Raw genomic sequence first — 72,089 nt, 5'->3', positions numbered from 1 at the left:
AGAATCGACTGTTAGGCGGTACGATGTTCGCCAGGCCAGCTAGTATTAAATATTATTTGTTATCAAAAATGTAAAATTTCAGTTTTCTTTAGGTTTTTCATAAATATTTATCCTTATTTTCTGTTTCATATATATTGTTTATCTATGTAATCTGTTTCTGTGTTGTCTAAGGATTTAGTTTTATAATATGTTTAGCTGTAAGATTACTAATTAATATATAAATTAAAATTTACGATAATTAAATTATAAATGAAGTATTTGCTAACGTTGGTCAGCACCAAGTTCCCTTGTAGAAATTTTAAAAAGTCACGCTTATTAAACTCGATAAGAGAGAAACCGCAATAATCAGCCTTAGGGGATGAAAACAAAGGCTCAAATCGTGCGGTTAACAGACCTAAAAGACAATCCAAGTTTGGAGAGGGTAAAGTTTTTTAATATTCTCACCGTAATCCTTAAAATTTTTATCTCGATTCTGAATATTTGGTTTAAATATTATATCTATATTTTTATTTATAGCGTTCTGAGATTCGTAAGATTTTAATGTTTAAAGTTTAATTTTATGTATAATACAGCGTAATAAGGATTAAAGATTAAAAAATCCATAATTTAATATATTTAAGTAAAAAATATCTTGAAATTCTCTGTTCGTTGAATTAAATGTCATGGCAAAGTAATAATCTATTTTATATTGACAATTTATTTCAGACAATAAACATAATTTTAAAGCGTCATAATATCGGGGAGGTGGTTCTTTTTTACGCACACGACATTTCTATATTTTAAAACACTTTCAAAGGCTTTTCGAATAGCTCTTTTCCGAGAGTCCTCAGGAAGCGTGACTCGCGCCTCTTTGAGCGAAAAACTCATAATTCCTCTCATTATGGGGTTGTGAGAATAATCCTTTTGATGGGGCTTACCTGTTACTATTCACGGTTGTCTGAATATGACGAGGCGGGTAAATTATATTCCAGCGCTCCAATATTTTTTACATCTCTGCTTGTTTTTACAAATTTGTTTCATTGATATTTTTTTTATTTGATGCATGATAACGTGTGTTGAATGAGAAACGCTATGGACGCACGGAACGCTCTGCTCTTGACAGATGTCAAGCATTAAAATTCCACACGTATCACCTCGACGCGACGTCCGTCGTTCCACCACTGAGCGTTATTTGCCGCGCACCGTCACTATGTGGAACCTCCTACCCACAGAAGTATTGCAGAACTCGACGTAGGGTTAGGGTATTCAAGAAAAGTGCGTACCACTTACTAAAATGTCAGTACTCTGGCATTTAGAGTCTCCATGGGCGGCGGTATCACAGCATCACATGAGCGTGCTGCCGTTTGCCCCAGCAAACAACTGGCATACGAACCTACGACATTAACACTCTTGAGAATCGCATACTACACGACTAGGCTACATCTAGAACTAAAACCAATCGACGACGTCCTGGTGATGCTATCGTGTAAGGTACGTAAATATCTAGTCTCGACGACCAACATAAGGGCGTAAGAGCCACCCAGTCAGTGGTTAGACTCGAGGATCCTCCCTTTAGGTTGGACGAAGTGTATAACCTCCTTCCGTAACAAATGTAAAACAGCTCTTAACCATCTTAATGCTACAATCTAGGCCCCTGAATAGTGACATTTATTTCGTCACTTGGATGTTTTATAAAACATAACAAATAAATATGTTTGAGTCGTTTACCTAGAGAGATTTAACAGAGATGTCGCTTTGTTACCTTGTACTAAGTAGTAGTTTCATATTTTGAAAGTTATTTATATATTCCGACAAAGCTCTTAAATCACTATTTTGTATATTCGTAATGATGATCAAAGCTACGTTTCAACAAAGGGATGTCTAAATGTTATGGTTTCCTGGATAATTAATTTCATATCATATATGGCATAAAATGTTCATTGTAAATATTCCGTATCAATAAATACTCGTATTAAAAACACATAACGTGTGAGAAAATAAAAGGCCAAAGCCATTTATTTACTGTCTAAATTACAGATATAAATAAAGTGAAATGTTAAATAATTTTCGCCATTATAGAATTACACATTTAAATATACTAAAGAATATATTGCGTGGGGAACAAATCCGTAAAAAACAGCTTTGAAATTCACATTATTCTTGACTTCAAATGTAAAGCCATCTTCAAAGAGCAGTCGAGCTGCCACTAACTACGATTAAAATGAAAAGGTACCCGCGGCAGTGCTTGTCAGATTTTCCGATGAAAAATGACTGCGCGCTGATTGTGAACCGGGGAAAAACATTTGTTCATTAACCGCTTCACTTAGCACGAACATCTAAGGCTTTATTTACAGAAAGTTCAATTGAATCACTTGTTCGCTGATTTTCATTTTGTCCGACCTACAAGGAAAATCTTACACGAATTGACTTATCAAAAGCCCTTTTTTATAAGAAATTTCTATCGTTTTTTCTATATAAAACTACTTATTCAAGAGTCTAAATGCATTTAAATACAAACTTCTGAAAAGCAGTGTTTAAAGGATAAAGCACCATTATTAAAACCCTGATATTAACACAGTTGACACATTTTATGGAAAAATCATGTTACATTGAATTTCGGTGTTTGTGAAAATAATTTACCAATTCATAATAAGAGCAGTGTTATCCTAGCAGTTAAGTTAACGATTTTAAACCCTAAAAGTGTGACTTTGGTGGAGCAGCAATGCACTATTATTTCTATGTACACAGTAAACATTTGCTTGTACGGAAAATTTACATGATAAAATTGGTATGCCTTAGACCCAACGTTGATCTAATCAGACACAGAAAGCTGATCTGACTTGCCTATAAAGAAATATGATCATAAAAACAGAAGCAACCGAAGCCCATTTTGGCTTGCAACAACAATGGATTATTTTTATCCCTTACAAATACTCGCGACCGATGCCGCATTCAACTGTAAAAATCTATTAAAGTAATCTAAATTCCCCACTAATTTAATCAGAGACGAGAAATTACTAAGTCACTGAATTTTGTTGAATTTGCTTTCAAACAAAATCTCCCCTAGAAAATTGCATACGTCAGCAACAAAGGGAAGGAATCACTCACGTCAACCGACTCAATCAACTAACTCATCGAGGGGCGACTCTTGACTAAAAGTAATTACATTTGCTTACGCATTTGAGCGCACTTCACAAATGCAAACGGATCATCTAATTTTCTTCCCTCTTCAAGCTCAAGTCAAAATAGTCGCCTTGTTTAACCGTTCATGTCAATGTTTGTTTTAATTACTGAATAACATAAATACGTACCATGAGCAATGTTTAACTAATCAACAAATAAATGCTTTCCCCTTTAATATTTGAACAGAAAAACCGCATTGCGTGGTCCGATTCGATTGATGGGATGGCCCGCGTCTTGTATTTTGTCAATTTTTTTTGCGACGTCATCAAGATTAATCTTTATCAGTAAATTTAAACGATAATAAATTAAACACTTAAACCTTACGCAGGAATAATTCAGTCCCGAAAACTTCTATATAATATATAAAAAACTGCGTAAAAATGCGTGCAAATTTTGAGTTCATCGGGTACTTCATAATATGAAAGAATGTGGACTGGGAAAAGACTTACAAAAAGTTGAAGGTGAACAAAAAACATCGCAAAGAATGCAGTTGTTATAAATACGCAATTTAATAAAATCTAAAAACAAGAATTTATTGAAATTCATATTAAAATTTCTAATTTAATAACATTAAAGCGACATCTCATAACTTATTCTGGCTGGGTGGAACTTATCAGACATCTTATTCATATGCAGAGCGAATAAAGGCGACGCAATAAACAAATTAAATTTCGCATTTCGACGCTCGTTTATTATCATTTCGCGTCCCATGTGTCATCTTTTTAATCTGAATCTATTATATGAACTCTCGCTTATTATTAAAATATAAGTAATAATAAACGCTTTATAGATACCAATTAAAATATTCGCGGGATTCAGAATTTAGAGATATTTAATCTTAAACTATATCAGTTATAAAACTTTTTACAGCAATTTTACAGCACTGAATCATTTAATACAACCGGTTATGATACGGAGGGGTTATACCAGAGTAAACACTATACATCGTACTCCTAAAACCCCACAGCACCACCAGTAATCGCCCGAGGCAGGACACGGTAACAGCGTACCTTTGTTCGCATCCCTCCACGGATACAACCACGGCCCTCAACACTATACAAAAAATTCACCGACTCTCTTGTAAACGTAAACATTAAAAGAAATCATTTACGTTATGTACGATTGCTGGGTGCGCTAGTTAGGTGTAGCCTTTGTCTACGATAAATCACTATAAACGTAGTGTTGGTGGGATTAAAATCTATTTACCGATAAACTGTGAATGTATGAGAGTAACATAATATTAGATAGAAATGGCTAACATTACTTATAAGTCGTTATTTATTAACTAAGTACGATATTCGAAACCAATTGTATTCACGTATCAAAGGTATAATCGTAGATTTTTTTATAAAAGTGTATTTAATTTCGTATTCCAAAAACTCGAAGAACTTAACAAATCGATGTGTGAGTGATTAACTTAAGTGCTATAAAGTATGTTATATTTTTATTAAGGAATTCATTGTATCTTTATCTACGATTAGTTGGTATTACAAGTTGTTTTAGCTCAAGAACACGGAGGTTAAAACGTCATTTTTGTACATTAAGTTTTAATACATGTAATGTACACTATGCTAGTTCATTAGCACAAGAACGGGAAAAGAGAGAATTATTTTAGGCGAGAGATAATATTTAGTTTACGAAGATAGTTAATTGGGTTTGGTTACTGTGAAAATAATATAACTCGTGACTACGTAACACGTGCGGGTTAATGAAAATGAAAGCTTATAACAGTGTGTGTTATTCTGTGATTAAAACGCGCAATCATTTACGGTTTATGCCTTGCTCTTAGCTATACTTAATATAATAATGAAACACGTGGCGCTTTTTAAGATCTGGATCTCAAATTTCTGTATATGTTTCGTGATTATTTTTCTTTAATAGGCAAATAGCTCAGCTTTCTGTCTCTTTCTGTCGCCGTTTCCTCACCATGTTTTCTTTCACCGTACGAGCGAGCCCTACATCTGCAGACAGAAGGTAAATTGGTGCATAGCCGGATCGGAATCTATGACCACGGGGATAAATCAAACGGTGAAGCCATTGCTAATATATTTTGAATAAAGCTGATGTGAAAATACTACAATATTCAAAACATATTCTTCGTATTTTTCTCATAAATAAGTCTTCTATAATACCGTTGGATTATTTTGCAAAGTTTTGCATGTTTCATGTAATTTATATGCTTGGAATATTGCGTGACCTATTCCCAAGCTAACAATTTATTTTCAAATAATTAAACTAGTGTTAGTTTTTATATAAAACTAAGATTTATAAAAAAACCTTTAAATTTTTATAGATGGCTTTTCTGCTTCTGCTATAGATAGCAGAAGCAGCATAGATGCTGAATCGACTTTCATAAAGTATACCTAGTGATTACTATCCTGGCTAATATATAGAAAACTATGGAAATTTATTATATTATCCAATACTCCAATACAAATCCCGAGTACTTCATTATTTTGAATTGTTTATTCTCTGTTAAGAAGTTGGGTTTCTTCAAAATATCTTATTACCGGAAACTTTCATATTGTTTACAAATATTTTGAACAGATATTTGAGACTTTATAAGCGAGTTATAGGAATTCTCTCTCACTTAACGATAACCAATTAACTAATTATATTTTATTTATGTTATTATTCTTAAGTCTTGTACATAATAGAAATAGCAGCATCATGTATCATAATAAGCAAATCCAACTAATATAAAATCCTCTAAAACAAATAATTATAATTGTTAAAAGTTATCGCGGCTTAGTAAGTTTCTTTTACATTTACTTATTACTTATGTTACTCAAAAAAATAAAACATGGAATGTCAAATAGGTACGTATTTTGTCATTAATTTCATAAGTACATTTGGATTCAAATACATATTATCATTTTATACATTATACAAAAACCCTATGAAAGCGCCTAATTATAGAAATCAACATTCGTAACGAGCTTAAAATAATATTACATTAATAAATTTGATTTAAGGTGGCACCTGGTAGATTGTACCGGTGAGCCCAGTGAGGTATTGCTGTCAGCAGTAAAGGTATACTGCCACAGGGAATACACTTTTTCATTTTGTTTTAGTTTTCTATTTATCCCTTTTTAATTATTACATGGTGTAATGGTTGGAGTTCCTGGCGATTAAAAAGAGTAGCGGAGAGTTTATTGCCAGTTCTTCTCTTACGTTCTACGCCCTTGATTTGAGAACTGGCAGTAAATGTAAGTGAACACTGTGTTACCTATATGAAGAAATGATTTTGATTTATTGATTGACTATAAAGCTTAAGAATATTAGGATAATAAATGTGTGTTATTAAATAAATTAAAAATGACTTTTAATATACCTTTGTCAAAATAGAAAACTCATGAAGCAATCAAGTATTGCTCGTTATTTTTCGTAGTCTTCCTTCATAACTTTTGAACTTGTTATAACTATAAGAATGTGTGCACTTGTATGTGTGAAGTCCCGGCGAAAATATAGTTTGTTGTACAGCGTTTATTTCCGGAACTAGCTTTACAGTTCCTTTTAATTGGAATCCCAATATCATACTTCCTGGCACGCCCGAATTCTTTATTAAAAATATGTTATCTGTCCTGTTTAATATTTTTAGGGTCTGTTTCACAATGTACGGATAAGTTCTACATAAGTTCCAAATAAGCTATTTATTACTTATTGGTAGGATAAACACTATTGTTGCGTTTCACGACTGTCAGATAGCGCTAATCGTCACATAAAGTCCATCATAAGTTATAAGTCCGATGAATGTCAAATAGCACAATTTATCTTCCAAATAATTTATGTGTTGCATAGCTATTTGGTACTTTATCCATACATTGTGAAACAGACCCTTAATGATTCATATCAAGTGTAATTTAAATAGTTAAGAACCGAGCGAAAGTCCTTAAAAATTATGAAATAACTGTTACATACTTGGAAGTATTATTTCAATATAATGATAGGGGCATGAGTCGGAAAATTGTAAAAGAAAAATGAGACACGCGCGACTACTATCGAAATTAAATAAGGGCGGACCAGCTGATGCAGTTTCCTTAGTTGTAATTACTACTAGTCGTAGATTCACAGCTGTTGATGACTTTGATGACTACAAAAAAATCTACGCAAAAAATTTACATCGCAATGGAACTGCATATTTGTAAGTATGTAGTCAAGCCTAATCAAGCTTTGTTTTTATTTGCCTAGTTTACCCTATTCAGTGTTCTATTTCAATAATGTTTCTCGTTTCGAATTTGCTAGGGGCAACTAACTCAATTAATTCAACGATTCACTCTTGCGAAAATAAGTTGATGAACGGAATAAAAGATTAAAGGTAACAGATATGATAAACGTTATCTTAATAAATTTGTAAAGCATGCAATAAAAGATTATTTTAATGGCTAGATTAGGAAATTTAATCAACCCATTTTCAACAATTACGTATACATAATATTAAAATGTTTGCAATTTCATCTCTACCCTAAAAGTTAAAGTTAGTCGCGGTTTACATGGTAAGAAAAATATGTTATTACTAGCTAGTGCCCGCGACGCGTCTGCGCAGGATTAAAATAATATTTGTCCAAATGATGTAGCGTGAAGACATATTTTATGTACTTTAAATACCAGTTTTATTGTTTATCAGAATGCCAAATCGTAAAATGACTGCTTCAATTGACTGTTTATTAATTACTCATAAATGACTTGTCTACCGAATGATCCAACACGATTGTAGGTTCCTGCAAGTTGTATTGTATTGTAAAATCAAGGGGAGGGTGAATACATTTTTAAAGACAAGGTGCCAATTGTATAGTGGGAGAGGTTTTTATCATAAGTTTTGACAACAATTATACTTAACTGTTCTTATAATTATGACATCATGATAATTGATATTACATTTGCACGCCTGTTTTATATGGCTGATTGTGCGGTCTTTTTTATAATTAATCAAACTAAATGTACCACTTTCTTTGCAAATAAAACTTATAATTATTATTATTATTATTCACGACTGATTTGAGCGCGACCGCCGCTGTGAAAACCGCTGTGTGAGTTCGAAAAGTGAGTTACAGAATCGCAAGGCAGAAGTGATAAAAGTATCTTTTTTCATTTAGGAATCAATTTAATACTACCAAACGTGCATTTGAAATAAATTATCAAATTTCATTGTAATTATGGTTCACTATTTTAGCTATAATGGCTTACACATAAGACAGATATATAATGTGGCGGGCTTTTTGTAGAACTAATTAAGATAAACATTTCCATCATACATTACATAATATAATTCTAGCGGCTTTGGCAGCGCATGCCAGAATAGCTCGCAGATAGTAGATTTTTTTCTACTTACTTGATATTTTGGTCTGTTCACACAATATCTTTATAAATTGCAGTCTATGTGTTATTCTGATGTATCAGCTATATTATTGTAAAGTTTCAAAAAAATCCATTCAGTAGTTTTTACGTGAAAGAGTAACAAACATCCATCCATACTTACAAACTTTCGCGTTTATAATATTAGTACATTGTGTCGAGAATTTTGAAGAATCACCAATTTAAATCATTAATTTTTAATAATATTTCACTCTAATTTGACGCAATAGTAATTCGTTGAACACAATCAGGAAATCGTTAGGAGTGAAAAATTACACCTCGGGTGGTAAATCGGTAATGATGTGTTGACTAATGATAGAAAAGACCCCCTCGTAAGGGTGACTAAACACACACACTTGATTCTGTAGATGTAGTGGACTTCGTGTGATGGGTTCAATCTTAGCGAGTACAATTAGTCTGATTTATATTTACTAAGAAAGTAATGAAACTAAGGGACAGTGATATTTTATATACCATGCGTCCTGCTGATAGAGGACAAGGCTTTGATTTTTTTTTAATTTATGTTATTATTATTAATTTGTTCATTTTCTGTTGTTCATTTGTTCATTTATGTTATAATTATTAATATTACTTGCTTCTATTGAGCAAGCATTAGATTATAAGACCTTGGAAGAAATTCCAAATAATATTTATTTAAATTAGATAATAGGACAACAGAGCACCACTCTTGCAATAATAAGGTAAACTGTATATTATGTGATAAAATTCATTCCCAAAAAATTATTGTGGTTCATCAAAATATACAGGGGATGAAAAATAAAGAATTAGAAATTGAACTATTCTTGAATAGTCAAAAAATAGACTTTTTGTGCATAACAGAGCACTGGCTAAAAAAATATGAAGTTTTGTTTAATTTTTGTAACCACAGGGTTGGTAGTGTGTTTTGCAGAGAAAATGCAATTCATGGTGGCTCATTAATCCTAATAAGTAAAAAACTTAAATGCAAAGAAAGAAAGGATATTATCAGCCTCTCTGTAGAACTAACTATTGAAATCTCCTGTGTGGAACTGGAGCAATTCATTGTTGTATGTCTATATTGTACTCCATCAGCTGTCTATAATAATGTTGAAAATGTATTAGAGGAGATATTGTGTAAATTAGTAAAGTGTAATAAAGGGCTAATTGTGTGTGGGGACTTTAATGTCAATTTACTTTGTCATTCTAATTCAAGTGTACGCATACTTAGTCTTTTTCGTTCATACAATTTAATAAATCAATTTCATTCACCCACAAGAATAACAGCTAGCACCGCAACTTGTATAGATAACATATATAGTGACATAGCCCCTTTGAATGTTTGTATTTTCAATAGATTTAAATCTGATCACACTGGTCAATGGTTTGAATTCCAATTAAGGAAACAAAAAACATGTAAAAAGAAGAAAATTGTGATAACTCCTATTACAAATGACCGTTTGGACAGATTTAGAGAAGCATTGGTCTATAGAATGCCATTTCTGTGTGGCAACTCATCCCCTAATAATTTATACAATACTTTTTTTGGATCATTTATTGATGAATTCAAGAAAGTATTTACTCAAAAGACTTTATTGGTCTCTGAGAAAACAAGTTTCTGTGACTGGGCAAATGAGGAGTTACACAGGAAAAGGTTAAAATTATATGAAATCTATGACGAAATGCAATATAACACTAGTGTGGAATTTAGGGAATATGTTAGGTTGTATTCAAATAATTTCAAAAAAGATTGCAAAACTGCAAAGTCTCAATATTTAAGTTCAAAAATAAAAAATAGCATGGATAAAGTAAAAGCTACCTGGAAAATAATAAATGAAGAATCAGGTAAAACGTCTGACAAACGAACTGATTATATGTTAAAAGTTAAAGGGAAGTTAATAAAATCTGACCCAGAGGTAGCTTCTTCTTTTGAAGAGTTCTTTACAAATGTACCACTAAATACGACCAAGTCCCTAGATTCTTCACCTGCTGCTGCGATCTCATTGCTAGAAAAATGTGTACCTGAATGTAATATTAAATTTCAGTTTAAACATATAACTTGTAATGATATCGTTAAAACTTTTAAGCTTATTAATTTAAAAAAAAGTAAAGATATATGGGGTATGTCAACAGTCATTTTAAATTCCGTTATTAATGTAATAAGCTCTGAATTGTCTATAATTTTTAACAGCTGTATCGATTGTGGAGTCTTTCCGGACGAAATGAAATTAAGTAAGATTACACCGTTGTTCAAGGCAGGTAGTGAGTCTGATCCGTCAAACTTCAGACCTGTTTCCGTGCTCCCTGCGTTGAGCAAAGTTTTTGAAAAGATAATGCTAGACCAGCTTTCTTTACATTTTAATAAAAATAAACTCTTACATAATAAACAGTATGGTTTCACTAAGGGTCGCTCCACAATCGATGCCGGTGTGAAGTTGATTTCGGACATATTTAACGCCTGGGAAGAATCATATGATGGAGTCGGCGTCTTTTGTGACCTGTCAAAGGCCTTTGACTGTGTTCATCCTGATATACTCGTTGGAAAGCTTCAACACTATGGCGTTGATGGCAAAGCTTCCAGCCTGATGAATTCATATTTAAAGGGAAGGATCCAAAGAGTTCATGTCAATGGAGTCACCTCTCCGGGTTCGCAGGTATCAATGGGCGTCCCCCAAGGATCGATTCTCGGGCCTTTCTTATTTCTGATTTACATAAATGACCTCCCATTCTTTGTCAACGAAGTTCATGAGATGGTATTGTTTGCTGATGACACTTCACTTCTATTTAAAGTGAATAGGAATAACGTATTATTGGACGATGTAAACAATTCTATCTCTCGTATAGTTAACTGGTTTAATGTAAATAACTTATTGCTTAATGAGAATAAAACAAAATGTATTAGATTTACAACTACTAGCGTAAAGCGAGATATTGGTAACCTGAAAATTAAGGACAGTGAACTAAACTTTGTTGACAAAACTGTTTTTTTAGGCATAACAATAGATAGTAAACTCCAATGGGGCCCACACATAGAGACTCTTTCGAATAGGCTGAGCTCTGCAGCATATGCAGTAAAGAAAATCCGACAGTTTACTGATGAGGACACGGCTAAAATTGTGTATCATAGCTACTTTCATAGCGTTATGTCGTACGGCATTTTATTGTGGGGTGCTGCTGCAGAGGTTCAATCCATATTTGTGCTGCAGAAGCGGGCTGTTCGGGGTATTTGTTGTGTTTCTCCGAGGGAGTCGGTACGGAATAAGTTTAAGGAATTAAATATTATGACACTATCTGGTCAATATATTCTTGAAGCCTTGTTGTATGTCCAAAAAAATATAAACGATTTTAAAATAAATGGTGACTTTCACCAGTATAATACGCGAAATAGAACTAATTTGAGTGTACGACCAACCAGGCTCCAAAAGATAAAACACTCCTTATATGGAAATTGTATTCGTTTTTACAACAAACTCCCAAGCGCAATTAGAGAATTATCACTAAATAAATTCAAAGTCCTCGTTAAACGAAAATTAATCAACAAAGCTTTTTATAAATTTGAGGACTACTTAAATGATCCTAATCCTTGGGATTGAATTGCTCCAGTTCAAACAATTTGTATGACAATACTTGGCGATTAAAAAGAGTGGCGGAAAGTTTCTTGCCAGTTCTTCTTACCCGCTCTACGCCCTTGACTTGCGAACTGGTAGTAAATGTAAATTTACGATTAATTTAACTTGACTATTCAAAAGTGTACTTGGTTACCTACTTGAATAAAGATATTTTGAGTTTGAGTTTGAGTTTGAATTTCTTGATATGTCATGTGGAACATGGTGTAATGGTTGCAGCTCCTTACAAACGTTGTGAAAAAAAAAATGGCGATTAAAAAGAGTGGCGGAGAGTTTATTGCCAATTCTTCTCTACGCCCTTGATTTGAGAACTGGCAGTAAATGTAAAATTAGAAGCATTAATATATATTTCTTTACTGACGAGTTATAAGTGTACATTATGTCACCTACATTATTAAATTATTTTTTTCTTTACTTTACTTTATATAATTAGACTACTAAATATTTATACCTTTGGTCTTTGCCGCAGTTTCCTGTATCTGTTTCTTCATCACAATAATCACCGTTCTGTGGCGTCATTCGATTGTTTTAATTGGTCACATAGAAAGAAGTATCCATTGGTAATGTGGTTTGAACACACGACCTCAGGCTTGAGAATCGAGGCCTTACTAGGCACACTATACGTATACCCTCTTTTTGAAGTTCTTTAGGCGAGTTATGAAAAATTTATGAGAGTGATATTTTAATTTGCGCGCGCACCGTGACACAAAATTAACAGAATGAAGTTGGCCACGGAAGATGCTACGGCATTGGACATAATTTAAAAACAACATTCGAATAATATTAGAATTTATGTTACACTTAATGTAAGAGAATAATAATAAGTATTTATTTATATAATTTTTCAAATGTAAACTGAACTTTATTGACTATAATGACTCCTTTTCCAGTCTTTGATTATTTAATTGTAATTAATTATGTGCATGCAATCAAAAACTATTTTTAATAATGCCAAAGAAATATAACTTCTTACGCGCGTACATAAGTACACGCACCCTTTTTTTCCTTCAGTATTGGAATAAACTTAGTCTTACCTACTTTAACATTATTTTAATAAATGCTAGTACTTATATACTTGTCTAGCACAACTGAAATATATCATATGCTGTTAAAACAATTTACGAGGTTGCTATATGTAAGTAAAACATAATATATCTTTATATCACGCCAGCAGTCTACGTGTGATTGGACCAAACTAGCTTAATTATTTCCATTCAGTTTCCTGTCTCTGAAATGGGTTGATTGGACATAGACATCAGATTGTATAGAAAGATTTTAGCGTCTACAAATAAAATTTTGTATGGTAAGTATAAGTTAAATACTCCCTGTATAATGATACAACATCCAACAGCTACAACCTACTTAGGTCTGGGCCTCAGATTTCTGAATCGGTTTCATGATAATTTTTCAATCTAATAGGCAAGTAGGTGATCAGCCTCCTGTGCCTGACACACGCCGTCGGCTTTTTGGGTCTAAGACATGTCGGTTTTCTCACGATGTTTTCCTTCACCGTTCGAGCGAATGTTAAATGCGCACATAGAAATAAAGTCCATTGGTGCACAACCGGGGATCGAACCTACGACCTCAGGGATGAGAGTCGCACGCTGAAGCCACTAGGCCAATATAGCTAATAGCTATGATTAAACTGATATTTCTTTAATCTTAAATGTTAATATACATATTTGTATTTAAATGTGATTGCAAAACTTGAAACGCAACGTTCTAAGCGGATTTTATTTAAAAATTTATATTTCTTTGAAAATATTCGAATCGACCAAGTTTTAGTTGTTTCAAACAAAACTAGCTATATTTTGTAGTTTAAATTGAATAACGGGACGTGTTAGGAATATTACTTTGAAGTGATTTTTCTTCAAAAAGTTTTCAACACGTTTCATACATTTCTTTTTGCGCAAAAAATATTCTTTCACGAAATTCGTTTAAGTTTATAAACCAATATGATTTTAATTTTGCATCTGATTACATATTTTATGGTGGAAGTCGTAATCGTCAATTAAGAAAAAACATTCGGTTCTAAGTTATTTACTAAAAAATTATATCACCATAGATCCAATTGAAGGCAAAAAATGACATTCGCTCAACCCACTGTTTAATCTGTCATTAACTATATGCCATTGCATTAACAATTGCTTATATTAAAGATAATTTAATGGAAAGTTCTGAGTGCGACTGTCGTATGTAACAACAACATACCCGCGACAGCCATGCAAGCTACCATGAACGGACTGTAACAAAACAAGCGTACTGTCACTTTACTCAATACAGTGTATAAAAATATGTTCACAGTACAAGAGTCGCTTTCTGACGATTGTATGACTATCTGTAGATTATATCCATATTTATAATTATGAGGAATTAATAAGTATAATACTAGATAGTACGAAACAAAATCTCTTCCGGCCGTAGAAAATATTACTAGGCGAAAGAAATTGCGGGTATAAAAGTTAATTTACTTTTGGTATCAGGTTTCAGAAGATCAATTTTCGACAGTCCTCTTCTATATCCAGATTAAAAAGTAACAGGTTAACAGGAATTAAAAAGTCTATCCATTTTGTCTTTACAACCTGTTTAAATCTTAGATTATCTTTATATGTCTAATTTATGTGCAAAACCACCGAGAATAATAAATTTTAACCATTAAAATGCTTTAGAAAAATATAACAACGTTGTAATACTCAAAACAAACAAAAGAAAACTCTATGTAATACAAAACTGTACAAATTCCCAAGGCGTCTTGTTTGACTCTATGGGGCCAATTAGATCCCTTAAGGATAGAAGAGGAAAGACCGCTTTATTTGTTTCGTGAAAACGTCTAATGAGGTACGTATGTGTACATAAATATACCACGTTCCATTTTCCCATGGCCAGGGTCCAGGCTGTTTGTTCTGTTTGTTCAATAATAGGACTAGAAGTATTTCTTCTTGTGTTAAGCTCGTATTCCAACGTGGTCACAATCTTGTCATGGGCACATTCTAAAATATTAAATTCATAGTGAACAGAACAGGTATTAGTACTAGATGTAGGTTTCGGGTTCACGGTTTAAAATACCCATATTCATATCAAGATAATACAAAATTAGTAAGTGAGAAGCGTAGCCAATAGCCGCCAAGTAACAGCTAGTTTCTATGGCAAAAAAAAGGTGAAACTTCACGAAATAATTAAAATCATTTTAAGTCTTAAATTTAAGTGTTTTGCACATAAATAGTTATTGAATTTCGGGTCCTTTACCTTATTATTAAACGTTTGACGTGCTTACTAATACAGGCCAACGTTTATGATACCAAATACTAATTGATAGCGGGGCTTGTAAACTTTGACATACCGCGTAACCATGGCAACCCTCTACCAACTGTCAAAGACTTACCGCAATCATGCATAGAGTGCTTGGCAAGAATTCAAGGGTTCTTACGTTTCTAACGTGCAAATTGTGGGCACATGTTTAGAGAATAAGGGTCCTTGAGCTGGGTCAGATTTTTGAAAGGGTCCCATAATTAGATTCTGGAGCGTCTTAATAGCGCTTAAGATGTCTCCTTCGAGACATTTGATATTCAAGTGACGGTTAAAATTTAATTACGTAGTAGTTTGTTGAAGGATAACGTGTTTACTTCTAGCGAAAAACATGAAAATTATTTCTTGTAAATTCATGGTTTTTTGTTAGTACAAATACTAAAACATTTCGTAGATTTAAGAAGGTGTATTACGGTGCATTTGCAGAATGTCCTTTCTTTTGTGTATATGAGCATAAATTCTCTTAAGGCATGTAATGATATGATTATTTTAGTGTTAATTATTACCGATTACTCACTAAGACACATTAAACTTCTTTTAATAATTTTCTTATATATAAAGTCGTAATACTACGACCGGAATTTTGTACAATATTAGTGGTCTGTCTCACCACGGCCGGAGATTTATGTAAAAAAATTGTAAATAATTGGAATTTATTCAAAAACACGAATCTTATTTTATAAAATAAGTATAGATTAGATTTTTTATTTTTATTCAATTAAAATGTTTGTGAAATAAATTTATTTCTAATAAACTCTTAATATTAATAGACAAAATATAACCTCATAAAGGTTCTTCCAAATAGTTTACCGAGCAACTGAGAAAACTCTAATTCACGTATAAACCTTTTCCATTATAATTGAAAACAGTGTGATACCGAATCTGACGTACAATTTGATAAGGAACAATAAATTAAAGACGGAGCCCCAATAATGTACGGACAGACACAAAGGATTTTAATTAAATTCGGACGTTTTAATTTGTTTACAGTGCTTCCAATATTGTTGCTATAATTATTATACGAGTGTTTTATAGACAAATGAGCAGTAAGGTGATTTGATTGTTATTAAATACGTCAACTTATCTTAATTCCAACTTTTCGCGTTAAATAAAGTTAGTGACGATCACGCGACGTGATGACCATTAGAATAAAGACCGTAAAATAAAGTTTATTTACTATCTACAGATCATATCTGCGTGTACCGTGTCAATAAAAAAGACTTACTCAGTATGCTGACGAGATTAAGAGTTTGAATACGAATTAGAATATGGGCAATGCTAGATGGAATCTTTTTTTTATTATTAATATAACTCCCTGGAAAGCATTAGCTAGTAACTGTTATGAGGTTTCTTTTAAATATAAAAATTTGAACCACAAACTTGTGGTTTGACAAAGTTCCAATTATAGTTGTAATACATAAAGTTTTTTTGTTTATAATTTTAACGGTAAAACAGTTTTAATGGCTTAATAAATAGCCACCTCCTTAAAAAGAAACTCTAAAAAGTAGGTTAATAATCTGAAACGCTTTTTAACAGCCATTTTAGTTCATGTTCCTTTGTTTAAATTTTCAAATTAGGAATACTGTTAATTCACACTATTAAATATTATGGACACTTACAGTTGTAATCTTAGATTATATATACAAAGAAAGCCATAAATGTATAGAGTTTCCTTAATTGTGACTTATTATGACTGATATATATCACCATGGGCTATTATTTTTTCTTAAATAATTTTAAAGGTTATGCCCTAATAGAAAATACCACGTCTGTGACAGTCCTTAATAAGGGCATATTTTGCTGAATACGAATTACTCAGCAATTTCATAAATGAAAATTTGAATTTAGAACATATTTGAAATTTGGACAGATTTTTAAGTGCGATTTTACCTGATATAAATAATAGCATTGTGAATAAATTTGAAGCAGAAATATTTGAAAAAAGAAATCCGATTATGTTGTTTTTTTTACTATCTTCTAAATCTAAACTATGCTCCCGACACGACGCATAGATTCTTTTTACGATGTGCATTTCACCTCTAGGTGCGTTTTTTATTAGCAATTTCGGATGGAATCTAAATGAATTTGACTTTCAATTAAGTACGCAACGCAAAGTGGATCCAACATATTTTGACGACATAATTAACTAATGCCTAACAAGGCAGAACTTTATTCGCTTTTAAAGTAAATGAAGCGCCAACGGAATGTGTCGTTAATAAGAGAAGTTACCGGGAATTTTATTTCAAGGCAATTTACTCGCGTTTCGCAATTTCGTATAATTACCTAGCTGGGTAGGTGTTAAATAAGTTGGCAATACTTTATGCAAGGGTGGGTTCGTGTGGAAATTTTAAATTTTATTTGATTAAATTACAATAGCAATTGTTATTCAGTCTGTGATTTCTATACACTATAGTCTTAGTTACTTTTAAAACAACTATACTACGACACTACGTTGAAATCTGATTCTTCGAACCATACGATACTGTTTTTTTTAATGTAAATAGTTTTTGTTAATAAATGGGCTATTTAAGAAGGTTTGTCGCGTAATGACGAATTTAATACCGGTAAAGTGGATAGTTAATTAAAATGTTTTAATATTCTATATGAATACTCAAATAAGTACACATATTTCTATAACGGCGTTCGCATTTATTATTTAACTTGATTTTTTTGAGATAAACCATATTGTTAGGTAATACAAGTACACTAACGTGTTGTAAACTACAGGATCTAATAGTGTTTGCCTAATTCCTTAATGGTAATGGCTTAGCACTAATCGATAAACGTTACAATATTACCTTCAAGTTACTACGGAGTACTGTTCACCGTGACAGTTATTAAGCAATTCTGTATTTTGGCTAGGGATGGGATGACTATCGATATATTTGAATATATTTAAACTGATATTTCTAAAAAGACAATAACTAATATATTTTAAGTTATATGTTAAATATAATGGTAACACAATTAGCTTAATTTAAAATAAAGCCCTTATACAAATGTTAACCGAAGAAAACATTCCGATCACTTTAAAATAATTAGTATAAAATTTTAGATATCGCTCTGATCTTTAAACCGTGGAGATTCTTTGAGTTTCCTTCTTGAATCTTGCCTACACGCGAACTAATACAAATATTTTCTCCGTCCACGTTTATGGTGTCATTCTCTTTAATATAGGAACATTTATTAGATAGTTCTCTACATCGATATCATTACCCAAGCCTCGAACATTTGCCGTTCAGTAACATTGGCGCTCATTACACGCTAGCTACACCGACGCGGGCATTCCTTGCTAGAGCCATTACAGCTATTACGTCCTGTCATGCCGCGATAAACTCTTTTATGAATTATCCGTAGGTTCATAAACCTGTGAACACGTCTACGAGTTTATATGATGAACAATTCATAACAACGATACTCACACATACCTAAAAATCTGTTCGATATAACGAAATTAGCAAATACATGAAAATAATTATCAAATTAGGGTTTTCACAATGTATGGATAAAGTACCGAATAGCTATACAACACATAAGTTATTTGGAAGATAAATTGTGCTATTTGACACTTCATCGGACTCATTACTTATGATGGACTTTATGTGACGAATAGCGCTATTCGACAGTCGTGAAACGCAACAATAGTGTTTATCTCACCAATAAGTAATAAATAGCTAATTTGGAACTTATGTAGAACTTATCCGTACATAGTGAAACAGACCCTTAGTGTAGTCGTTTGGAACTTATGCGTAGTTAAAGGAAATATCACGCTGCTGTCTTGAGATTTTTTTGACGTTAACCTTTCAAAATTTGCAATAGGTTTTCTGTTATAGCGAAGACAACTTCAACAAAATAAAACTGAACCAGCCGTTCTTGAGTCGTCTATGACTTGTATAACTATCCCAATTAAATAAATCTACTTCTCAATTGCATTCTGCCGATATTATCGTGGATTAGTCTAAAATGAACTATATTTTCACCCACTTGTTTGTTCCCGCAACAAGATTTAAAAATGCTAAAACATTTCCACTCCATTCGTACAAGCTCTACTTTGATCCGGAAAGATACAACCATCAAAACGTGTCGAATTGGAGCATCAAGCCGGTGCAGGGGAAAACCATCTCTCTGCGTACTATATAGCGTTGGAATTACCTTGATGTAACCTCACAGGTGTATAAAAGGGAATGATAATGAAGCCGCTTCTTTCAGTTCGCTCGCCAGTGACACGCTCTGAATTGTGTTCAGAACGCTGGCTAAATGTTGATTTGTGATTGTGCTCTTCCTATATGACGACTAGGCTTTCGTTTGTTTAATGTGCCTTAAGTGTAGGTTCTTAGTTTTTATTTTGAAGAATAGGAATGGGAGGCTGATGTGGACTTTTGCACCCCGAATGTTTGCTTATAAATATTTTATAAACGCGACTTAAATTTGCTTGTAGAAGGAAAAAGGAATGTGGAACCTAGCAGAGAACGGGCCACTATCTCCTTAATAAACATCTCTTTGTCCTTGGCGCGACAGACAGCCTTGTTGTGCTTGTGCCTCTGCTGTTTTAGCAGTCACCTATGTAGTCCTGGAATGCTTGGCTATAGCTTCACAACGAACAGAAAAACCAGTGAGGTCGCTCCGTGAAGGATGCGAATCCTGAGCTTCTAGAATAGCGAATAGGCTGGCTTTATAAGCCAGGACTTTACGCACAACGGTCCAAATAGGCGTCTAAGTTCGGAAACTGAGACCATACTACATATATACAGTCCTGACAGATGACAAAGACTCAGCAGGCGACCGATCCCCTATTTGTAATACTAACTTGATAAATCAGAAATGTGCTTATGTCTTATAAGTATAGCCTGAAGTAGTATTACTGATTTCTAATAACATATTTTCAATATAATATAATTATTTAATAATATAATGAAATTGCTTTAAAGACATGCCGAAATCAATACGTTATTTATAAAAAAATTAAGAGACCACAAACATTATAAGTTTTAATTTCGATACGAAATCATAGCACTACCTGTCACATTCTTCGAGGACACGTCGCACGTCGTCTGTATAAATGAGATAACAAAATTCCATTAAATTCATATTAAAATCCGAAGAACCCCGGGTACATTACCATACAAAAGCGGGTTTTGTTCACTTTTACACGAACAACATAAATCTTGTCTCGCTGACAGTACTCCAGGTGCAGGATCTCTTTCAACTCTGAATACAAATGATAATGAACGCGAAGAACGTCGGAGATTGTTTACTCACTGCGCTTAGTGCCTTCTAATTGCAATCATTCAGCCTGATTACATTTACGTACCTATATGTTGTTGCTTTTAGTGTTAATAAATCTAATTATGTATAATAATATAAATAAACGGTAATCCAGCGGTATTTTCAAATACAAATCATCCTTCTGTGAGTAACGTATATCGTCGATTTTTGGGTTTAAGATTAGCCGCTTTCCTCATGAGATTTGCCTACCCCTTGTGAGCACAGAAAAATCCATTGTTCCACACCCGTCAGCCGAACGGCCTCATGGTTTAAAAACTTAAATCACTAGATCAAAAATGCCATATTAACTCATTGATTTTGAATATATTAACAAAATAATTATAAAAGATTATCCCTTTTGCGTTCCCATGATTTTCATATTACTACTCAAACTTGTTAATGCATTTAGTAAGTAAATTAATCATGTGTTAACTTAGGTTCGTATATTGAGTCATAGATTCTTCTTGAAACTGTCAAATATATGCCTTCATCGCATCGCAGTATATCTCTTGCTTCTTGAGTCCAACACCCTTCGCACACCTACTGTTTGGTCCTTGACAACTCCAAAATAAGATAAAGCGATATATATATATTAAATATTTAATCTTTGGAAATCCCAATTTCCTTTTTTTCCCTTGCGTAACATTTTATTACTATGCAAGCATTCTCGGTCATGATCAACACAGTGAGTATACAAATTTATATTTACATTTTGTTTGAAGAAACGAAATATTATAACCTAATGAAGTGACTTGCAATGCATGCTAATGAGGTCAGGTAAAAACTTTGCTGTAATTACAAACCATTCAAAGTTTATTTGCTATTATAATGACTTATATTCTTTGATGTCTTATCAAGAGAACGAGGCTTTTTATTCTGCAATATAAGATGTAAGTCAAATAGTTAACACTGGCTGTAATTGAAAAATAAATAGCTTTTTAGGATATATTTACTTACGTGTCTGTAAATAATATAAGCAAAGTATCAAAAAGGCTGTATAGTGACATCCGGTAAATCCTAAGGCGTGTGGCAGAACGGATTAAGATATTTATTTCTCATTAAGAACATTACAAAATTCACTTATTTGAGAAAATATATGAATATAATAATACATTACGTTTATTAATTAATCGTATATTACAATAGTAACAGTTAAATTACAGCAATTACAATATTTTTACAGTTACACAACACAAAAAGAAAACAAGATAAATTAATAAATATAAGTAATTTAATAAATAACACACAAATCTACACAGGTTACAAAACATTTTTGAATGTGGAATATATTATAGAAAACGAACAGCCGTTTGTTCTAAATGTTATAATTGCTAGATTAACCAATCAATAATTCAAGTTGCGTATGATTTCGTGAAAAAAAAAACGGGGAACATTTAAGGCGAAAACTAACAGAACGACTGTATTATAAATCACATACATTGTAGTTTATATAGCAAATATCTAGAATTACATTGGTGCGGTTAATTAGAGAATATGCTATCTCTCACATCTTAAAGCATTGAGCTAGCAATTAATTATAACGAGCGATAAGCTGGACAGATGGACACTTTAATTAGTTGTATTGGGTTTAAGGACCACCAGTTAAGTGGTGATATCGGCTAGATTTAAAAGCGGATTTACTATTACTCAAAAACATACATCGATAGTGATGTAGTACGAGTATACCTTCTTGTACTTTTTGATCAGAATCCGCAGATTCGTGGATTATAAGGGTTTTAAGCAGGGTTACTTAAAATGTTATGCGTTGATGCATATTGTGTAAGTATTATTATTAATTTTAATACAAATATGTTATAAGTTTTACGTATTCGTAACGTTTTAGGATGTTTCAAAACTTCTGAATAGGTTTTAATAGGCTCTACGCGCTTGACTTGCGAACAGCCTTGCGATTCTGCAACTCACTTTTCGAACTCACACAGCGGTTTTCTCAAATCAGTCATTTTATGATTTGGCATTCTGATAAACAATAAACTACAAGCTCCCACCTTTTCAGAATGCCAAATCATAAAATGACTGTTTCACGACTGATTTGAGAGCGACCGCCGATGCGAAAACCGCTGTGTGAGTTCGAAAAGTGAGTTACAGAATCGCAGGGCTGGTAGTAAATTTTTCTGACGTTCATAAGTGTTTACCTATATGAATGAAGTTATTTTGAGTTTGAGTTTAATAAGTAGATAGAGAGAGAGATAGAGAAACGACTGCACCTGTGCAAGGCTGTCTTTATATTCCAAAAGAAGCGGCGTTTATCAGCATCTCTCTAATTCATAATTTATGTAAATAAGGTCATTGGTTTTGGCATATATAATATTCTCGTATAATGTCTACTATTGAACTTTTATTTACTACTACTGAAATATAGTTTAGAATAATTTTGCTATATATACGATAAAATGTGTTATAACATTGATACTCACTCCGCACTCGTCCTAATTGTCTCATCCGTTTCCTCAAGTCTTCTAAAAATAGCTCAATTTTAAACCGTCTTGATCCCCTTCAAGTGATATCTTGTTACTATCATAACAAGGGCTTTAAACGAGTATTAACAAGCGAATTTAACACTTATTCCTAATACATAACTTTGTATATTGCATTTGGTGCCTTAAATTATTTCGTAATATATATTGCTGTCAATTTACCCTAGCAATAATATTTGTAAGCGGATTTGCATCGACTATACGAATGATCGATGATATGCAAAATCTTGTTTAATCCAATAGGCGCAGATAGGATTAACTTAAATAACGATATAGTTTTGATTGATAAAAATAATATAATAACGCTTTTTTAAACTAATATCGTGCATTTTACTGCGATTATTCAAGCTGTTTATGTATTGTAATACTGTTGCTTACGGTATTTAGACGCAAATATTCCCGTCCCAGAAAAATTTCCTTCAACATTACGGCAGTCAACTTCAACTTGATTCTGTAGAATACCAACTACCATTGAGTTTTATATATTTTTTTTAATATAGCATTGATGATTACTTTGATACCTGTAATAATCAATTATATTTTTTAAATCATTATAGTCTTTAGATGATATTAATGTTCGAGAAATATTTTCGCATCGTTCAATAACCACGTTCAATATGTACCATGTTCACTATATAAGGTCATTTTCAAACACTTCAAAGAACTGAACATATCTTAGTTCAGCGGAAATAGAATTAGCATTATACGTCCGGTGTGATTCATAAGTTCTAATTCGTTTGAAATAATGAAAAGCCTTGGGTTTATCTTATTAATTAGGGTGACAGTGATTTAAATGGCTCATTAATTAAAAGAAAACTATGAATTATTACGCACTTTTTTAGTAAAAATTAAATGGTCATAGAAAGGAAATGAGGAAGGGGGCAATCTTTTTTTAATGATTTTAAGCTATTGAGAATCAAATTTACATCATATTGAACTAAGTCCTGCTAAAGACTATAAGCATGCTTATTTAAATTTCTGAACTTCGACGCAAAGTATATAAAGGAAGGAAATCCATCTTCAGTAAGGCTAAAATCTGTAGTTACCGAGAAAATGTTTCTTTTTTAAAACTAGCTTAAAATAGCCATCCATTCAAAAACTGATCCATTACACGCTTTTGTATTAGGACCCTTACTCCTTCCTACGCGGGGTGATGAGCCTTCTATTGTACATATATTGTAAAGAATTTACCATCTTAACATCCTTCGAGGCTCATTTGTCTTTTATATGAAAATCTTTGAAAGCGTAAATGAAGACGTAAATCAGTGTCATCGGGGACTAGCGATTTCTCCGAAGCCTAATGTGTATCGGCGGAAGTTATTGGTGGGCCCAGACTATGAATAATGGAGCGTAGAACGGAAACAACTTCCGGTCTGTAACTGCCCTTATCTCGAGCGCAACTTTGATCGCAAAATTTAAAACTCGTTCGAACGCCATTCAGACTGTTTTTGTCCAAAAATTTGGGACAAATTCTATTCTCGCATGCGGCAGTTGTTTTATACGACGCAGTGCTTTCTCACTAATATTAAAAATGTGTTAATGTGTGTGTATGATTTTCACGCTAAACAGCTTTATACTTCATAATGAGTTTCCATTTTCACCATCTCTTAGATATTCGCTTCCTTGTTTCAATTAATTCGTTACGAACGTTGATATTATAAATTATTGTAATTAATATCGCAAAATTTAATTAATATCATTAAAGCTTTGTTCGTAGATTTTAAGTATAAATTGTATAATTTTGGTAATACTTTCAATAACTTCTCTCGCATTTACATGTCTAGTACATATATTTAAATGCGTTTGGAAAAAAGCTTTATTTAGCTGTTACTTATATCGAGATCCCTAATAACTAGTTGTGTGATGGTAAAGGCCATTTTGTTGATGCAAAAAAAAAACACTCCACCACTGTTTTCCTTATAAGCTTGCATGCCGTATTACACTTAAATTATAGGTATAGTGGTAGTTATCACTTACAATTATTATTAAACACACTATAAGGAAGAGATAAGTAATTAGACGTATTTTTATTTCGGTCATTAGTTCGATTGTGTGTTTTTGACTACTATTATATCAAATATCCGATTAAGTCGAAAAGACCAAAGCGTTGTATGCCTTAATTGGAAAAATTACGTCCTTACCTCTTAACCATTTAATCAAGTACTTTTACATAATTAAATACGTTAGATTCACAGAGGAGTTATTGGTTTCTGTTTGAAAATATAAGAGCATTCGCTGCATCCTATTTCGCCCAGTCGAATTCAATACAACCTTTATAGATTTGACACCAACTGAAACGTAGGAAATTAAAGATTCTATCAAAGCAGTAACGAAGTGAATAATAAATCTTTAGCAATGGTTTTTGAATGTTATTTATACATTTTATAAACAAACAATAAACCAATACAATACCCATACAAAAATGGGTAGATCGAAGGAAAATAAGTTTTGGGCTAGTGTTAAAAATAGCTATGTTTTAAGTTTAAAGTTACAGTCTGTCAACCCGTTAGTAAGGTTTTTGTAGAACTGACTAAGTGCCTATATATTATTATATATATCTGGCAAATGGGCAGGAGGCTCACCTGATGTTAAGTGATATACACATAGACACTCACATTGCCAAAGGGCTTGCAAGTTCAACTGATGTACGAAGGCGTTTAATCCGATACTTTTAATAATGCGTGACCATCGCGTTCTAATCTTCACATTATGTATGTAAATTACTTGCAATATACCATTATAAACCCTGGTGTGGTATTTTGTATACCTAGAATTACAACACAAATAGCCAGATTAAACTATCTGTCCCATTTACATAAACTACAATACCTCCAGGGAGTAAAATACTGTTAAAAAGTTCACGTACAACATTAAAAAACTAATCCAAACTTCATTGAAACTCATTAAAAAACATCCATAAACCCTTTTATAATTCCCACCATAAAAAGTTCACTCCTGATGTCGTTATGACACAATTTACGTTGGGTCACGGGGTGAAAAATGCCTCTAGAGAGTAAAATTAAATTGTGTTACATTTTGACTGCAAAATTACAAAAGCGTACTAATTTGAATGATGTGCTGTCTCGGCCAATATGCGTGGGATGATGGCAGAAACATAAAGCGAGACGCTAGGCATATAAACTTCATTTAAATTTCATTTCGTTCACATGTTAAATAAATCATTATTTTATTTGGAAAGGAATGCACTAAAAAGACTAACGTGGGCTATCTATAGTCTCCATTATAAGTCAAGTTTAATCAAATAGTTGTAATAGCATCACGAGCCACTAGCAAAAATATAAAATATTTACTTATATAAGCGCATTCGTGGGTATATTAGCTGGCCGTTGAGGTCCCGGTAGAATGTGACAGCGACCCCGGAGCCTGTGTAACGCGGCTTTGTCGGAACTACTCGAGGTGGTTTTAGTGGGTATTGCTCACCCAGTCTCTGAATAGCAAAGATTTTGGCGTGGGTCGAGTCCCAAATACCCCTATTCAGGGGATGCGCAAATGCATTTCCACCTCGGATATCAAAAAAAAAAGAAAAAAAAAAGGGTATTTTAGCTGAGTCTTCAACGCCAGTCTAGGCATCTTCGAGTAAATGACCTACATAAAAGAGATTCCCACTAATTGAGAATCATACCTTTTTGAAAATGGAATACAGACATAACCAAGTAATAAGTACTTTAATGTATCTGAAATATTTATAATAACCATAACGGTAATTCATTTTACAAAATTTGCACGTTTGTACTAACATCGTTTTGCTATTGTTTAATCGTCAAGCAAGTATAACCACTACCTACAAAAACTTTTTAAGTTTTCAACCAAAAATTCAATTCTTGTCGGAAGAAATATAAATATTGTACGAAACATTATTAGTAGTTTTTTAAATAAAACTCAACTGCATTTATGATATTTTATTATCGAAATCAGAATAATTTACATTGTAAAAAATACACATACTCAGTAATCATTACACTAGTTTTAACAAGTTTTGGCTCTAGATGATTTTGATACTTTAAAACCAATCGTTCAGTTAAATAAATACTAAATCAATATTATACCTGATGATCATCTACGTCCTAATTTCTTTGGCATAAATATAGTTTTTTTGAAATATAAATACTAGAACTGCATGACCGCAGTGAAGTAGGCTGCATTTGGAACAAACGAAGTGTTTGAACTAGTTGCTACGTTCACACTGGTCACATATAAACAATATTAGATACGTTGGGTTATATGAGTTCAATTATTGATTTATTTGACAAAAGACCTATGTAACATTTTCTATTTAAACTGCAACCTCTTATCAGAATCTAAATATATTTCACAGAAGGCTTTGTAATTTGTAACTTACTCTAGATATAAACTTATCTACTTAACATTTAAATGTATTAAAAATAAAAGCTGCATCTTTGGAGTATTTTACGCTAATGTAGGGGTTAAACTAACAAAGTACTCGAAAGTTCTGCTTATTATTCATTGTATTCGGTTTACTTTCAGCTAAAATTCACAGTTTATTATTTAGCTTTGTGATGTAAAAGTGGATATGCCTTGCCTTTGCCAATTAAACACGTTCCTTTCCATAATTTGAGATAATAAAAACTTAAAATAAACCAAAATTACATTGAAATATTTTCACATTTTAATTCTTCTTACACTATTTAATCAAGATTTACATCTGTCACATTGATAATATTTTTTGTTTGCAAGTGGTGATATATATATCTTGTGATGTTTCATTCTAGCGTTCATTGCGCACACGATAGAATAACCGGGTTTGACAGCCGCTCACGTACAGATACCGGCAAACATCTTGAACAGGGGTCCTTGCCTGGCGGCGGGAGAGTGACGTGTCGATTGCGTGATTGGTAAATCAGTTGACGTTTGTGTCCCGCAATGCTCAAACTTTCCCCTACCCTCTTGTTTAATGCTCAAGAAGTTTGCCGGTAACTGTAACTATGCTATTGTATCAGAGAATTATCTCTAAGTATGAGGCCCGTATCAAAAACATGGATTTAGATTCGCCAAAATCAACAAAATCGTCTATCAACATAAACGCTTATCAAACATTTCAACCATCCATTTAACTTATTATATATTTAGTTTAACGGATTATTTCTGAAAATAAAAATGCAAATATGGATATTTACTACGCGATACTTGACATATTTCACCGAAAAGCTGCAATTCATTCTGACATTTGCTAGTAAATCCCCACATATAAACAACTACAATTTTATTGAAATACTGTCACAAAGGAGATAAGCGATATGTATTTTATTTTAAGACAACTATCAAAATACTAATTGACTAACCATTTGCGGAATATTGACGTCGCTGATCCTAGCTATTTCTAATTATGAAAAGGCAAACGAGGTTATTTCCTTCATATAGCAACACTTAATATCTAATGTGTAGCATAGGTAATTGATAAACGCATCTGCTTGTAATGAATACTATTAGGTATAAAATCTAGTGCAGTGCGCCTTAAAGGAAACAGACTTGCTATATAATTTTACGATTATAGGTAATTGTAATTTGTACCAAGCGAAACAGTATCTGAGTAGTCCATATTTAATAATAGTACACTTTATCAATATAGAGTTTAAATTTCATGAAAAAATAAGTATGAAAGACTGTGGTGGGTAACATGAGGATTTCTTACATAATAAATATGATTATGTCAACTTAACCTATGTATTAACACATGAAACGATAGTAACAGAAAAAGCTCTCATAGATACAGCGACAAAGTCTACAAAGAACATCGACAGTCATCTCTTATTATATTTATAATACAGTGATTTTAATATTTTTACACTCCACGAATTTACAGCGGAAAAGAAAACTCAAATTTGGAATAGAAATAAAATTATCTTTGGACGGACAGTACAGAAGCTAACGCAGATAGAAAATAAGCAAACAGAACTGGCCACTTACAAAAGGGATTAAAAAATAAATTTAAAAATGGAACAGTGGGGAATTACGTGAGATTATTTCGCCAGTCTTCCTGCGGGTGTGCCGCCGTGCAGTTGGTTGCGCACCACCTGGATTGCGTTGTTGGCGGGCAAGGATTCCCACCGGGTCGTTGTCGTCTTATTATTCTTCTGGTACGTAGGGCCGAGCCCACGCAGCCGCCGTCACTACGGCACGGACTCCACTGACCCCAGTCAGACACTCGACAATCCAGCAACCCTAATTAAAAGGAGCTTAATGTTAAAGTGCTTGGCATTAAAATTATGCTCGGGAAGAGTAAACAGTTATATAAGGTATATTGCAGTGGCAAAACAGATGGGATATCTCTCGACACAGCTGGGTTAATTATATTCGAGGGAGTTTATATAATTAAATTTCTCATGAAACATTACTGTTACAAATATTGTTACAATACAATTATTCATACCTATTTTGTAAGTCCTTAAATCAATAAAACATTATATCATACTCAGTGCCTAACGAAATTTGCAATTAGTAATTAAGACCAGACTTTTGACCCTATTTAAGATTTAACAATTATAAGGGTTGTAATATGAAACAGTTTTTAGGCCTTGATTTTGAAGTATCTTTACGATAAAGTAATTCTTCTAAACGTCACGATTAAACCAGTCTTTAACAATATTTTTTTATAATTCAGCACTTAGTAAAATATACCTTCACGTGACCCACATATAAGGTGAGTATAGAATTATTATTAAATACTATTAATTAATGTTCTTATCTTCTTACTAGCTCTTTTTCTCTTCCTCCTCTCTGCTGGATCTGTATTATCAGCCCGTAGCTTGCGGCGGCGACGTGCCCTATATCTCCTCGCTAAGCTGCGTAAAGCTGACCGCTCGCTGGCAGTAGGCCCGGATGTCGGCACCTCATTTGCTGATCTTGGCTCCTCAGTTGAGGACGTGTTGTTCATTCTAATAATCGTACAGAAAATTTAAATTTGGAACGTGCGATATGACGCATTAACTTTGAAACGTTTTACGACTGTCACACTTTTTGTTTTCTTTTTTAATTGTGTCTCTTCAATTTAAAAGTTATTTTAAATTCGGAATAACTATGCTTATGTCTTTGAAAACCTACACTGGCTAATAGACTTGTATATACGTCAATGTGACAAAAGAAAAACACTTTTAATAAAATCCGTAATTACGAAAAACGCCGAAGAACCGTATCGTTACCTCACAGTTACATTGCCACTAATGTACTTAACTAACGATTTTGTTGTTAAAGTTAAGAGTTTTAAAGCTATCTGTTTATAATCAGTTGACAACAAAGTCTCTTATCATCGTCTGAATCGAGATATCAGATTGAAAAGCTAATTAACTCCAGATTAATTCCGTGCAACTTTGAATTAAAGACCGTAACTATATCGCAGCAATGAGATTATTTTAGTGATAATTTCAGGATTCAAACCAATTTTATACGATCTAAAAGATCATCAGAAAAATATATTCACTATATTTTTTTTTAATACTGCAGTTATCTGACACATAAAAAATAAAATGCATCAATGGCGCTACAACCTTTTTAGGTCTGGGCCTCAGATTTCTGTATCTGTTTCATGAGCATTTGTTAATCTTATAGGCAAGTAGGTGATCAGCCTTCTGCGCCTGACGCAAGCTCTCGACTTTTTGGGTCTCCTCAAGCAATAGCAAGCCGATTTCCTCACGATGTTTTCCTTATATATAGATATAAATAAAGTCCATTGCTGCACAGCCGGGGATTTAACCTACGACCTCAGGGATGAGAGTCGCACGCTGAAGCCACTAGGCCAACACTGCTCAAAACTCTTATCCGACACATACTTATTGATTTATGCTTATGATGTTCTAAATTAAAAAAAAACTAGCTTACATTGAATAATAAGAATATGCACCATCTGGCGTTGTCATGGAACCTTCAGAGTAGATCCTGGGTGCTTCATTTCTCTCTACCTCTTCAGCTATAGAGAGGGCCCGATTGCCGTCCAACACATCTATATTATTGTGGCTTAGCTTATCCAATTGAAGAACGTCGTATTTACGGTCGTCACTATCGCGGTGGAACACTTCGGAGAGTTCGTATTCTCGTAGCTATGATAGAATAAAAATACAGATAAAAAACGAAATTAATTAAATTTATTTTATTGTATTTATCAGTATTGCTCTCACTATTTAAAGTTACAGAGTAAGGGCGCTATATACGCTTTGACGTGCAAGTTTTTTTTCTTTCCTCTCTTTGGTCTCTATGGTCTGAAACTTGCCCTTGTCTTTATTTATCCAAAACCAAAATAACTAACTGCAACCTACTTTAGATAATGTAAAACGCTATACCTTCATAAGTAAAGCGTCTTATTCAATTAGAGCCAGTGAATTATATATTTAAGCTTTTTAACAGCGCGGCTCTACTAAACTCTAATAAACTGAAAGGAATAAGAATATCTGAAATTGTATTCCATGCGAGTTATGTACCGAACTACCTTAAAACGGAAGTTCTACAAGTATATTTTAATACCTTGGACAGACACCTGCCGGCGTCATTTCCCTCGGCCATTTTTAGGTCAAGCAGATGATTAACAACCCGTAATAGTTAATGCTTCGGCCAAAAACAAGTTCTAATACAACCAAGTTTTTAACCATCCTCAAATACCTTTTTAGTCAATTTATAAATACACTTCTGGACACATCTATTAGCCCACCTTGCATTTTCAGTTTCTTTTGGTCCTACCTAAAAATTTATATTAGGTCAAGTAAAAAGTTTTTATGCAGTTTTGAACCTGGCACATTCATAATTGCATTCAATATATTTTTTTTGAATTTCGAACACAGAATTTAAAGAAACAAAAGACAATTTGGAGTCTGCTAATTGATATCAAACAATCGAATACTAAGAAAACTTGCTTTTATTGGTTTAGTTGGATTTAATTCTTGAAAGTGTGATTTTTCTCTTTGGTTTTGCAACAAACATTACTTATTCTTAACATTAAGATGAGGTTCTATCAATAATCTATGGATACTTCGCCTGAAGTCGCCGCCCAAGCCGGGCCGGACACAGCCAAAGAAATGTGAGTGATCAACTTAATTTAAGTCGATCTGCGGTCCGAAACGTTTATCGGAGATACCAAGAGACTGGCGGCTTTGTTCGTCGCCAAGGAAGGCCACGATTTCGGGTCACAACTGAAAGGCAGGATCGATTCATCGTGACGACCAGCTTGAGAAATCGTCACCTTACCTCCATTGAGATACAAAACCAACTTCGCGACTTCGATGGAGTAAATGTGAGCGCTCGAACTGTTCGGAGAAGATTAAAAGAACGCTATATGGTACCACACAAGCCAGCTAATGGCCCAAAACTAACGCGAGCCCACCGAATAGCGCGCCTTCAATTCGCGCGCTCACACTTAAATTGGACTCAGCAGCATTGGAACGGTGTACTCTTTTCTGATGAGTCTAAAATTGCGTTACATGGCAAAGATGGAAGGAAGAAGGTCTACCGACGTAAGGGAGAGCGTTTTGCACAATGCTGCTTTGAAAAGAGGGAGGCTTATGGCGATGGCTCATGGACTGTCTGGGGCGGTATATCCGCGAGCGGCAAAACTCAACTTGAGGTAGTTACGGGACGACGGCTGCCAACATTAAATGCTGAAAGGTACATTCTTGAGTGCTTAGAACCTCACGTGATGCCATACGCGGACTATGTGGGCCCAAATTTCTTTTTATGCATGATAATGCAAGAGCCCATACGGCCGGCATCGTCGGAGAATATCTTCGGGATGTGAACTTCGCAGTTATGGACTGGCCAGCCAGAAGCCCAGATATGAACCCCATTGAGCACATGTGGGATGAGCTAAAAAGACGTGTTAGGGCTCGTCAGCCAGTTGCCCAGACGATGCAGGAATTGAAAACTGCCATAGAAGAGGAATGGGAGATGATCCCTCAAAATTTCATAGAGCGGTTGATAAACTCTATGCCTAATCGTATGAGAGCTGTCGTAGATGCCCATGGAGGCAACACGGGTTATTAAATTAAACCTTTATTTGATAAAACACGTTTTTTATTCAAAAATCAACTGACTTCATCAAGGCGCATACCCGACTTGTTAGGCGTATCTCCATGTAGTGTGGTATTCTAAATTCAAATTTAAAACAATTCGATCAAAAAAGATGGTAAAATGTATCAGGTTCAAAACTGCATAAAAACTTTTAACTCGACTTAATATAAATTTTTAGGTAGGACCAAAAGAAACTGAAAATGCAAGGTGGGCCAATAGATGTGTCCAGAACTGTATAATCTATATTTTCATTTACACACAATACGAATGAACTTACTTTAATGAATTGAAACGTGGCTATAGGCGGTAGTCTTCTCAAATGCGGGTAGAAGAATGAACCCGCAGGATGAGAGGGGTAACGGGACGTGATTCGATACGCCACACCTTGCGGTGCCGTCGGCCAGTTCGGTGCTGTGAATGTGAAGCCGTTGTCTGTGCCCGCGTCCAGTGGGTCAACCTAGTCCACAGGAAAACATATAGGAATAATATAATAATAATATAAGGATACATAAAGGAAAGGTTTATGTTAAGATAATTGTTGAATCGTCGACGACCAGTTACTTTCCGCGCCTTGATCCCTAGGCGTTGCGTAGAGACGGTTCTCTCGGCATCTTCTACCGCATTGATTTAGATCATCAGACGTCTAGGCAGAATACGAAATACCACCTGTAAAATCTCGAGGTCCATCTTTGCCGCGCACCACCACTATGTCCAGCTGCCCATTGAAGTAATTCCGAACCAATACGACTTAGAGTCAAGAAAAGAGCGTACCAATTCTTAAATGGCCGCCAACACACTTGCGAGCCTTCTGGCTATAAGAGTGTTCATGGGCGGCGGGTATCACCAGGTGTTATATAAAAAAAAAATGTATTGTTATACGAATTTAATGTGTATTTTGTTTTGGCAGACAGGGCTTGTTTCATAGTAAGGTGAGTTATCTGCCACACATCGTCTATGATTTATGTCATGCTCGTTTCCTCGCCATGGTTGGTACATGTCGATTTAAATGTACAAAAAAGAAATACATATTCATGGGCAAGCCGCGATTGGAAAAAGAACCTTAATTTGGAGAATTTTACCCTAATTTATTTTCAACTCAAATAATGCACTTTACTTCAAATAATACCTCAATTGTAATGCTGTCCAGCCAGTTTCCGTCGACGCACAGATCAAAACTATCCACTCCGATAAACCAATCTGGGGATGGTATCATTTTGGCCATCACTGACACCTGTATAAAGATAATATATTAAATTAACTTTTTACTTATAGTATTAATGCATATATATACAGTCAATACTGGGTAAGCGAGAGATCAAGGGAACGAAAAAAAAGACACTCGGCATTATACCTATACCAGATTAGATTGTTAGGTATTCGACGATAAAAAGATAGTATGGGTAGTAAATAAATAATAGTTTAAAAAAAACTAAAAAACACGATTTTAAAGCACATCAAACTAAAAAGTGAAAAATAATTCCTAATATAGGCTGAAAATGGTAATGAACAAAAAATACTGGTATTATTGTGAAAAAGCGTGGGTTGCTCGATAGACGAAAAATATGGCACAGAATTATTTTTCACTTTTTAGTTTGATGTGCATTAAAAGCGTGTTTTTTAAACTATTATTTATTTTTTATTTTTTAGTTAAGTTTTTTTCATTTTTTTTCGGATTATTGCATTGTTGTCGATCTTTGACAGGTGCGCAAAGTTTGAATTAAATCTGTCCGTTAAAAGTGGGTCAAAATCGAGTCCGAAGGAGTCGGTTACATACATACAGGTGAAGCTATATAATATAAAGCGTGTAAAAATATCAACAAAAACAAAATTTGTTACTTTCCATAAAATTGGCATAATAGCTGTATGATATATTTGAAGAATTGTTATAAAAATAATTTGCTTCAGTTTAAAAACAATTTCATTAAATCATTCCGGTTTCATCAGAAACTTTTTATGACCGTTGAATAGAAATGCTAAATCACTTTTCTCATTATACTTCAGTAAGGCGAAGCTTATTTTGTTTTTATTACAGCTTATGTTCTTGACAGGAATGACATCTCTTTGAAGTGATATTTCAAGCATTTGCTCCGCCTCGTTCATTCTTAATTTCTTCGAACGAAAAGAATTTTAATACTTAGAGGTTGAACCAGTATTTCAAGTGGTCATTTCTCCCTAAAATCTAATTAATATGTCGAGCGCAAATATAATGTGAACATTTATCAACACTACATTATAAGAGACTGAAACGTCATAGGATGAAAAAAATTTACGATTCTTACGAATATTTAGAATATTGTCTTAACGATTTATGGATAATTAGTATTTTTACGTAAGTTTAATGAAATCCTAATTTCAATGTTTAAAAAATACTGATTTGTCTAGACTTTAACAAAAACAAACAAAACAGTACTTTCGTTAAAAGAATCGAATAACACTATATATAGACATGTCTTTAATCTGTATAATAGATCCAAGTTATATAATCTATTATCCCAATTATTTTCTACTGTTTGTGGTTCTGCTAGTTATTTTGCTTATTTGTTTACTGCATAACTTCGTCTGCTAATATATGTTTGAATGTCAACTGTCAATGTTCAAATACTTAACATTAAATACATAAATCATCTTTTTATCAGAAAGCCATTAACAAATTATATAATCTGTTATCGCAATTATTTTCTACTGTTTGTGGTACTGCTAGTTATTTTGATTATTTGTTTACTCCATAACTTCGTCTGCTAATATACGTTAGAATGTCAACTGTCAATGTTCAAATACTTAACATTAAATACATAAATCATCTTTTTATCAGAAAGCCATTACGAACAGCGATATCGTTAATTTTCCAACCATCATGTTGACAAATGAACTCGAGCAAAAAAACGCAATGAAACAGTAAACAACAAAAATTAGTCTTAACTGGCAATAAAATGGCTGCGATCGCGATAAATTTTCCCTTTTATTACCGCTCCATTTCAATGGAGTGCTGTTTTTTTTACTGACGCGTAATTATTGTTTGCATTCGGGAACATTAATTAGTGCCGAAAAACGATATTTTCGACCAGTACGATGGCTTTATGTAACGAGAATTTAATTGCGAAGTATCAGTTGTTCATTGTTGTTCGTTTATCGTTATCAGTTTCATGGAAATGATACGATTTCATTCACATTTTAATTATCTGTACATATATTTATGGGCGTGCTGTACTGTGGTTTATTAATGCTGGTTGTTAATAATGATGTTGATAATACGACAGGGATAATGGTTCTAGGCATGTAGGCCGGTAATTAAAGCACATTTATTTTATTCATTGTTACTTTTACTCATAATGCCATAATGAATATATAAAACTTATAAAATTTTTAGTATTTTCTAGTAAAAGTGTGTTACTCTCGTATCAAACCCTGCTATTATCACAGAGAACTCCAAGATAGACGTCATTATATTTTACCAAATACGACTTACTGAGTCTCCTTTTTTAAATTCGAGTAATAGAGTTTAAATATGTACTATCAGTACTTCGAAGGGAAATAACATTTTCTTCGAGTAACTAAGTCTGAATAATTCGAGATACCGCGTATTAAGGGGTTCAACGGAAGGGAATTGCAATATTTTTTTTCGACTTCAAGTTATAGAGATTCCACTTACTTTTTTATTATAGTAGAATAAAAAAGTTAGTTTTATATACATATCGATATTTAACAAAACCAATTTTATACTACTCAACAACTTCCGTATTTAAGTATCATAAGTAGAATGGGGTATTGGCTATAATAGGTTTTACTATAATGGGTTGAATATAAATAGGTTTTGAAACTTTAATAAATAAATATATCATATATATATTCAATATTTCATAACTATAATGTTTGTTGTACGGAAAATATTATTACAATAATATGTATATATAATAACTCATTTCTTACCCGAGAATGATTACCGTCGACGAAGAACTCAGACTCACTCCGCCCCGCACCCTGACCAATAGACGGTGCGCCGAAGACGTCCAGAGTACCAGGACTAGATCCCAGAGTGTCCAATCTTCCAGTCTCAGCAAACTGCTTAATGGCTGGTGATACCCTTCTGCCCAAGTGGAATAAGACGTATGACCGGCTATGGGATACCCCTGCAAAGAAAAATAATAAAATTTATACATAAATCCGGATATACATAGGAAAAGACAGTCTTTTGTTTTTTTATTCCACTTTTCGAATCGCCTTCATTTGTTTTCAGTATCTTTTCATATACAGGCACGGTTTTCGTTCATGTATTATATGGACAGAAAATTCAAATACATATAGTTATATATTTAATTTATTCGATCAGAAACCTAAAGATTGAGCAGGTCAAACTTTACATTAATTGAAATTGGAAACTCTAACACCAATTTTAAAATTTTGATCTCATTCATTAGTTTAGCTGTTATATTTAAGAGCGCAAGGATAGGAAAGGAGATTACCTAAATAATTTTGATATTAAAATTCAAATTATCTTTAATAAAACAAAAATAATCGAGAGAGATGTTTTGAATTCCATCAAACAAAAATCTATACAAAAGATTGTACGAAAATTAATAAAAGTCCGAAAACAAAAACAAAGTATATTCTAAAAGTAATGAAATATCTTCAAAGTTAAAGAAAAATAACCCGATAGTATAAAAAGTTTGGAGATCAACACCCGGGCAAAAAGATCAGGGACCGGAACGGATTAAAACTTTCCTCCGATCTCAACAAATACCGTTTATATTTTTTCAAGAGTTTTATGTTTACGAAGCAATTTGTTACCCTTTTTTGCCTTTCACAGTCCATCTAAGATTTAATTTAAGTTCATTAAGCTACCCTGTAAAAAGCTGCATTTTGTCTCATTTTTTTCCAAGACGAAACTTTTCGTACCAATCAGTACCTCATCGTTTAATTTTAGCTTCAACTTAATAAATAAAGACAGGTTTAAAAAGTTTTTAAACACAAAAGCATAGTTTGGTACTATAAAATGTTAAGAAACAGTCAATACCGACTTCAACCATAAGGGCACACGTGCCCCCATTCTCAGGGGGCCCCGAAGGACCACATTTATTCCCAAAACATTTTTGTCGGGCACATTACAATTTTTTCACAAATCAGTAATCTTATCAGAAGGCATATACTACACCATTATTCTATTCTATCTATAATTAATAAGGATATAATAGATGACTCAACAAAAATCTCGAAAGAAACCGTTATCGTAATCGTAACCAAAAAACAAGCAGCATTTTAATATCATTAATGACATAATATATCATACTGTATTTGATGACCTTTAATAAATGGTAAACAATTTATAATAAATTAAATCATACTTAGTAATTTTTTTTTTATTATAATAAGCATTTTTTAACTTTCCAAAAGGGCCCCAAATTCTTGTGAGCCCAATGGCCCCAGCCTAGTTCAAGACGGCCCTGGAAACATTTCCAGTACGTATTTTTGTTTTAATACGTTAACAAAATTAAACGTTCTTAATTTGCATGGGAAGGAACTTTTAGTATAAATAATAACTGGAATATAATGATCAAGAGTCATGTGGTTCACTGATGAATTTGAAGGTAAGTCGGTAATCAACCATTCAAACCCGCCTGCCATTAACAATAATTGTTATTATGGTTGCGCCTGCAAAACCCAGGAACATATTAAAAATAGCTGTTTTCATTAATACTTTATAGAGTGTTATAAGTAAAAAAATAATATAAAAAGCACGTCCGCATTTAGCCTGACCTATATACCTACTATATTTTCATGGAAGCACTTACCCATCCAATGAAGTCGTAAAAATAATTTATTTTAAGCGCTCTAAAAACGTCTTAATGTCTTAAAGCGGCAATATTATTTGTTCCAGCGTTAACTTAAATAGTTATTAATTAATTACTCTGAGTACGAATTCAAGGGCTAAGATTAATATAGACGTAGTGCGTATATAACTCCCATATGTCAAACGTCAAAACATATGTCAACATATTGTAATGTTTAAGCTGTCTCTTATATGAATCTTACCTTAAAGAGTTAAACTTTAATTATTATTACATATTCAGAGGCTATTGATATTCGAGAAGAAAACAGATCGGTTTGAAATTACGTAGTTTTTCGACCCTTTATATAAAAAGAAAATTATGTAACGCTAATTTGATGCATTATTTACATAACTCGACGTTTTAAGTGCTTTATGGCAATTGAGGTCAGTTTGCTGTGAATAATATAATATAATATAATATAATATAATATAATATAATATAATATAATATAATATAATATAATATAATATAATATAATATAATATAATATAATATAATATAATATAATATAATATAATATAATATAATATAATATAATATAATATAATATAATATAATATAATATAATATAATATAATATAATATAATATAATATAATATAATATAATATAATATAATATAATATAATATAATATAATATAATATAATATAATATATGTATTATATTCGAGTTTATGCCCATTATAATTAAACATCCCATTGGAAACAATAGGTGAAGTATCTGCACCATGTCCCTTAACGAGTATACATTTAGAATCAAACCTTTCAAATAGTGCTATATTCCCTTGTGTAATTATCTTTTGTAAAGGGTCTCACATAATGTTTACAAGAATCGTCGAGTAAGAATATAATGCATTGTGAATATAAATAAATTGTCTACCTTATAATAATTTACTTTTATTTCTTTTTAACATAGAAACCATGAAACGGATATAATTAACGATAAATTCAAATTATTACTCCAAACAATATAATGTAAGAAGCACACTAAGAGCGATGTTTTCTTAAATATTTAAAACTAGTTGATACTAGTTTTATTTTGTAAAGGTTATCCTTTACGCAAACTTCGTATGTCAGTGCAATGACATATGATATATTATAGCGTTAAGGTTTCACTGAGACCAATCCCTGATCCCTGGCCTTGAGACCACTTTGCGACAGGCGCAATCTTAGGTGGTACTAGTTTAAAAGACTGGCAATATTCGCTACTATTAGTGGGCGTATACTATTAGAGCACAGTGGCTGTCGTAGTGATTTTGTCTCAAGCCCCCGGCTAGCGCAAAAATTCCGGAAAAACTTTATACATATGTATATAAATATCACCGAAATGTCTACCATATAACGTCTTCATATTGAGATGATTTAGAAGCCATTTGGCAAATTCGTTAAGTGCTTTCAGTATAAGCAGTAAGCACATTGGTATAAATAACACTCTAGTCTAATTAATTTTCAAACGTCCTCTACAGTCTACGCTCTTTCATTAAGACTCAATGATATAGGCTTAGAGATATCAACGTGCCTTTTTGTCTCAGCTTCGAGCTATAATAAGCTCTGACTTGTAAATTTTGCTTCAATTAATCATTATTAAAACTATTATCGTAAATTGCAATCATTGTTTACATTACGAATGAGTCATGAGTTGATGAACTTGCGAGTTGCCAGTTGGCTTCGTTACAAATCTGAGAATACATGCACTACTCTAAAAACTAATAATCTCAAAATACATCGTTATCTACATTTACAATGTCGTTACGGACTCATTAAGATTATTTTTATTAATAAGTAAAACTTATAATTTCACAATCTTTAATTTTATTATATTTATTCCATAATGATTGGCAAGGCTACAATTTGATTTTTAAAACTTATCTAAAGTTAACAAAAACCATTTTCACAGAATACATAAATTATAACGATTGTTCGTCAGCAACTACATAGGGTATTTTTAACCAACTTTAAAAAGGAGGATAGATAAATATATTTAGTTATCATTTCAAGGTTATATAGCTTTTGAAACACTCTCTGAAAGGTAAAATGTTTTGTTAAAATCGTTAAAGAAAATTAGTTTATGTTAAGCTAATAGGTACTCAGAACTCGGAAGAGCTTATTATTTTATAAGGGAAAGAATTTATCACTAAGTAGATCATGTCACTATTCGTCAAGCCAGGTCAATTAGTCTAGATAACACACTAATGTCCAAGAAAACGGATGCTGAATTTATTTAAAATGAGTCAAAGATGATCTGAAATCCGACTGTCAATTAATTATTCGCCTGTCCAACCCTGACTATTTACAAATAAAGCTAATTTCTTAAAATGTAGTCTATTACATTTGGCATTTGGTAGAGTATGTGCTTTGTTATTATAAAATAATTTTATTCAGATAACCAGGAAACAGTATAACAAAATTACCAATAGTAAGAAATCATTTGGATCATTGTGTAGAGGTTGAGAGATGCTTAGTTGCGAAGTGTTTAAATTACAAGTTAAGCATTTATTATCTTTTTTTTTATGGATTCGACAATTCACACCAATTGACCAAGTCCCATGCTAAGCTGGTGAAGCTTGTGTTATGGGTCCTAGGCAACGGATATACATACATATTATAGATAGATAGACATATAAATACATATTTAAACACCCAAGACCTAAGCACAACACCAAATGCTCATCACATCGATGTTTATCTTAGCCGGGGATCGAACCCGGGACCCATGGATTCGCAGTCAGGGGTACTAACCACTAGACCAATGAGCCGTCTAAATTATCGGTAAGAGGGCTGGTCTCTTACTGTCAAATTATGTTTACGCTGTGATCAAAAGAAGCAAATAAGTTACTCACATAATAATTTTATTAATAACTTATTTTAGTCTTAAATATATTCTAATTACAACCATTTCAAAAGGCTCTATAGAACTAAAGCGATTAAGAGCACGTACCTTAAACTAATGGGCTTGTTTTGCCAAGCCGAAGCTCTTTTCCTAATTTCTTTTCGCTGAGAAAAATAGCTGAATCTATTTAACGATAGCATTAAATTCTGTAGTTTTTGCTCTTCTAGTTCTGAATTGTTCTTGCTGAACAATTGTTTTTCCTTACTGTGTGAATTTATATTATCAACCTTATTCGTTCAATGATGTTTGGTGCAAATTCGAAAAGAGTTCAGTGTGGTTAGCGCACTTGGTTAAATAATACAAAGGTATCAAGTTAGTTTTTCGATTACAGCGAAACAAACATTATTTGAGATTTAAATATTAAAAATTGTCAATAAAACAGACGCCAAATTATCCCCTGGATTTTAAAGTTCACTAGGTTTCTGATATAATGTTTTATATCAAACAAAAAAAAACTAACTACTTGAACTATAGACGTGTTCTAGTAAAAATAATTCATATAAAAACGAATCCTCACAGTAAGTAAAAGGCACCATTAGTCTAAATTAAGCCGTGTTAAGAGCATACTTCCACGTACTTCTCAGGTATTGAACGCGATGCGATAATCGAGTCACAATTGAATCGTTGCCAACTGAGTGAATAATCGATGGAGTCCTCGTAACTATGACACATTTCGTGATGTAATTTTGGAGCAGTTTGGTGGCGCTTCGGTGAATTTAAGTATTGACACTTTAAACATTGGAATTTCTTGTTAATATAATAAAGCAATAATTAGGTAAAACTTCTCTATGTTCTCATAGCTGTTTAAAAATTTTAGCCTAGGATTTTATATGAACGAATTTAAAGCAAAGGAAAAAGTTTACAATTTGATGCGTTTGTTTTTTAAACCATAGTGACAATAGGACTGTAAGTCTGTTAGTGACTTCATACGAAACTTTTACTATGGTTTCTACCTTTACGTAATGAAATTGATTTACTTGAGTGCAGCAAACGAAATAAATTGCTTACATCATTAAACATATTCGTACGAGCAGTCATCTCATCAAAATATCTTGTGACGCCCAAATTACCCCCTTAATAACCCCTTCAATTTACAGTTCCCTCGAAAACGGATCGAATGACGAAACACGACCAATTTACGTCCGTGTAGGCGTCGATAAACAATGGGTAATCTCTTAAGATGTACAATTTATATCCAAATAAAACAGTTGGCTTACTCGCATTCGCCAGTTGAAGTGTTAATGCCCTTGAAAATATAATGTGCCATAAAGATTTACATTTATCTGTGACTATATATTTCATATCGACGAAATTGTTCATGACGTTCTTTATCTGTGGTAAAATAGGATATTAACTAATCAATCGGTCTAATACACAAAAAACTATATTTTACATTATTTCTAACATATAATGTTTAAAGAACTTTATTTCTCATTACAAAAATTATTTTTTATTTACATGAGAAATTTAATTTTAAGTATATACGAACGAGATACACGTCGTCATCAGCTAACCCAATTTTAGTCTAATGGGCCCATTCTGATGTGTGTCTTTAATGCCCTTTTGAACTGATGAAACACGCTAATGTTACGAACCTTAGACGGCAACCGATTAAACAATTGCACACCCTCATATAGCACATAGCACATAATCGTTAGTACGATTTCTATTTTAAACGCAGGAAGATTCTAATAGATAGAATTAATTTCAAATATCTGGTTCTGTCACAAAAAAAAATATATACTTTTCTTTGTACGTATAGTTTGTATTTGCCACAGCCAAAGGATGACACGAGGGAGAAGCCTCCAAACATAAACTTAACTTAGCAACTAACAGTTAAAGTTATTTTAGCCGAAAAAGTTTTTGGGACAGTTTGAGTATAGACAAGTAAATCCTCTTTACACAAAACGGCGTTTTATGTAGTACATTTATAACATTATCCTTTAAAAAATGTAATATATTTAAAGAGCATTATGTGCACAATAACAATGTATACATATATGAAGAAATCTAAAACATGTTTATCGTTTTGATTGTTGTCATTACGAATTGTTATTTGAAGATACTAAAGACTAATCTACGTTATATATCGACGAACCCGTTAAATTTTTAATAAATTTAAAAAGTAATTTTTCATTATTTTTACACTCGGTAAAATTTTAAATATCCTTAAATGTAAATGAAATCGCCTGGTCGCGTTTATCTGTATGAAGGTTTTGCGTGCTTTCACCAATCAATACTGTGATTCCTGTTGTAGGTTTTTATTGAAATTCCATCTTGTTAAATAATCTATTTGTGTAAACGTACTAACCATTACGTGCACTGTTCGAATAATTCCCTAATACGTTCCCTTCCAAATACCTTGTTCCTTACTTCCCGAAACACAATAGTGTTGCGTAGTGATCTTGTTTCCTGTCACTATCGATAAGTGTCTATTTTAGTGACCAGCCCTGGCTCTCAGCCAATCCTAGGTCGGATGAATGCAACGGGATTGTTAAAGGTTGGACTCGAAATAGGCAATAAGTTTCTTGTGTTTATTAAGTTATTATGACGTTAATTGATGGGCAGAATCTTTGTGAGTTATAGATCAATATAACTGTTGTGATGTTGTTTATTAAATTGTCTTTTCTTATAGTGCACGAATTCCCTTCTTTAGAATATAACAGGCGAGGTCAGACCTTGCTAACAAAAGATTTGTTACTATATTATTCATTATTAAAATGAATACCACCTTAAGGTCTATTTTAAAAATGGTAACTTTATATTTCGAAGAAAAAGTAATCAACACTTTGGATCACTGGGCTAGCGGAGTATTTATCATTATTCTCTTTTATTCCTAAAATAGTTCCTAATTTAGACTGAAAATGGTAATGAACAAAAAATACTGGTATTATTGTGAAAAAGCGTGGGGCGCTCTGTGCCATATTTTTCGTCTATCGAGCAACTCAGTTTTTTAGTTTGATGTGCTTTAAAAGCGTGTTTTATAGTTTTTTTAAACTATATTTATTTTCCACTTTTTAGTCCTAGCAGCAATACGTGTTGTCTCAATTTAATCGTATTGCTTTGTGGACTTAAAAAAAATTACATTGTTTTTTCGAGATAAACCTATGAAATTATTATATTGTCGCTGATTCTTTATAAGTGTACAAAGTTTGAATTAAATCTGTCCGTTTAAAGTGGGTCAAAATCGAGTCCGAAGGAGTCGGTTACATACATACAGGTGAAGCTAATATAAAGCGTGTAAAAAGTCAATTTGTCATGAAGATTACACAGATGAAATTACTTACAAATTCTTATAACAAGTATAATATACTGTATTTAAAAAGAAGTTGGATAATGGATGTTACTTATATCAATATTCATTTAAACCAGTTCCTCACTCCTCATACGTAGGTAAATAGTAAAAATATTTAAAAACAAAATTCGAAATAAAGAGTTGTACTAAAAATGAGCGCAAATTGCAAATGCAAGCTAATTTTACCTTCGTCGAGCTTGGAGATACTTTTACAACTAATTCAAAAATAGAACAGTCTTTTCTGAAAATAGTTTGCACCCTCATAATTTCATTTACAATAAAAATGTAGCGATCAAAGTGAAAGTTTGAAGTACCTTTCATAACTGGATGGGCGAATTTCTATTTCAGTACAATGATACTTTTAATTAATTTTTACACTTTAACTATTCAGTCTAACTATATTTTAATCTCACAGTTGCTGAATTGAGATTCATTAAATTAAATAAAGTAAGTGCTTTAAAGCTGGACACCAGCTGCACTAAATTTTAGAAGTTTAAATTGGATTCATAATTCTGATATTTTTTCTTTAAACAATATTAAATATACCTCATTTATCAGTAGTTAAGATCCAATTTTTATAATTTAAAATACAATAGCTACATTAGCGAACAATTAATATTAAGTAACTTTCAGTTTACGGAAAATTGTTGTCTCGATTGACTAATTTATTGACTATTACCACTAAGCTCATTTATTAATAAACATTTTGCTACAGTATGTCAATTTAAGGTTGCGCTTGCTACGTTTATTCTCCTTCCATGTCAATATTACTGCGAAAACCAAAACCATCCTAAATAGGGGTTCTTCGTCAAAACACAAATAAAGACGGCCAATGTATGCATTCAAGACACAACAGACTAATAATTAAGGACTTTTAAAAGTGTGTAGACTTGTAGTTATAGCAATAATTATTAAATGCCAATTAAAGTCCAAACTGAATTAGGCAGGACAAAGGAATTCGTCACACATCAAAACTAATATTTTTTTTTCATTAAAACTTACCATAAACACGTGACCATTGAGCAGGTGGCCGCCAGTCCGGATAATGTTTCGGAAATTTCTCCCTCGTCCAATAAGTGTGTAACACCATCTTATACACTGTCATCTTATCCGGGTTACACGAATCGGAATCGGCCGATGACAGCGCCGCCGCTAGGGCGGGAAGTAACAACACTAACCACATTTTATCGATAAACATTGTCCCGACACTAGGTAGCGTTCATGGTGTTACAATTCGACCCCCATCGGAACTGGAACAAAAGAAAAAGTCAATTAAATATTTTTCGTCTTAAAATACGGCACTTCAAAGCTGTGCCTACGTATTTGTGACCGTTTCGTTATCTAATAGAAATATACCGATGGTGTGTTTAAATTTAGAACTTATAAAATAAAACAATCGAAGATTTTTTTTTTAAATTGTTTGGGCCATTCCGTCGTTAAACATTAGACGAGTGGATGTAGTTATTAGCAACCACTTTTAATTTCCTATAAATTTTCACTAAAAATACATTTATTATTTACGTGACTTTATTTTAATTTTCATTATTAGTGACTCTGCGTTTTTTAGTTGTATAGTTCGTAACAGGAGGAAGACTTAAATATTATACTATATACAATAATTTAATCAAAATCAGCAAGACACATAACTGACAGTTATTCAGCGCTGTATTTTATTCAGTATTGTATTACATAACAACAACTGTTACTGAAGAAAATAAAGTGATTATTAAAATAGCTGTTTTGTTAATAATTGTTACCGAAAGCCAAGACAGTCAACGCCGCCGACGCAAAGTATTTTTGGCAGATCAATCTAAATGAATGGACAGTTCAATTATAGCCTCTTCATTCATGGAATCCTGATATATCTCCACCAATATTTACTTTATCTGGGGCAATTGATACTGTGACGTAAAGGTTAAAGACCTGGCTATTTTTGTACCTTTGAGGTGAGGCCGTTTGAATCAACACCGGGATGGTGATACATCGGGATTGTTATTCCTATGAGGAGATAGTATAATCTATGTTAATCAGAACTAGCAATTGGCTTTAAGTATCAAAACTGATATGTTAGACTTATACAATACTAGCTGTACCCTGTTACGCTTCACTGTAGCACATGTGTGATTGAATGGTTGAGAAATGAGAAACAAAACAAAGAATAATTTCATATAAGTTTGATTTTGCAATACTTGTGGAAAAAAATAAAAATAGATTAAAACAATCGTATTATAATGCGTATTATTTATCATGCTAATTTCAGCTCAATCGGTGCAGAACTTTTTGAGTTTTTGAAGCGTACACAAATCAATTTAACATTTTTATATATATATAGATTAACCACGTGGCTTATGGATTCTGACTTTAATTCCTGACAAAACAATGTTGCGTGTTGATTTACTTGCTTTAAAAATGGTTAATGAAACAGATGTAAGAATGTTATCCCATTGGGGAATTACGGAGGCCATTCCAATGTATTTATTCAATGTATTTAGTACAAAAAGCTCCTAAAATAACAGGTTCCGAATGTGTCTGTCTCAGTAAATGGAATACAGCTAAAGCAAATTATAATCCACGTTCATATTACAGTGTTAAAGGTCACAAGTAGTTTAATTAACTGACGTTAATTTTGAAATTCGAATAAAAGTTCACCAACCTCGCGTTGGCTTTTACAGTAATTAGTTTTACAAAAAGAACATTGTTCTCGGTTTTCGCGATAAGAACATTTTCAAATAGAACGTATTTTCTTAATTTTTGTGCAATCTTCGTATTTTAAAAGAATACGATTCGACCCCTATTCGACCAAATAACTGGATTGTTTTCATTAATCGATTTTTCTCAATGAAAGCTTTCGCACGCAGTGGGCTGTCTAAGCGAATCACCTTCAAGTCTCATTCCATTGTTCTACCCGTTTTCTAAGCCGGTCACGTGCCCCCCAATGAGAAATATGACAGCTGTCTCATTTAGTTATAGATAGAGCTACGTGCAGAATTCAATGGTACCGATTCAAAAAGAGGAGAGGAACAATAATAAGGATCAGTTTGCGTGCTGAAATAGAACGAAATTTGGCCAATTACCTGTTACTCGTATAATGTGAAGAGGAAAATTTTGGGGGTCATAAAATGGTTTTTGTGTAACCAAGATACTTATCTGCAGGAATCTATTGCTAACTAGATTGTAATAAAATATTTCCAATAATTAATAATAATAATATAATATTTTTTTAGAAACTTACAAGTTTTAAGGCAAAATTAAAAATATGTTTAGTTTGTATAAGTCAGTTATCGTTTCTTAATTAATTACATAAAAACATAATTGTTGACAGTACACATACGGTTAATTTGTAAGGCCGTGCCAAAATAACATTAAAGCCTAAAAACAATCACAAAATTTTAATATATCCCTAAATTGTTTAAATTTCATTTATTTATATGCGACCGTATAGTACAACAAATATTTATATAACAACGTTTTCAAGGCAATAGTCATGCTTTTCATTGTTTCTAATCAACTAAGGTATACTAAACAAATACTCTTTCCATACATGCTCCTATTGATAGAGGACAAGTCTTTGTTTTTTTTTTAATTCATGTTATTATTATTAATTACTTGATTATATGTCATGTGGAACATGGTGTAATCGCTGCAGCTCCTTACAAACGTTGTGTAAAAAAAATGGCGATTAAAAAGAGTGACGGAGAGTTTATTGCCAGTTCTTCTCTCCCGTTCTACGCCCTTGATTTGAGAACTGGCAGTAAATTTAAAATTAGAAGCATTAATATGTATTTCTTTACTGACTGAGTCATAAGTGTACATTATGTTACCTATATGATTAATTTTTTTTTATTTTACTTTTTACATAACGATGTTTACGATGTAATTACTAACTCTAAAGGGAAATTCAGTCATAAAACGTTGCGTCATTAGTCGCTCGCAAAGGGTTGCATGAGATTCTATGTCCTAGATAGCTTCAAAGACGTATCTAGGTTTTAATCTCAATGAACTGGTATTTCTCAGGATATGGGCTTTGACATGAATGCAGTGCGCGTGTTTAATTTCCCGTACTGAAACAGACGCTGTTTTCAGGGCTGTTTTATAAAATATAGCATATACAAATATATATGTAAAAGGAACAGATAATATGAATAATATTTTGTCATACATTGTCGCTTTATCATATAATAATAACTCTATCATACAGTTTCTTCCATATAAAGGGAGTGGTGTTGCTGCGACATTAATTTAAAAATTCTGCCGCACAATATACCTTATTCGGTACACCAAAATATATTGGATGCTGCTTCGTTCATGTTTTTAAATTTGAAAATGTCGGGTTCGTCCTTAATTTTCTTCCTTTAGTAGTAGTAGTTCCGTAGATGTTTACATCACTTCACTTCACAAGCTTCATCTGCCAATATTTTAAATTTCTAACCCCTGTTAGGCTCTTTTTAATCAGTTAGTAAAGTATAGGTGATTGTGGTAAATACGTATTGATTATAAGAACGCTAGTAAATAGTATTTCAATAATATTTTAATATTATTAATTATATATTCATAAATTATTGAAAAACATAAATTGGTCGATATTAAATACTAATTAGAACAAGTAACCTTAAAAATTTTACTTCTTAAAGTCATTAAATATAAAACCTCAAAATAATGAACAATATGAAATTTAATATTCGCTTCTGAAAATTCGTAATGGTTAAATTTTTTCAATATTACAGAGTTTCCAAGAACCTACTAATTTTCTTTCATTTCCCCTCATATTACAAACTGAATTTTCCAACCCTTTGTTTTTAAATATTCCCTCGGGACAAGTGATTCGATTACATTGTTATTTCCAGTTTAATCGCTTAAGTGTGGGGTTTTTTGCCTATGTAATGTGTACTGTATAGTAGTATAGAAACGTATAATAATTATATATTTAAAAAAAACTGTCCATGATGTTTTTTTTTGTAAACTCAACTCAATAACTAATGGACCTATTTTAAAGTACTTTTAGAACGTTACATTCTGTTAACAATCCCTGAGTAATATAGACATTTATTGCCAGTTCTTCTCGTCCGTTCTTCGCCCTTGATTTGAGAACTGGCAGTAAATGTAAAATTAGAAGCATTCAATATGTATTTCTTTATTGACGTTCATAAGTTTACATAGTGTTACATAAATGAAATAAATTATTTTGATATTTTTTCAAAACAATTAAAACAAACATGTCCAGCTGTGCGAACCGATCACTATATATTATACATTTATCACAAGATCTGATAGATATATACAATTAAAATAGAACAAATACCTTAAGTTATCCAAAGCTTTAGCTTTTAAACAATTCAATTAACAATATTGAACTTTGCAAGTTTCGTGAGGATAGCGGTATAATGAAGTTTTAACAATTCATGATATTGCTCAAAGTGGCGTGCTTTAAAATTTTATGCAATACTCTGGAGCTTATGCAGGGATTGTCTTGGACAGAGAGACCTTGACCATTTTAATATATAAAAAACTTACGTGATAAATGTATGGCAGTTAATGATATCTCTTTAGATGTTAGTATGAAATTGACGCAAAATTAATATCAATAATATTCCTTAAAAATTCGTTAAACATTTTGCTGTTTAGCCGTGAAACATTTTTAGGATATCAGTACTTATATCACGAAGATTGTTTCTGTAATTTATTTTTGCGTTATTGTTGGTATTATAAATGTTAAATGTAAATAAAGTTATCAATAATTTTTTTAATCTAATATATAAAATTCTCGTGTCACAGTTTTCGTTGCCATACTCCTCCGAAACGGCTTGACCGATTTTGATGAAATTTTTTGTGCTTATCCGGTATCTATGAGAATCGGCCAACATCTATTTTTCATTCCCCTAAATGTTAGGGGTAGTCCACCCCTAAATTTTTTATTTTATTTTTTAGACAAAATTTTTAATTTCTATTTTTTTATGATACAACATTAAAAAATACATACAATCCCTAACTTTTACCCCTCTACGATCAACCCCTATTTTTTTATTATAAATGATATACATGGCAAAACGACATTTGCCGGATCAGCTAGTATCTATATAGTTTTTATAACATCTTCTAAAATTACCAAACCTTTGATATAACAATTTCTTATTATGTAGTCAAACTCCGAATTCGGTCATACATAATTAAAAATATATCACTGAATTGATTTACAAAAAGGAATTATTATATAGCCAATGTCAAAAAATTTAATCAGTCGACATCCATGCTAGATTGTTGATCATCAATTGTCAATCCTGAATGCATTGTCATGTTTTGTATGGGTTTTTGTAAGCACTAATTGGAATTTAAAATTTGAGTCACTTTATCTGGATAGAATACATTTTGAAATTCATTTAAAGTGTTATTTGTTGAGTGACATACGTAATAGTTTCGATAGATTCTTCTTGGAGAGTTCAGTCCTATACATTTAAATACCCAATTATTTATATTTTATTTTTACTGTTGTAAATAGTCTAATTGCACTTTGGTTCTAAATAAATCTATCAATTCAAATAGAGTTATTTTTGAGAATCCGCTGCGTTTTTCAATACATGTCTAAAGACATTTTAATTAGGATTATCATATATATATATATATATTTTTTTAAATTTCTTTATTTTACAAAAAAAAATATAATACAATCATAACAAGTTACATTAGCAAACCGCTGTGGTTTATATTCATGTAACCATAACAATCTTGTTTAGGAGCGCGACAAATGCATATAAAAGTAGTTTTTTAGTTTGCTGTTTATATTACATACGCTTGTTTTAAATAGCGTCTAACTAAAAGTTATGCTTGCGAGCGAACTTGTGATCCTATTATAATTCACATAATCGTTATTTGTACGTTTATTTTAACATCAATATGAGTTATTATAATACAATCGTTACTTGTAAGACTATCTTCAAATCTATTAGTTAAAAATATTAATTTAAATTTAAAAGAAATATAGCGTTCAACATTCAAACTACAGAAATTCATTCAAAGAAAATTTGAGGGAAACGGTCACCGTGAGCCGCCACAAGATCTACGATAACTCGAAAATAGATTCTAAATGGGTCATAGTAGTCGAACTACGAAGTTTATGTGAAAGATACGAACAAATTTATATAATTCAAATTTAGTTTTTTGATACAAACATCGAATACTTTTTCTCGATTTACGAAAACTACTTTAGTAGTTCTGATTATTAGCTAAAGATAATAATCAGAGAGATCGCAGTAGTCCTGCAATCAAGAGACACATTAATAAATATTAATGCAAGAGAATAATGTACCCTAAGAAGCGTTTATCAATTATATTCTATATATGATAATCTAGCGTTCAACTATTTTACCCGATCATTCAAAATATTTATTCTTAATGCATACAAGCATGACATGAGACATGGGACTGTGATACTTCTGCATGCATTTTTTTCACTGATCAAAGTCAAAGTCAAATCATTTATTTCAATTAGACCACCTAAAATGGCGCTTTTGAACGTCAAACAAAATACAAAGAAGATTCTAGTTGCCCCTTCCAAAAGGTAGTTTCGTGTGGAAAAGAATGGACAAGAAACTCCACACTTACTCTTTTAAAATAGGTTTACAATATTTTGTTTACATTAGTTAAATAATTAATTATATTAGAAGACAATGTACTCTTAGAATAAAACTACTATACTAAAAAAGTTAGTATACATACCTCACATATTTACAAATATCGAAACCTTAGAATATAAATACATTAAAGAGTAATAAAAATAAAATAAAAACACAATAAAACAGTGTGTGAGATAAAATAAAATATTCATCATTTAAAGGCAAGTAATTGTTTAGCTATGTGCCTTACAAGTCGCAATAATGAGCTTGAACTTGCTTTTGATCCTTACTAAAACAACAGGATTCGAGATCAGAACAAGAAAATGTTTTAGCTTAATTAATCGAGCCCGCTGATGCTATGCTATTTTTAATGTATGAGATATTTCGGTACTTAAAAGTTATGGTGTACGTTTTGAATTCACGTTTATTTCATAAATTTCTCAGTATTTTAAGGAAAATCTAAATATAGCATTTAATGGAGACACTTTGTTTGCTCCGTTACCCGCAAGTAGTGTTTAAGTACAGAGATCTGCCGTTTAATTATCCTGCAGGTCCTGGGTACTAAATCAGAACAACATAGTTTGAAATATTTAAAATATGCAGAAAATGTTCTTAGAAGCCAAATAAACAGGACAGCCATAATAACTAAATATATTTCAGTATACTACATTCCTAAGGGTGCGTACAGACTATGTAACATATTATATAACTTGTGTTTTATAACACGTTCACATTATGTAACCTTGTCATTCAACATTATAACATAAAACAATACTGTACACATTATAATAATGCAATATAACAATGTTATATAACCATTTTAAATAACAAAAGAAAAACAAAAAAACGTAGATGCTGGGTTCGTCCTAGCATACATATCAATAACATGTTATTATAACATGTTTTATAACATTCAGTGTCCACATTATCTGAAACATGTTGTATAGCAATGTTGTATAACATGTTATGTTATATAGTCTGTACGCACCTTAACACTTAAAAGCTTGGAAGCAAATAAGATATTTCCTTAACAAAATTGTGAACTATTTTTAATATTTTCAACACACCTGTCAACGCTAACACGCTCGTAGGATACGAATGAAATCGGAATAAATTGATATTTCAGCGCTTCAGTCGTTACTTTACAAGGGAAGTCACTTTCAATTTCACTAGCGCTTTACGGCACTCGATCGTGATGTGCATACATAGACGACTTTATTTACTTAAGAAGCGTGATGTTTATATAAAGAATTATTATTTATTTTTGGAGCATCTTTACATACAATTTATTACTTACACGTGATGGAATTTTATTGAATTTATATTGTATTTAGAGTATCGTAATAATTGTGTTATTACAAGGTAATTTAGAGATTTTTAGTTTCATTTAGAGTTAAATTACGCTTAACAAGAAGAAATAATTAATTTATCCCTAATATATTATAATATGTTATATACATATTGTTTTGATTTCTATTAACAAAGTTATTATTTAGTATCCATACTATACCTGTAGAAGGATTCCTGGTTAATACGAAATTTTAGATTTCACAGACAACTGCCACAAAACATAGGCATTTAAAAATAATTTGACTACAAACCAACACATGGTACACGCAAGGCAAAAAGTTCGAAAGCGATAACAATAAAGTTAAAAGTTGACTGCAAAAATTATGATCACAATAATTCTTGGGGGAATGCTAAATCATTGTGTGCGTCGGCTGCTAATGGAGGCAAACGTGGAATTTTTTGCACAATTGAAAAAATTCTTTGCCTGAAATGGTTGTATTTTCAGCGCTTTTCTGCAATAAATTAAAATCTGCTTAATACAATTTCTTACATGTTCGAATGTCTTTGCAAGGGACAAATACGGTTCCCAAATAATAATTGATTTAATTTGGATATAGATTTAAAGTTTACTTCCACTTAACTAAAAAAAAGCTTTATGCAATTTCGTAATGTTCCACTAATTAGTGGGTGGCCTAATCCGCTATCTTAAGAAAGATAAGAAAAATGCGTTCTACATTGAATTCCATTCTCTCGGATGGGTCGCCGTCTGTTGAATAGATGTTTAATACTACCTACATATGAATCATAATCATTCCAGTGATTATAATTGCGTAATCATATGACAGCAAAGAGAATCCTTGTAGATTTTAAAGAACAATCTAGTTCCAGTGTTGAGTCTAGTTCTCTCCTTTATATTTAACAATTTATTGTGACATAATACTCAGAATTAGAGTTAACAATAATTTCTAGATTTAATGTAATACCTTACCATACCTTACCTTAATTACCTTAATAAGTAATATGTTGAATTTAATTTTAACAGAACTGCAGCTTCGTAAGATCAGATGTGTTTTTTAAATCTAGCATTCAATTCATATTTAGATTTCCATTTTTGGCCATATGTCGTAATTTCGAAGTAAGCTCAGCTGGTTATCTAATTCTTTTGTGGCAAAAAATGATTTTCTATAATATTATTTATCCTAAAACCTCCAGTTAATTTAATCATAATTATGTAGTTTTGATAAGCGTTCCCGTGACAATCTATTTACCTAATATTCTTGATACTCCTACTCATAAAACTGAATTCACTCCTTATCGCTGCAAAGAATCTTTGGAACTCCTTACCTCTTGAAATCAGACCAGCTCAGTCTATAAATTCATGTAGTAATCTTCTTTTTGAGCCTTGTAATTAGCTACTAATAAATTTTTATTCTGATTCATTAAACCTCCTCCACATTAGATTTTACTTTTTTATGTTTTTAGATCTTAGTTTAGTATTGTATAGTTCTAGTGCTATTGTAATTGAATTTTTTGTTAATTTAGTTACGTACTAAAACCTATACCCTTAGTAGGTATATTTTTCCTTAGCCTGGAAGAAATCGCTTGTTAACGATGAGACCGCCCGTTGCCTATTAATTTATGTAACCTGATGTTTAAGGTAACGAAGTGTGAATAAATCAATTGTTTAACAGAAATAAGAATTGCTTCATAGTGAATTAAAAAGTCAAAATTTGAATTAAATTTATAAAAATTTTAAACTACATTTATATATAGAAAATCTTCATCTTACAACTGAATATATATCACTTCGTTACAAAGGGATCCCGAAGGTATACCCGGGAAGCTAGTAGAAAGTGTTACGGGCGACAAGCACTTAATTCTCCGCTAATACAGCGGAGTATTCTCCTAAACAAACAGTGCATTAGCAGTTCAATTAAAGTATGTTAACGAACTAGATATTCAATGCAGGAACAAAAACAATTATTATAGCGATTATCTACAACTTTAAGCCGCTAAAAACTTTCCAAATCCATATACTAGGCAAAGTTTTCAGCAGATTTTTGCAGACTTTGCAAGAGATTTTGAAAAATTAAAAATTATTTCCATCGGAATCGGCATGAATTGTATTCTACGCAAAAATAAGAGTATGTCGTAATTGAAGTTTTAAATACTATATGCAATTTTCTTGTTTAATCTCTAATTTTGTAAAGCTATGTAAAACATAAATATTAATTCTTTATTAAAAATAAATGTCTCCTATGATTGTAGTTTTAAGTGTTGCAGTTTTGTGTTGTGTAAATAATAATAAATTCATTTAAAACAGCGCACATTAAACCATAGAGATGTGAGTCACAAAGAACATATTACAATGTAAAAAATAATAATAACTCAGTCAATACAAACCTCATTAAACGAATCCTAAATGTTTTTGAAACTCATCCATTGAATAATGTGTTTACATTAACATCAACATTTATTTTAAACATCAACGTTTATTAATTGTCATAAGTTAATGCATATTTGTTCATGTCAAATATTGAAACAATAATATTGAAAAATTTATCGTGAAATTATTTATCGCAATTATGTATTTGAGTGACGCGACGTTATCAATATGTATCGTAAATTTTTGAAAATATACAGAAATGCAGTTAAATCTGTGGTAGTAGTTTAAAATAAGAAACTATATTTTTTTTTAATTAACAGCAAACGGGCACGAGGGTTATCTGATGTTGAGTGATATGGACCGTCCATGGACACTCACATTGCCAGATGGCTCGCAAATACGTTGCCGGCCTTTTTATTTGTGGCGTCTTTTGTATACGTACAAAGATTTAAAAAAAATTGAAAACAAATATCTTAGAATAGGATGATATCTATATGAATTCAATGTTTCTTTAGAATTAAGAAGGGACCTTAACCAAAGGACCAAAACTTATTTTAGGTTTACATATGACATATAATTATATGTAATATACTGAATATGCATATAAAATTAGATATGACGAAAATGAGCACCAGACTATTTCATAAGAACTTACAGTAAAGATAACAATTTGTCTTATTATATACAATTGAACTACATATAGTATAAGCCTCTATAATATTTTACCAGAATTTCAATTATTATTTAAAATAACATGTAATTAGACGGCTTATAATTTTATTTTTATTATTATAATACAAATACGTTACAAATTTGTTTAGCAAAAAAGAGAAGAATTAAGAACTATAACACTACAATTACCACTGAATAACAATATAATTTATTAAACAATGAAGAAATATTTAAAATAGAAAGCAAAAATTATATACGAAAATCAAATCATCTTAAAGCAGGAGATATCTTTAGGTAAGAGGGAAATGATGATTGCATTAATTAAAAAATGATCTTATAAAACATGTTTATATTTTTGTTAGGATAAATAAAATATATGATAATTCCTGAATTAACAAAAACCAGTGTTCACAAGGTTCGTCGTAAAATACTCACCTATTAATATTTTAAGCACAGTCCGCGTAACACACATTTAACGCATAGTCCAATACGTTTCGAATTTTTCAGTACAACCCGGTAAAGAGCGAGACGAGCAGTACTCACGTCCAGAACTAACGAGCCCTCGGACGAAACTAGGGAGCTGAAAGTGCTCCGACCTATACCGGGCTAGAGCGAGATAGGTTTATCTGTTGGAAAAGGATGAAAGAGGGTGCAGAGGTGCGCAGGAAAGAATTAGATGTTTATTGTGGTCTACGTGTACGTGTAATAGGATAAGAGAAGCTGTGCGTGAGCTTTTTCGTAGTTTCGAGTGACAGCCGCCGTTAGCGTTTTCTTGGCTGAAGTTCCGTCACTTTAGTTTATCTTGGTTAAGATAAAACGGTTGCGGATGCTATTGTTTTGCCTTCCGAAATTTAAACAGCTTCGTTTGTTTTGATAATACATTCTTACATTTATATGCTTACATGTAGATACTTATTATTTTTTGTTTTGCACACACAAATTCAATACAAAATAAGCAAAATTTTAGTTTTTTTTTTTAATGTTTTCAGTTATGAAACTAATAATTAATAACTGGCTCTCGTCCTGCTTTTTTTTGACGTCAACTTTTACGATAGTTACATAATGAACAATATTCTTTACAGACTAGGATTAAAAAACTGCTCCGTTTACGAAATATGAACACTTTACAATGCAAAAAACTGTAACTTATTGTCTTTATTGTTAATATTATGATTTAACCAAATGCTTTTTCACATCACTTAAACCGTTTATCACAAAGTATCAATTGAACACAACTACATCCGTTTGAGACAAACATCTTTTAAAAAAGCTCTAAGTTCCAAACGACAAAGTTATTTCACGGTCGAGAATTCATACAATGGAATAAGGTGCGAATCTTCGCAGCTTCGATAAAAAGTCAAGGAATTAAAACGATTCAAGTTTTACAAATTTAAAAACTAGATTTAAATACAAAGGCAATGTGAATATTGCTGTCGTTAATGGTTGATATTATATTTGAGTTTTTGTTAGGTTGGAGTTTGCGTTTTGTTACAATTATTTAATACCTTGATTTATAGCTCAAATGAAAAGACACTGGACAATACAAGGGTGTATTGAGCCACGAAAGAAAGTAAACTTTTTATTTCTTGCCAGTTACATAAAGGCACAATTATGTCCCATAGCGAGAGAGCTTATTATGAGTGAAGAATAAATTCATACATACGGGCTAAATTACATTATCATATTTACTAACGGCAATTTAGGCCGAACATATGTATATAAAATTATATTTGTCAGAAAAAAAACGTAACTTCATCTAAAAAGTAATAAAAAATATAAATGTATTTAGTTATAGTCTAATAGTAATCTATATTTCTTTTGTTTCTGGAAATGTGTATGAACATATTATATCATAGATGCTATATCCCCTTTCTTTCTTCACTTGATCACAACACTTTTTAAATCACCCATTGCCAATTTGCATATTTGCACGAAACGTCTTTTTTCATGCACGACGCCTTTATTTACGTTTTAAAATACCCCATGTTGAAGTCAATGTTTCGTAAAGGCTATATTAAATGGTAAATGTTGTGTTCACAAAATACAGGAAAATAAATTGTATGTAGTTTGGCCCTTTCATCCAGTTACCTCCTGAATCGGCGATAATCGAACGCATAAAATTTTATATGCTACAGCTTTATCTGTTTATATTTTATACTAGTTTTGTAGAAAAAATATTCTCACTTCACTTACGAATTGTTATTTAATTAATACGCAGTCAACGGATGTTTTTGGTTGAAACTAAAATTATGTAGTTTTATTTCAAACTCTCGCTTAAGAATGAATAGTTTTGAATTTGAAATTTTTACTAAAATAAATATGAAAAGAAAAACTTCCACTATCCTTGGCATCTATTTCATTATATTTTTTTTTTCACAGGCAAGTTGGCCTTTTATGTCAATTTTAGTCATTTGAGTTTTTGAGTTTGACTTAACCTTACGAGCATGTATTACTTGTGCATAAAATCCATTGATGTAGTCAAGGTTCGAATCCTCTACATCGGGTTTGAGAAACGCACTGCGTTAACACAACCCTTATGAAAAATTTAATAATTTAATCGATCACATATATTTCAGTCAACATAATATTAATGTCCATTGTCTCGTATAAACAATACACTCCAGTCTTGACCAAGGAGTACTCCCTAAGGTGCTATAAGGCTATTGATTTATGGCCATACTCAATTCAATATATTGTGTTGAATTATATCCATGAATATAACATATTTACATTGTTATTGAAGCTTTTAAAATTTAATGGTCTATCGAAAATATTTTATTGGGTATATCATGGGTTAACATCTTACATACATGACGGGTTAACCTGGGTATATTTATGTGAATAAATAATTGTTTTCCGATAATTGTAATAATTAAAAACATTGAAACAAAAGACGTTCAATCGCGTCCTCACTATACCTATTAATAATAATGGGACTTGAAGCCTAAACTATATAAATAACAAATCAAATCAAAATCATTTATTCATTTAGGTAACACAATGTACACTTATGAAAGCCAAAAACAAATACATATTAAATGCTAAATGCTTCTAATTTTACATTTTACTGCCAGTTCTCAAATCAATGGCGTAGAACGGAAGAGAAGAACTGGCAATAAGCTCTCTGCCACTCTTTGTAATCGCCAAGATTTTAGATTTTAACAATGTTTGTTGACAAACAAAAGGAGTTAATAAAAAAACTGATTGACTGTTGTGGCTTCTTCACACCCCATGACTGCAGCAGTAAGCCTAGTTAAAAGGGCGAATTAACCCTGAAGTTCAAACCCCACTAATGGATTGCTTTTTTTTTGTTCGTATGGCGAAGTTACACATTGTGAAAAAATCGGCATGTCTTAAACCTAATAATTTAAGAACTACAGGTGTATAAAAGAAATTAATCAAAATCAGCAGAAGCAATCTCAGATCGGGACTGTTATTATTAACTGTTATATCTTAATAAACAACCATACAGCTATCAAGACCTCGTCCGATAGAAACAAAAGCTCTGTTTAAATAAAAAAATCTGCAGACGCTGAGAGCTTGTCGAATTATAAGTACTATGAAAAAAGACGTAAAGATTGAACATTACACGGGCCATTTCATTTTCATTGTGGCTAGCTGTTTTATGTGAGTAATAAAAACTCATGTCACGTTGGTGGCTTCTATTAATATGTATGAATTTCAGACACTTGGACGACATTGAACAATAAATTGGGGCTCGAAGGACGGCTAATTACAATCATTCAAAGTATATTATTAGAGATAATTAGAAATAGAGCGTGAAATACAAAATCGTTTTTCATGCCAACGCTAAGTGACGTTGAAGACCCATTGGTCTAGTGGTTAGTACCCCTGACTGCGAATCCATGGGTCCCGGGTTTGATCCCCGGCTGAGACGAACATCGATGTGATGAGAATTTGGTGTTGTGCTTAGGTCTTGGGTGTTTAAATATGTATTTATATGTCTATCTATCTATAATATGTATGTATATCCGTTGCCTAGTACCTATAACACAAGCTTCACCAGCTTTGCATGGGAGTAGGTCAATTGGTGTGAATTGTCTTAATTAAAAAAAAAAAGTATGAATTTTCAAGTTTCACTTCATATTGAAACTTTGAATCCAACTAATGATTTGGTTCAACTGCCTACACAATACAGGTCGAGTTATTCACGCGTGCCTCTACCTACGTGAACCATTCATCTATTGTTTTCGATTTCGTTGCTTTTATAAGGGTTTCCCGGAATATTTTCCTTGAAACGATTCAATATTTTTATACCTATATACTAGTTTCGTGTTGAATTTTTGAGAAAATATAGACAGTGTTGCACTTACAAGAGCAAATATTAAACTAGTGATGTACCGTTTACGGTATGTAAATTATTTATAATTTACATAGCAAATTTCAAATTCAGGCCAATATATAAGGACTTTATACATTTTATAAAGACTTTATGAAAGAAAGAAAGAAAAAACTTTATTATACACAATATACAAGATATTTAGATAAATTAAAGTGCATTGGCCCCCACACTAGGATTCCCTGTGTTGTAGGCAGCCAGTCTCTTCCTTTTGACACGTAAACAGTATTTTAAAAATTAAATTAATTAATTCTACACATTTATATTAAACCTATTTTTGCACGTTAAGAATATTTTCAGTATAAGACTAGGACAGGTTAACAAGATATCGTTTGAGATGTTTAGTAAATATATGTAAGTTCAATTTGAATTATTGAATTATTGTTAATATGAGAGGCCGTTCAAATATTATGTAAGCACTATAGGGGGAGGGGTAATTAATTATTTACAATTTTTTTACTTTTTTACACATATTAGTGCGGGACAATACAATGTGTGGGACATTGTCTATGCTTTAAAACGAAATGCATTTTCGAGGATTCCTGCAAAACATGAATACTTTTATGTACTTATTTTTGAATGCTTTGCTTACTTTCGATGACAAGCGGAGGGTGGGGGGGGGGGGTTAATTGCAGTAAATCTGCTTAAGTAATACTTGAACGGCCCCTGCTAACTATTTTATAATCAATAATCTAAAAAGTCAGAGTAATCCAGGTTAGCTTACTCGTATTAATACTGCAGTAGTACTCTGCTATATTTATTGTTTCTTTGTAATATATAATAGAATTGTCCATACACCTCTGGGAAATTTGCATATAGTGATCAATGGAATGGCTGTTAGTTAATGAGCATTGTAAGCTCATGCATAATTGCATTAAAACTATTTAATTAATATTAAAATTTTTATCTCGACGTATAGTGACCGTGACACTTGGATAGTCAATTGACATTTCTTAATGTAATTTACACTACTTGCATAATTGAGAGAAAATATCCCGATTACGCAGAATTTTCGAAAATAACCTTATTCATTATAGAGAAGTTTAGGTTAAGGCATGATAAACAAATAAAAAAATAACAATTTCTATAATTTACCAACTAATTTCACTATATTTATTATTATTCGAGTCATAAGCTTCTTTGATTATTTTTTTAGCTATAGGTTTATATTTAAAATGTATTTTCTTAACATTTGATTTAAGAAATAATCTATATATATAACTAGCGGACCCCACAGACGTTGTCCTGCATGACATTTCAAGCGATTTGGATATTAAACAAACTATGAAAGTACCGACTGCAGCACTATCTGCCGGACTGATTTGTGAATCTAAACCATCCAGGGTTCCACCCAAACGCATACAAAAAAATCATTCAAATCGGTCCAGCCGTTGAAGAGTAGTTCAGTGATATACACACGTACAGTAGAATTATATATAAATGTAAGCTACCCTATCTTTTAAGTTAGATCAAACTGCACACGGAATGCAAATTTGATTGAAATCGGTTAAGTAGCTTAGGAGTCCATAGCGGACAAACAACGTGCCGCGTAATTTATATATATATTAAGATAATACAAATTTTAAAACACATACCAAAAAGCTTATTATTTTACATTAGTACATAATAAAACGTTAACCGTCAGATCCTTTACACTTTAAAGTAATTCAATTAATTAGTAAGTTTGCTTTAATTAAAACTAAGATAATTTGTAACAATATTAGAAGTTTTATAAAAGCCCTCTGATCAAACTTAATTTTAAGCCAAGCGACAAATCCTATTAAGTCAAATTAATTGGATGAGAACTAATTAATTAGCTAATTCCGCACTTCATTAAATATATTGCTAATATAGTAATTAGATCATATTTGTTAAGGTCGCTTCTATGGCTTAGTGGTTAACACAGAAAGTTTTGTTGGCTAGCTTGAGAGTCTAGAAAAAAAATACATAGACAAAGAGCATACAGTAATATTATGTTGGTAAAGCGCACGATTCTCAGCCCATAGGTCGTGAGTTTTATACTCGGTCGGGCACAAATAGATTATTATACGCTGAACATTCTTATAAAAACATATACTATTTTAATATTAAGAGCACCCTAAATAATTATTTAAATGAATTATATAGGAATGTTAATTAATAGCTTTTGTTACAATTAAGTTTTAAAACTACAATCACAGAAGCTAAATAAACTACTTCCTAAATAAATAGAGATAAACTTGTCCACCCAATTAGCGCCGATAGTCAATACAATTCACTTACCGAAGTTTATCTTAAAGCTAAATAAACATCACAAATAAGACAAGGCTTTCTTCTGCGAAAAGTCTTTGTTAAGACTAACATCTTCAAGTTCAGAAAATAACAGTATTTTACGAACATACTATAAATAACGTCCTATCATGTTTATACATTATCAAAATAATACAGGAGTGATAAGGACAAAGCATGCGATAACAATAGACATTAAGCTTGAAAATTGCTGAATAAGAGGCAAAATAATGTAGACAAAATACTTTACATCATAAACATTCTTTCGCATGGAAGCTTCATGGTAATAAAACTGAAATAAAAGTATTTCAGATACTTTACATTTATATTTCTATCATCTATTTATTACTAGGAGTGTGCCCTTGGTAAAGTCCAAATCACGCCAGTTCTGTCTGCACTGTACCAATCTGCCACGTACTACCAGCTGTTTTCTTAATCTGATCTATATGTTAACGTAAAATTGTAAACACCGTTAGATTGTAATCTATCTCGCGAGATTATAAACTGTCGAAAGATTGTGAACCTCAACGAACTGCTTACAATTTAACGTATTATTATTCGGTAGTTATATGAAATTGTTGGGAAGTAAAATTAATCTGTAATTGACCAAAGAAGTTTGAATGATAACTAAGTTAGTGTAGTACAATCTACCGAATAATAATACGTTAAATTGTAAGCAGTTCGTTGAGGTTCACAATCTTTCGACAGTTTATAATCTCGCGAGATAGATTACAATCTAACGGTGTTTACAATTTTACGGTGACATATACACCTTTTAAATTGTTTTCCTGTATTCCGTTTATTTTATCTTGGGCACCAGCTTAATACTTTTACGCTCCATTTTTCTGTTTCATGTGCCCCACCCATTTCCACTTAAGTTTATTTATCTTTATCTGCTATCTTAGTTATTCTTCTTAATGATGTATTCTTTATTTTATCTATTGCTTTCTTCCCTATCATCATCGATCTTTGATACACCTTTAGTGTTGTATGCTGCGCTTAACTGAGCGCCTAAGTTTGAGATCCATATGTATATACGGGTACTACACAAGTATTGAAAGCTTTCTATTAATTACCATGCTTGACTTATTATTCATGACTTCTCAAAACGCTGAATAGATCTTCCAAGCTTTTGTTATTCTTGTGTCAACTTCTTTAATTGTTGCAACGGTCATAGATGTCTGACCGAGGTACAAGTGAACTCATGGTGACATATTCTCTTCTTAATTTATGTCCTCTTATTTATATAACCTAAATCAGCCATTAAATACCGTTTAAAAAAGTCTGCTACAGGCAGAGAATTCCACAATTTAAATCGTAATCCAAATGTAGAAACTACCACCTCTTTCTATCCTGTGCCACATAACTGATATAGAGTTCCAATATTAATTAACCTAAAATGAACATGTAACACTGCATGATAGAAAACCGTGGTTCAGACGAACAAATAGTCTACTCATATCTTCTATTATCAAGAGATATTAAAAGCCGTCGCATCGATCAGTAACACGTTTTATTTTATAGTCACAAATAGAACGAAGTTTAAACTTCAATAACATTCAACCACATATAAAACGTATCAAGTTCAATTTAGTAAACGTTAGGCGATTGATAGCATCGATTGAATTTTCTGTATCAATTCCACGGATCGAATAATATTTATAATATTTTCGTACATCGTACAGATTATTGAAGGTTTATTATTATGTTTTTTTATTATTTAGGTTTTAATTCCGGAAAAGCGAACAGTCTCTATGCAGTAAAATGTTCCATAATTTGGTATGTATCAACTTAAAACGTAGGCTTAATAAAATAACATATTAAGGCGAAACTTTATTAATAATAATTATAATTGACGGAAACTTATAGCAAGGTTAGCTTCAGCTCAAAACTCAAAAGAGCCGACGCGATGAGTACAATAACATTCTATATTATTCAGCAGACACGAAGTATGACGTCCTATAATGCAAGAGAATTTTACATGAAAATTATTCATGGCACGTCACCGACATGCAGACATTGTTATTGCAAACAATCGATACATATTATCACGTTTTTACCTTTATTTCGTAGTATTTTAACAACGAAATGGAAGGCATTATGTGTAATTTTGAACAATTTTAAGCGCAATTTTAATAAAAGGTTGCTTGGGTAATAGGAGCATATTTCGTATATCACTTGATAATTTGACGCTTTAACTAAATAACTGATTCTTTTTCATCGCAATATCGAACATAATTTCACTGAACGAGACGAATAAAAATGTGTAATATAGGCTTCAGCGAGCGACTCTCAACCCTGAGGTCGTAGGTTCGATCCCCGGCTGTGCACCATTGGACTTTCTTTCTACGTATATGTGCGCATTTAACATTCGCTCGAACGGTGAAGGAAAACATCGTTAGGAAACCGACATGGCTTAGACCCAAAAAATCGACGGCATGTGTTAGGCACTGGAGGCTGATCACCTACTTGCCTATTAGATTTTAAAAATGATCATGAAACAGATTCAGAAAACTAAAGCCTAGACCTAAAGAGGTTGTAGTAGCGCCACTGATTGATTTTTTTATTTTAATCGTATTTTAAATAAAGATATGTCAATTAAATCAGGAGGACACAACTTGTCAAATGCTGTCTAGGCGTGGTCGCTAAAACGAAATAGAGGGGCCCTATAGCCTAGCGGTCTTATTAAGTGGCAGCTAGGTGAGGGATACCGGGTTCGATTCCCGGTTCGAGGGCACGTTTTAATTTAATTTGTTCACGGCCTTTGGGAGGGCTGTGCGGCGAGTGCCTAAACCGTACATGGAGGACACGGTCGAATTTCTAAAAAGACAAGCACGAATTATAAAAAATCCTATACTTGACGCTGGCTAATGCACAAATCGTGCCAGAGCCATTAAAAAAAAAACGAAATAGACTCGCATATTTAGAGTATTGGATTTAACATACAGAAGTCATACACAGCTAAATCGAAAAGAAGTCGCAGCACTAAAAAACAATAACTATGACTTACAACTATTTAATAGTTTTATGGACATACATTTGTTTGTTGTTGTTTGCTATAATCGTATTAAATACAGTTAGGTAAACTTGATATGATATCGTGACAACTCATCATTACCCTTTAAGCGCTTCAAAACACGATATTCCTACTTTGAATACACATTTCTAACATATCACGAAATTTCAAAACCCCGATAATGATTTTTTATATAAATCATATAAATTATTGTTTTCATAGTACCTCGTCTAAAAATTATTTGTACAATTGGATACAGTTTTGTTCAAAGGTAGTTTTTAGTGTATAGTATGAAATATAAGTAAAAACTTGTTTCATAATTTTCTCTACATCTGTAGCTAGGCAACGTGCTTTAATTTTACCGTCAGAATATCTAAAAACGTTAATGCGCACAGGTACGATGTCGAAAATACATATTTTTTTACTACTAATTGCTAACACAATTCTACTATTCTAATAACGAAGATATTTTTAATTCAACAACAACAATTACAACGGAAATATTCATTATTAAAATAACATTTTTGAATATTTTAAATATAAAATATTTAACTATAAGTAAACATTTAATAAAAGTGTTTTAAATAATGAAATTGTATTTTTTTCTTATTAAAAAAAAATCGAACGAATAGTTATAATCACATTTTTGAAACCACAGCATTTGAATACGCCTTTCGGTAACAGACTTTGCTCGACTGTAAACTCGCCAAATTTGTCACCGAAGCACGCCTTAGTTCAACTGAAAAATTCATTTGTTTCTGCCCCTTTTGCATAATTAATCTCATTGTATGCATGTTTTCAGTACTAACAAGAATGCGTCAGTAATTAAAGATACCATTTAAATTACCTTCGTTTATAAAGATGACATATATGTTTTTATAAATAAGCAAACTTAGACGGGTTCGTAGGATCTGATAAAATGTTACAAAAACAATATTCTTTAATTTCGACTTAATACAAGAATATATCGACATTACATTTCTGTACTGTATAAATACAAATTAAAATAATAATCCGATCTGTTAAAAATTTAAGTAGGTAGAAGAAATATGAGGATGCAACTTCATATATTAAAACTTTTCGATGCTAAGGGTCGGTGACAATCTATGTAACCTATGAGAATAGACAACAAAGTGAACGTGGGTTTCCAAGATTTACGGCTGTTACGGACAGTCCCAGCTCGGTCGCGAGATTTATGGCGAGTATGGTCACCGTCCCGAATGCTGATTTTTAGTCCCCTTGTGGATTCACCATTTCTAATTTGTAGGCTTTCAAATCATGCTTGTATGCAAATGGGTCCGTTAATCTTTATATAAATTTTACTGCTGTTTGTCCACCTTTGTGGTTTAGTTGATAACTTCACGCGTCCTAGGTTTGATTTTCGGCTAAGCATTTATTTCAGTTTGGTATAATGAGGTGAATTATTTTTAAAAATTATGATTGAACATACAACGCAGAAATGTGTCTGTCCAATTATGGGTATGGGGCACAAAACATGTTTCTGTGTAATGTTCCTCACTTAACATAATTTTAACACATCAAAGATTTGTTGTGACTACGCACGCTGTAAAGCACGCGAAACGTCGGATAAATTTAAAATTATGTTAAATAGTTGTAAATTTATAATAATACATAACTTCAATCCGGTTAAACAGTTTTTTCTTTAAATGTGTAAAGGTTATGTAAATCAAAGACAATACTACATCACAGATTTTTGTCATCAATCCGTTAAGGTGATTAAATGGTAGTGCCTAAGCAAATGTCATACTTGCTATGAATTTCCAACCACTTCAGTGATCATAACCAGAATAACGAACAAAATGGTCGTAATCAGTACTGGTGATAATTTTCGAAATTAAAATTGCTATTCACTTTCTAATCCAGATAATTTTAAAAACAAGTGTGATAGTTTTCAGTTATTTGATACGGAAAAATGGTTTCTCAGATTGCATTTTAAGTTCGAGTTACAGTTTTTAATACTGTCCAAAAAGAATTGTCAAACTTTGTTTTCCAAATTTAAATTTAACGCTATTTTCAATAAACGGAAACTGGTTAATCTAAAAGTGGAAAGCAAAAAGCGATCATCACCTTAGATTTAAATTAATTCAGGAAAATCTATCTCGGAACGGAAATATCGATTTGGATTTAATTTAGAACGGTCAACGGAACGTTCATTTCTGAAAGCCAAGCTTATTTCAGTAGTTAGCATATTTTGCTTTGAAAGAGTTTTCTCATGCAATTAAAAAAAATGAGAAAGCTAAATCTTTTGATTTTTATTTCTAAATAAAAAACAAATAACTTAAAAACATTTTATGGCGCGTTAGATTTATATCATGGGTTGAGTAGTTTGTAACTATAATTGTTTCGACTTTGTATAGAAAGTATAAAAAAGCGTTCATAAAGAAATAATAAAATATAGATGCAAAAGTATATTTGTTTGTCCCAATTGAACATTTCTACAATATTGCTAAAACAGAAACGATTATACTTTCTATATAAATATTATAATTATAATTTATATGATATAATCACGCGAGGTCAATACTCGTATGACACTGATTACATTAACGTACGTTGCTTCGTTGCATTCCCTACCAGATGTGTATCAAATTAGGATTTATAATAAGCACTTCTCTGTACATGAAACAGGTACTTGTACTAATTGCTACTCTAGTTAAGATGAGCATAAACACTTTTTGGCTATGAGTAGGTTTTGAAAACTGAAAAAAAAACCCGCTTTTTATCTACGAAACATGTTTTTAAATTAAGAAAAGAACATTGCAACGAAATATAATAGGTTTTGAGTAGAGGTAAGAACTACACAAAGAATTGTCTATTATCGTCAATTTCAATTTCATTTGTTAGCTATAGTCTATTCATAATGTATGTAAAATTTTTGTTTCTTTTTTGTCCTGTAGCGTAGAGTATAGTAGGTTTTGTCTTTTAGCATTAATAAAAAATTATCAAAATATATTTATATTCCAAGTCATTCTAAACTTAAAAATTACATTACTATTTAAAACATTTTTTTTATTATTTGCACGCATGCTAGGGTTTTCTGCCATTTTGCGTCAAATCACATTCTTATTTTATCATTTTATTGACTAACTTCGGCTTCATAAAATACAAATAAGTTTCGTTTTTATCGCTATCTATGGGCAGATTTGTTTGACTAGAAAAGCTAATCTTATGATTTGGAGTATTCAACCATATCAATAATATGTAGGAATGTATTTTCATGTGCTGACCATTTTGGCGTGAACCTCATTCGGCTAAAAGCAACCGCGTAGATATTTCGTCTGTCCTTCTATTGGTACTTGAAGGGTAATGACCTGAATAAAACATGTGACTTTCGAGCGTAAACTAGGGTAAGAAGGTTCGAATTTTTACCAACTGCGAAGGAAGGTATGAAGCGACGGAGTTTAATATGTTATCGTAGAGTTGTAAATACAGCTACATATACAATCAGTTAGTGATATTTTTAAATATCAAAAAGTTGTGTACGGTCACAATTAATAGCATTATTTTTCGATTGATTTTATTTTTCGAAGACTTATAAGATCAAACAATCATTGAGTAATTTGACATATTTTTTGTAGAACAGACAACAAAATTTATATCTTTTTATTGTATGGAAATCAAAAAAATAAGGACATTGGGAAAGTTATTTCGTACAAATTGATTGAGACGATAAATAACGAACAAGTGTATTAATAATCAGCAGTTGGCTTAGTGGTTTCAGCGTGCGATGCTCATCCTTGGGGTCGTAGGTTCGATCCCGGCTGTTAACCAATGGACTTATGGAATATATGGACAATGGATAATGAAATGGATAATGTCGACTTTTTGGGCCTAAAGTCGGCTGATCACCTACTTGCCTATTGATTTAAAAATGATCATGAAACAGATTCAGAGATCTGAGGCCCACACACACAGGTTGTAGCGCCACTGATTTTTTTTTTTGTTTTAATTAATCTAATTTATATCAATCTAAACGATGAGTGTTTTCCAAACAGCAAATAGCTTTCCTCGGAAACCAGAACATGTTAGTGAATATAACGTGTTTAGGATGTCTATGCATCCATGAGACTAATGGGATAAACATTTGGATCTCAATTTAAATGTCGCACAAAGGATTTTGTTTAATTTACGGTTCCATAAAATCTAACATTATAAATACATTTACAACATATCACGGTGCTACTTCTCCATTACGCCCTTTTATGTGACCATCTTGAATTAACTATGAAAAATTCACCGCTTAAAGCTGTGCCTAATTTATTTATGGCGAACATTTCTTTGGGGACAAAGAAATGTTTGTAACAAGCCTTGGTTAAGGAAACTATTTTACCGCAGGTGAATACAATTCTGGGCAAAACTGATGTAATTCAGTTATTGATGCAATAATACGTGTATTATTGCATATTTACTATATTTATAAAACTGTATATTAATCTTAATGTGTAATGTGTTTCTTCCATCGTAGTCTGTACTGTGTAATTTTTATGTGACATATAATTTTATATAACTTCGTTGTAATAGCGTTTATAACGGAATAAATTAATATAAAAATGAAATGCTACGGACTAGAATTTTTTCTGTTTTAAATATCCTTTACAGTTCTTAATGTATAATTCGTTGTTTTTTAATATATTGCTTACACTTATGAACGTCAATATAAAAAAAATTGGAAGGTCTAAATTTAAGTTTACTGTAAATCAAGGGCAAGAAACTGTCCTCCACTCTTTTTAATCGCCATGTTTTTGGTCTACAAGAAAATTGTAAGGAACTGCTACAATTGAGATCATGCTTATCATTGACTATGCATATTTATACTATAATATTTTTCAGATATTGTTGTACATCGACTATCCTATTGCAAATATACAGATATCAAGATTACACTGACTAAGAAGAATATAGACAAAAAGGTCATTGAGTAAATCAGACGTATCTAGCTTTGAGTCTCCGAACTGCAATAACAAAAAAGTGTTCTAACTTGTGTGAGTACCTTTGAGAAATCTCGCTAAATCGAGAAGCCTTCGTAAGAGCGAGAGCAGTAAATTCGTCTAAGGTTTAGATTGGTTCGGTTTTATTGTGATTGAATTGCCATCCGTCTCTATTTTTCAAAGTTTTTCTGTTGTTTCGTCGTCTTTCTCTTTGAGACATCAATTTGAAGACTGTACTAAAACGCTCATTTTCTTTTTACGCGAAAAGTGTTTGTTCTAATTCTAAATGAAAAATCGGGAATAAAATGCATGGTTCG

At 32.1% G+C, this 72,089-nt stretch overlaps 1 protein-coding gene across 1 annotated transcript; it reads right to left on the bottom strand.

The window, feature by feature from the left end:
• Positions 1-27,090: 27,090 nt before the first annotated feature.
• Positions 27,091-57,770, bottom strand: LOC125058323 (spondin-2). The gene is made up of 8 exons (XM_047662391.1): positions 57,615-57,770; positions 46,227-46,474; positions 37,142-37,341; positions 34,341-34,445; positions 33,492-33,671; positions 31,040-31,257; positions 29,918-30,099; positions 27,091-29,386 (listed from the first exon to the last, which is right to left on the bottom strand). The coding sequence occupies exons 2-8, from the start codon at positions 46,420-46,422 to the stop codon at positions 29,175-29,177; spliced, it is 1,293 nt and encodes a 430-aa protein (XP_047518347.1). The 5' UTR covers positions 46,423-46,474; positions 57,615-57,770; the 3' UTR covers positions 27,091-29,174.
• Between the last annotated feature and the right edge of the window lie 14,319 nt (positions 57,771-72,089).

The sequence above is a fragment of the Pieris napi genome, chromosome 2 (assembly GCF_905475465.1).
Source record: "Pieris napi chromosome 2, ilPieNapi1.2, whole genome shotgun sequence".
Classification (NCBI taxonomy): domain Eukaryota; kingdom Metazoa; phylum Arthropoda; class Insecta; order Lepidoptera; family Pieridae; genus Pieris; species Pieris napi.
Note: the sequence above shows the minus strand (reverse complement) of the source record. Positions and strands in the feature narration are given on the sequence as shown.

Excerpts from the sequence above, each read along its gene's own strand:
- LOC125058323 (XM_047662391.1), bottom strand. The coding sequence starts at position 46,422 with ATGTTTATCGATAAAATGTGGTTAGTGTTGTTACTTCCCGCCCTAGCG. Across the intron at positions 37,342-46,226 it reads TCAATGGTCACGTGTTTATG|GGGTATCCCATAGCCGGTCA; the intron begins GTAAGTTTTAAT and ends TTTTCTTTGCAG. Across the intron at positions 34,446-37,141 it reads TCGACGGTAATCATTCTCGG|GTGTCAGTGATGGCCAAAAT; the intron begins GTAAGAAATGAG and ends ATCTTTATACAG.